At 43.7% G+C, this 72,089-nt stretch overlaps 3 protein-coding genes across 3 annotated transcripts; all 3 read left to right on the top strand.

Annotated features, from left to right (window-relative positions):
- The first annotated feature begins 3,632 nt into the window (after positions 1 to 3,632).
- LOC147985936 (uncharacterized) lies at positions 3,633 to 31,049 on the top strand. Its single transcript, XM_087541804.1, has 3 exons — positions 3,633 to 3,823; positions 30,173 to 30,478; positions 30,611 to 31,049. The coding sequence occupies exons 1-3, from the start codon at positions 3,633 to 3,635 to the stop codon at positions 31,047 to 31,049; spliced, it is 936 nt and encodes a 311-aa protein (XP_087397930.1).
- Positions 31,050 to 39,289: 8,240 nt separating this feature from the next.
- LOC147985937 (ECA1 gametogenesis family protein) lies at positions 39,290 to 39,791 on the top strand. Its single transcript, XM_087539962.1, has one exon. It carries the CDS (start codon positions 39,291 to 39,293, stop codon positions 39,612 to 39,614), a length of 324 nt encoding a protein of 107 aa, XP_087396088.1. The 5' UTR covers position 39,290; the 3' UTR covers positions 39,615 to 39,791.
- An 18,154-nt stretch (positions 39,792 to 57,945) lies between these two features.
- On the top strand, positions 57,946 to 63,024 carry PUX1 (plant UBX domain-containing protein 1). The gene is made up of 8 exons (XM_048702063.2): positions 57,946 to 58,201; positions 59,532 to 59,634; positions 59,726 to 59,794; positions 59,922 to 59,995; positions 60,691 to 60,820; positions 61,506 to 61,610; positions 61,922 to 62,138; positions 62,614 to 63,024. The coding sequence occupies exons 1-8, from the start codon at positions 58,049 to 58,051 to the stop codon at positions 62,615 to 62,617; spliced, it is 855 nt and encodes a 284-aa protein (XP_048558020.1). The 5' UTR covers positions 57,946 to 58,048; the 3' UTR covers positions 62,618 to 63,024.
- The last annotated feature ends 9,065 nt before the right edge of the window (positions 63,025 to 72,089 follow it).

Below are 72,089 nucleotides of genomic sequence, written 5' to 3' on the forward strand. Positions count from 1 at the left end.
TATGGCAATACTCCCGAACTGCTGCCCCAGTACTGGGTGGCGTCGAGGTTATCTCACCAACAACTGCATAAAAGAGATTTTCGGTGTCGGCGAACTCAGGTATTCCAGAATTGCAACGATAAAATTGTGACGACAACACCTCGGAGCTCAACTCCCCGGGACACTGCCACAACCCCTAAATGTCATTAGGCACCAAGAACAATGTTCTCGTCACAAAACCATCGGAACGATTCCAAGATACCCGCGTGATCCTAAAAAAAATCGTGAAATTTGAGAAGAGAAGAGTCAAAACTCTACGTCAGGAGGACTCACCAGAGCGACAAAGGGACTGAGGAGTAAAAAGAATCCTACTCTTCGATATATATAATCCTATAAGACTCAAAATATTTTTCTAGACTCAACAACGCCAACGATTCGATCAAGAAGGGGGCTCCTAAGTCGGGGAAGGCTCTGATTACCAACTTGTAACACCCACGATGCGGCTATATCTCCCACGTGTCGGAGCACGACTTAGAGGCATAACCGCATTGTAGGCATGTCGCAAGAGGGGTAATCTTTACACATCCCATGTATTGAATAAGAAAGGGATCAAGAGTTGGCTTACAATCGCCACTTCACACAATACATGAATATAGCATTACATCATCCAGATACAATCAAGGTCCGACTACGGAACCAAATAAAGAAAGACAACCCCTAATACAATAGATTTGAGCTTTGTTGCGTCACCTGCACGGGTATCATCGGCACCTGCAACTGGTTTTGGAAGTAATATGTGAGTCACGGGGACTCGGCAATCTCACACCCTCGCGATCAAGACTATTTAAGCTTATGGGTAGGAAAGGGTAGTGAGGTGGAGCTGCAGCAAGCACTAGCATATATGGTGGCTAACTTACGCAAATGAGAAAGAGAAGAGGAGCAAAGCATGATCGTGAACTAGAAATGATCAAGAAGTGATCCTGAAACTACTTACGTTCAAACATAACTCCAAAACCGTGTTCACTTCCCGGACTCCGCCTGAAAGAGACCATCATGGCTACACACGCGGTTGATGCATTTTAAATAAGTTAAGTGTCAAGTTCTCTACAAGCGGACATTAACAAATTCCCATCTGCCCATAACCGCGGGCACGGCTTTCGAAAGTTTAAAACCCTGCAGGGGTGTCCCAACTTAGCCCATCACAAACCCTCACGGTCAATGAAGGATATTCCTTCTCCCAGGAAGACCCGATCAGGCTCGGAATCCTGGTTACAAGAATTTCGACAATGGTAAAACAAGGCCAGCAAAGCCGCCCGGATGTACCGACAAATCCCGATAGGAGCTGCACATATCTCGTTCTCAGGGCACACTGGATGAGCCAGACGTCGGGTTGGCATAGACCCTGGTTGCCCAGGGGGCACCGAACATCGCTCAGGTTGGACCAACACTTAGAGAAGCACTGGCCTGGGGGGTTAAAATAAAGATGACCCTTGAGTCTGCAGAACCCAAGGGAAAAAAGGCTAGGTGGCAAATGGTAAAACCAAGGTTGGGCCTTGCTGGAGGAGTTTTATTCAAAGCGAGCTATCAAGGGGTTCCCATTATAACCCAACCGCGTAAGGAACGCAAAATCAAGGAACATAACACCGGTATGACGGAAACTAGGGCGACAAGAGTGGAACAAAACACCAGGCATAAGGCCGAGCCTTCCACCCTTTACCAAGTATATAGGTGCATTAATTAAATAAGAGATATTGTGATATCCCAACAATAACCATGTTCCAACAAGGAACAGACTCCATCTTCACCTGCAACTAGCAACGCTATAAGAGGGGCTGAGCAAAGCGGTAACATAGCCAAACAATGGTTTGCTAGGACAAGGTGGGTTAGAGGCTTGACATGGCAATATGGGAGGCATGATATAGCAAGTGGTAGGTATCGCGGCATAGCAAAAGAGCGAGCAACTAGCAAGCAAAGATAGAAGTGATTTCGAGGGTATGGTCATCTTGCCTACAAAGTTCTCCGAGAAGATGAAAGCTTGATCCTCGTAAACGTACTCAATGGGTCCTCGAACACATACTCGTCTCCCGGCTCTACCCAAGGCAAGAACACAAGCAAAGGAAACCACAATCAACCACGGTGCAATGCGCAAGCAACATGATGCAAAACATGGCATGATATGCGGAATGTGATATGCAATGCATATGCGTGCTCCGGAAGGAAAAGAATGAACCAGGCCTCAACTTGGCAAACCAAGAGTGCCGCTGAAAAGTTGAGATGATTTCGGTCAAAATCGATATAAAGATCATCGGAATTAGATGCACGGTTTGCAAATGGCAAGCAAAACAATAATGGCACAATCCTGCGATTAACAGCATGATGCCATCTAAAATGCAACAAGAAACTAAGCTACTGCATTCCAACATAGCAATAAAGCACATGGCAGTGATATACTCAAGATGCTAGACAAAATATGAACACTGAGCTACGGCTAAATCACAGAATGGCAGGCTCAAACAAGCATGGCAAAAGTGCAAAAGATAACAGCATCACAGACTTAGTGAAAATAACATGTCAGGAATTAACATCAGGAAGCAATGTTTAGAGCAACATAGCAACATGCTACATGGTCAGATCATAGCAATACAAGGCATGGCATGAATTTAATCAACGCATATAACAAAAGTCCCTTACTGATCATAAGCCAAAAAGGATCAGAAGATATAATGGCACCCATGTAAATATAGCAAGTATCGTTAACAGATTCAGACTTAGCAGAAAACTGGACATGGCAAAATCAGAATTACGAAGGCATGTTTGCGAGCTCGATGCACTCAACACAAGGCATTGCATGACAAACTAAGCATACACCAGCAAGAAGACATGTTGAAGAAGCTATCCATGGCAAGAACAATCTCATAGCATGCATGGATCAACTACAACAACCTTGGCAAAATTGATTAACACGTAAACAATCTGCCATGAACATTTTATAGCAAAAGTAGAGCAAGATTGCGTCATTCTAGGGCACTCCATAATTTCAAACAAATACATGGATGGATAGAACATAACAATATCTCAAAATCATCCTTACTGAACATGCTCAAAAGAGGCATGGATCACTCTGTAACAACATGAGTACATGGCATAAAAATAACATCAGGGAAATGACTTAGAAGAATTCTAAATCCCTTAAATCAGCAACATCACGAGAGCTACTTTGCATGCTTGTGCTAGTCACCACAATGATCACAAAAATACATGGCATACACCCCTGTAAAGATGGCATGGCATATAACAAAACACATGTAGAGCTCATGCCCATATGCGGCACACAATAATCATGGCAAAAATGACAAATGCTCATAAACTGCTAAGAATCAGCACCTAACATTATGAAGCACTCTTGCAACAGCAATTAGGGCATCAAGATGGACTCAAACAAGCATGGCACAATGGAATGAAATTAAGAGGGCATCCAGACGAACAATTTGATATCTCATATGCACAAAACGGACCACCAAGCACAAAGTTATGGCATGATGAAGTAGGCATGAAAATATTACAGGAAAAAAGGACTTCGTGAAAAACAACCTCTCCAAAATTGGACGAGGGGATCCGGGACAGAGCGATCCGGGGCGAGGTCGCGCGTTTGGATGACTGTGGTGGTGGATCTCATCCATCTCGTGGCGGATCCGGACGGGACGGGCTCCGACGAGGTGGTGCTCTCCGGCGAGCTCCGGTCGCCGGAGGCGGGCAGCAAGGCGAGGTGGCGCGCTGGAGTGGAGGACAGCGACGAGGCGGCATTAGAGCAGCAGGCGGCGGGGCAAGGCGTGCGGCGGCACGCGTAGACAGCGGCGGATGCCGGGGGCGAGCGGGGCGACGCGGTGGAGTTCCGGAGAGACGCCGGCGATGGGCGCGGGCGGCGTGGACGAGGGGGATCCCGGGCGAGCGGCGGTGGAGAGAGGGCCCGGCGCGGCCCTGTTCGGCCCCGGGGCGGGCCGGATCTGGGCCCCGGGTGGCCGGCGCAGTGGGAAGCGACTGGAGAGGCGCGGGGCGCCACGTGGCGGCAGATGAGTGGAGGAGAGGGGCGGCGGTGCTGAGGTGGCGGCCTCTCATTGGCCGGAGCGACGTGTCCGATGGACATGTCCAGCGCGGTTGGACATGTCCGGCCGCGCGAGGACGGAGACACTAGGGTTTGTATTGCGCGAAATTTTTGGAGGGGAGCACCTATTTATAGGTAGAGGGAGCTAGGAGAGTCCAAATGAGGTGTGGTTTTCGGTCACGCGAGCGTGATCGAACGACCGAGAGCATGGAGGGGTTTGGATGGGTTTTGGGCCACTTTGGAGGGGTGTTGGGCTGCGACACACACGAGGCCTTTACGGTTCCTCGGTTAACCGTTGGAGTATCAAACAGACTCCAAATGGCACGAAACTTGACAGGCGGTCTATCGGTAGTGAACCAAGGCCGCTTGGCAACTCTTGGTCCAATCCGAGAACGTTTAACACCCGCACACGAAAAGAGGCAAAAGAGGACGCGGGAGGACATAGGAGTGCCGGATTGCAAAACGGACAACAGGGAAAATACTCGGATGCATGAGACGAACATGTATGCAAATGAGATGCACATGATGACATGATATGAAATGCATGACACGCAAACAAATTTCAAGGCAACAACAGTGAATAACTGGAAGACAACTAGCGCAACAGTCTCGGGGTGTTACATAAATGACTCGTCATTCTGATATGTCAGAAAAATACTAAATGAAGTTAGAATGTCAGTGAATGTTGATTTACCATAAGTTAATGTATACCATAAGTGAAGCCTAGCCTACCACAAGGTGAAGAATGGAAGAGCTTATGTTAACATTGTGTTATGTCTTATTTATATGTCTGGAGAGGACCCAATGGATATCCAGTGGGTATGGATACCCATCGGGTTTGGACATGGACACATTTTTTCACCCGTGGATTTTTTCATGGGCGGGCAAAAACTGTCTTCATGGATATGGATATGGATTTGATATTGTTCAACCCGATCCAAACCCGACCTATCATAAGGAGCTTAAGGATACTATCTATCAGATTTGTGGGCGCCAAGATGAGCAATGGGAGATGATCAGCACCAGGAAGGATAGATCAATTGCAGCTTTCATCCAGGAGTTAAACCAATACATTCGTCGCCAGGAGAACCAGATGTGCGCAGGAATGATAGACCTGAAGAAGGCAATGACAAGGATCACGGAACTGGAGGAAGAACTTAAGGCTACTCGTGAAGATTATGAGGAGGAAATCGTCATACTAGTGGAGAAGAATGGCGATCTGGAAAGGAAGCTAGGAGTATTTCTGGGAGACCCCGCACTAGGAGGAGAAGACGAAGAACCCAAGGAGATTCGCCCGGAGGACTACATTATCATCAACGACACCGACTCGGACCCCGACAATAGCGATGATGAATATGAAGACGAAGCTGGAGCAGACATTATGGAGTCTTCAACCGAAGAATATTTTTAGTAGACCACCACATCAGTAGTAGTATTCCACCATGTAAATAGTATAGTCCGAGCACTTTTGTAACGATAGTTAGATCGATTGTATGCCTTTGCTTGATTGAGTGAGTGAAATGTTTGTGTTTGTCTCATGTGCATATGGGTAGTGTTTTTCTCATTAGACCTCATTCTATTCTAATCTCTCCCCTCTAAACCCATCAGATGCCTCCGAGACGTGACCCCGGATTTACTTTCCCACCGGAGCTCACTCAGTTGATCCAGCAGCAGAATACCCTGATGTAGTTGTTAGCTCAGAACCAAGGAAACAACAATAACAACAACAACAACCCGCCACCACCACCACCAGTTGGTAACTTAGCCCTCTTTCTAAGGTTGCAGCCGCCGGTGTTTTCCAGTAGCACCGAGCCCATAGTAGCAGATGATTGGCTCTGCGGGATTGGAAGGGAGTTAATCACTGCAGGATGTACCGATGCTGAGAAGGTGCGATTTGCCGCACATCAGTTGGATGGACCAGCAGCCTCATGGTGGGAGAATTACATAGTCACCTACCCTATAGCCACTGTTACATGGGATTAGTTTCAGCAAGCTTTCTGTACAGACCATGTCTCAACTGGAGCTATGAGTATGAAGAAGCGTGAGTTTCGCAACTTACGCCAGGGGAACCGTATTGTGGCTCAGTACGCGGATGAGTTTAGCAAGTTATCTCGCTATGCCCCTGATGATGTGGCCACAGATGCCGCAAAGCAGGAGAAGTTTATGGAAGGGCTGAATGATGAGATGAGCATGCAGTTGATGGTGGCAACATTCAACAACTACCAGGAGTTGGTAGATAATGCTCTTATGATTGAAGGGAAGCAGCAGCAAATTGAGAGCCGTAAGAGGAAGTGTGGACAAGGAAGGTATAATTCAGGAGCTCAGCAGAAGCCTCGCCTAACCCCGAACTCGGGAGGACTTGTTCATAACCATGGAGGCCACACCCACAATGGAGGAAGTAACCATAATCATACAGGCCCAAGGAATGGGAATGGGAATGGAGCAAGCAACAATCAGAACCGTTCCAATCCAGCCACACCCACCAAGAGAGACCTAAGCCACGTTACTTGTTTCAAGTGCGGGAAGACTGGACACTATGCCACGGAGTGCCCTGAAGCAAAGAATGGAAACGGCAATGGGAGCGCTAGAAAGAAGCCCAATCCATTCAACAAAGGACAAGTGAACCACGTCAATGTGGAGGAGGTTGAAGAGCAGCCGGACGCGGTTATTGGTAAGTTTTTGGTTAAGTCTTTTACCGCCCTTGTTCTTTTTGATACTGGTGCATCGCATTCATACACATCAAGGGAGTTCATGGATAAGTTTAAACTACCGACCCAAACCCTTAGGACCCATCTGTTAGTGAGTTCACCTGGAGCAGAGTATATGGCTAGTCGATGGTGTGACCAGATACCTTTAACCATTGGTAGCCATGTTTTTCCGTCCGACCTAATAATCTTGGAGTCACAAGGATTGGATGTGATATTAGGCATGGACTGGATGTCAAAGTATGGAGGAAGCATTGACTGTGTTAGTAAGTTGATAACCCACAAGTATAGGGGATCAATTGTAGCCTCTTTCGATAAGTAAGAGTGTCGAACCCAACGAGGATCTAAAGGTAGAACAAATATTCCCTCAAGTTCTATCGACCACCGATACAACTCTACGCACGCTTGACGTTCGCTTTACCTAGAACAAGTATGAAACTAGAAGTATTTTGTAGGGGTTTTTGGATAGGCTTGCAAGAAAGTAAAGAGCGAGAAAATAAAAGCTAGGGGTTGTTTAGATGAAGACACAACTAAATTGGTTTTAGTAGAGAGCCTTTGTCAACAAGAAAGTTATTTGTCCCTAGGTAATCGATAACTAGACCGGTAATCATTATTGCAATTTTATTTGAGGGAGAGGCATAAGCTAACATACTTTCTCTACTTGGATCATATGCACTTATGATTGGAACTCTAGCAAGCATCCGCAACTACTAAAGATTCATTAAGGTAAAACCCAACCATAGCATTAAAGTATCAAGTCCCCTTTATCCCATACGCAAACAACCTACTTACTCGGGTCTGTGCTTCTGTCACTCACGCCACCCACCATAAGCAAATCATAAGCATATTGCAAACCCTACTGCGGGAATCCCTCACGCTTGCGCGACATGGAGAGCACCATAGGACAGCACCAATAATAAAACATACAACTCAAACCAATCACGATCATCGAATAGCCATTAGGACAAAACAGATCTACTCAAACATCATAGGATAGCCATACATCATTGGGAAATAATATATAGCGTTGAGCACCATGTTTAAGTAGAGATTACAGCGGGTAAGAGAGAGGTTACACCGCTGCATAGAGGGGGGAAGAGTTGGTGATGATGGCGGTGAAGTTGTTGGTGAAGATGACGGTGATGATGATGGCCCCCGGCGGCACTCCGGCGCCACCGGAAGCAAGGGGGAGAGGGCCCCCCTTCTTATTCTTCTTCTTCCTTGACCTCGTCCCTAGATGGGAGAAGGGTTTCCCCTCTGGTCCTTGGCTCCCATGGCGTGGGAGGGGAGAGAGCCCCTCCGAGATTGGATCTATCTCTCTGTTTCTCTCTGGTTCTGTGTTCTGTTCTGGCTCTGTTTCACCGTTTCGTATATATATGGAGATCCGTAACTCCGATTGGCCTGAAACCTTCGCCGTGATTTTTTTCCGAATATTAGCTTTCTTGCAGCAAAAGAAGAGCGTCAACCGCCTTACGGTGGGCTCACGAGGGTAGGGGCGCGCCCTAAGGGGGGGTGCCCCCTGCCTCGTGACCACCTCTGGCACTGGTTCGCGTTGATTTTCCTTCCGAATTTTCCATATTTTCCAAAAATAATCTCCGTCCGTTTTTATCCCGTTTGGACTCCGTTTTATATGGATATTCTGCGAAACGAAAAACATGCAACAGACAGGAACTGGCACTGGGAACTGGATCAATATGTTAGTCCCAAAAATAGTATAAAAAGTTGCCAAAAGTATATGAAAGTTCAATAATATTGGCATGGAACAATCAAAAATTATAGATACGACGGAGACGTATCAGCATCCCCAAGCTCAATTCCTGCTCGTCCTCGAGTAGGTAAATGATAAAAAAGATAATTTTTGATGTGGAATGCTACCTAGCATAATCTTGATCATATGTCTAATCATGGCATGAATATTAAGACACGAGTGATTCAAAGCAATAGTCTATCATTTGACATAAAAACAGTAATACTTCAAACCCACTAATAAAGCAATCGTGTCTTTTCAAAATAACAAGGCCAAAGAAAGTTATCCCTACAAAATCATATAGTCTGGCTATGCTCCATCTTCACCACACAAAATACTCACATCATGCACAACCCCGATGACAAGCCAAGCAATTGTTTCATACTTTTGATGTTCTCAAACCTTTTCAACTTTCACGCAATACATGAGCGTGAGCCATGGACATAGCACTATATGTGGAATAGAATATGATGGTGGAGAAGACAAAAAGGAGAAGATAGTCTCACATCAACTAGGCGTATCAACGGGCTATGGAGATGCCCATCAATAGATATCAGTGTGAGTGAGTAGGGATTGCCATGCAACGGATGCACTAGAGCTATAAGTATATGAAAGCTCAAACTGAAACTAAGTGGGTGTGCATCCAACTTGCTTGCTCATGAAGACCTAGGGCATTTGAGGAAGCCCATCGTTGGAATATACAAGCCAAGTTCTATAATTAAAATTCTCACTAGTATATGAAAGTGATAACTCAAGAGACTCTCTATATGAAGAACATGGTGCTACTTTGAAGCACAAGTGTGGTAAAAGGATAGTAGCATTGCCCCTTCTCTCTTTTTCTCTCATTTTTTTTGTTTTTTTCTTTTTTTTCTTTTTTTGTAGGCTTCTTTGGACTCTCTCTCTTTTTTGGGGGGGCTTCTTTGGCCACTTTTATTTTGATAACCTCACATGGGACAATGTTCTAATAATGATGATCATCACACTTTTATTAATTTACAACTCGATATCTAGAACAAAGATATGACTCTATATGAATGCCTCCGGCGGTGTACCGGGATGTGCAATGATCTAGTGTAGCAATGACATCAAAAAACGGACAAGCCATGAAAACATCATGCTAGCTATCTTACGATCATGCAAAGCAATATGACAATGAATGCTCAAGTCATGTATATGATGATGATGAGAGTTGCATGGCAATATATCTTGGAATGGCTATGGAAATGCCATGATAGGTAGGTATGGTGGCTGTTTTGAGGAAGGTATATGGTGGGTTTATGGTATCGGTGAAAGTTGCGCAGTACTAGAGAGGCTAGCAATGGTGGAAGGGTGAGAGTGCGTATAATCCATGGACTCAACATTAGTCATAAATAACTCACATACTTATTGTAAAAATCTATTAGTCATCGAAACAAAGTACTACGCACATGCTCCTAGGGGGATAGATTGGTAGGAGAAGACCATCGCTCGTCCCCGAACGCCACTCATAAGGAAGACAATCAATAAATAAATCATGCTCCGACTTCGTTACATAACGGTTTGATACGTCTCCAACGTATCTATAATTTTTGATTGCTCCATGCTATATTATCTACTGTTTTGGACTACATTGGGCTTTATTTTCCACTTTTATATTATTTTTGGGACTAACCTATTAACCGGAGGCCCAGCCCAGAATTGTTGTTTTTTGCCTATTTCAGTGTTTCGGATAAACAGAATATCAAACGGAGTCCAAACGGAATAAAATCTTCGGGAACGTGATTTTCTCACTTAATATGATCCAGGAGACTTGGACCCTACTGCAAGGGATCAAAGAGGTGGTCACAAGAGTGGGCCCCCCCTAGGGCGCGCCCCCCTGCCTCGTGGGCCCCTCGGTGCTCCACCGATGTACTCCTTCCTCCTATATACACACGTACCCCCAAACGATCAGAACAGGAGCCAAAACCCTAATTCCACCGCCGCAACTTTCTGTATCCACGAGATCCCATCTTGGGGCCTGTTCCGGAGCTCCGCCGGAAGAGGGCTGTCATCACGGAGGGCTTCTACATCATCCTGGCACTCCGATGAAGTGTGAGTAGTTTACCTCAGACCTTCGGGTCCATAGTTAGTAGCTAGATGGCTTCTTCTCTCTCTTTGAATCTCAATACAAAGTTCTCCCCCTCTCTTGGTGGAGATCTATTCGATGTAATCTTCTTTTTGCGATGTGTTTGTTGAGACCGATGAATTGTGGGTTTATGATCAAGTCTATCTATGAATAATACTTGAATCTTCTCTGAATTCTTTTATGCTTGATTGGTTATCTTTGCAAGTCTCTTCGAATTATCCGTTTGGTTTGGCCAACTAGATTGGTAGTTCTTGCCATGGGAGAAGTGCTTAGCTTTGGGTTCGATCTTGCGGTGTCCTTACCCAGTGACAGAAGGGGCAGCAAGGCACGTATTGTATCATTGCCATCGAGGATAACAAGATGGGGTTTATTTCATATTTCATGAATTTATCTCTCTACATCATGTCATCTTGCTTAAGGCATTACTTTGTTTTTAACTTAATACTCTAGATGCATGCTGGATAGCGGTCGATGAGTGGAGTAATAGTAGTAGATGCAGAATTGTTTCGATCTACTTGTCACGGACGTGATGCCTATATACATGATCATCCCTAGATATTCTCATAATTATGCTCAATTCTATCAATTGCTCAACAGTAATTTGTTCACCCATCGTAGAATACTTATGCTCTTGAGAGAAGCCACTAGTGAAACCTATGGCCCCCGGGTCTATTCTCATCATATCAATCTCCATCACTTTTATATTGCTTTGCTATTTACTTTCTACTTTGCATATTTATATCAAAAATACCAAAAATATTCTAACTATCAGATCTCACTCTCGTAAGTGACCGTGAAGGGCTTGACAACCCCTAATCGCGTTGGTTGCGAGTAGCTATCGCTTTGTGCAGGTATGAGGGACTTGAGCATGGGCTCTTACTGGATTGATACCTTGGTTCTAAAAAACTGAGGGAAAGACTTATGCTACTCTGCTGCATCATCCCTTCCTCTTTGGGGAAAACCAACGCAAGCTCAAGACGTAGCAAGAAGGATTTCTGGCGCCGTTGCCGGGGAGTCTACGCAAAAATTCAATATACCAAGTACCCATCACAATCCCTATCTCTCGCATTACATTATTTGCCATTTGCCTCTCGTTTTCCTCTCCCCCCAATTCACCCTTGCCGTTTTATTCACCCTCTCTCTCTATCCTCCCTCTCTATTTGCCTCTTTTTGCCCATTTGCTTTTTGTTTGCTCGTGTGTTAGATTGCTTGTTTGTCGCGATGGCTCAAGATACTACCAAATTGTGTGACTTCACCAATACCAATAATAATGATTTCCTTAACACTCTGATTGCTCCTCTTACCGATGCTGAATCTTGTGAAATTAATACAGCTTTGTTGAATCTTGTTATGAAAGATCAATTCGTCGGCCTTCCTAGTGAAGATGCCGCTACTCATCTGAATAGCTTCGTTGATTTATGTGATATGCAAAAGAAAAAAAGATGTCAATAATGATGTCATTAAATTGAAGCTATTTCCTTTTTCGCTTAGAGATCATGCTAAAGCTTGGTTTTTGTCTTTGCCTAAGAATAGTATTGATTCATGGAACAAATGCAAAGATGCTTTTATCTCTAAGTATTTTCCTCCCACTAAGATCATCTCTCTTAGAAACGATATAATGAACTTTAAACAACTTGATCATGAACATGTTGCACAAGCTTGGGAGAGAATGAAATTAATGATACGTAATTGCCCTACTCATGGTTTGAATTTGTGGATGATTATACAAAAATTTTATGCCGGATTGAATTTTGCTTCTAGAAATCTTTTATATTCGGCCGCGGGAGGCACTTTTATGGAAATCACTTTAGGAGATGCTACTAAACTCCTAGATAATATTATGGTTAATTACTCTCAATGGTATACTGAAAGAACTTCTAATGAAAAAGTGCATGCGATAGAAGAAATTAATGTGTTGAGTGGAAAGGTGGATGAACTTATGAAATTATTTGCTACTAAGAGTGTTTCTTCTGATCCTAATGATATGCCTTTGTCTACTTTGATTGAGAATAACAATGAATCTATGGATGTGAATTTTGTTGGTAGGAATAATTTTGGTAACAACACTTATAGAGGGTATTTTAATCCTAGGCCATATCCTAGTAATCCTTCTAATAATTATGGGAATTCCTACAACAACTCTTATGGAAATTATAATAAGATGCCCTCTTATTTTGAATCTAATATTAAAGAATTTATTTCTTCACAAAAGAATTTTAATGCTATGATTGAAGAAAAAAATGCTTAAGATTGATGATTTGGCTAGGAACGTTGATAGAATTACTCTTGATGTTGATGCTTTGAAACTTAGATCTATTCCACCTAAGCATGATATTGATGAGTCTCTAAAAGCCATGAGAATTTCAATTGATGAGTGTAAAGAAAGAACCGCTAGGATGCGTGCTTCCAAAGATGCCTTTATTAAAGTGTGTTCTTCTAATTCCTATGAAAATTAAGATGAAGATCTAAAAGTTATTGATGTGTCTCCAATTAAATCTTTATTTTGCAATATGAATCTTGATGAAACTGAATATGATCTTCCTTTACCTAGAAGGCACTCTAAAAATTCGGAGTGTTTAGATCTTAATGATGAAATTGATGAAAGTGGGATGGAAAGAAATAAAAATCTAGATGTTGCTAAACCCACTATATTGGATTTCAAGGAATTTAATTATGAAAATTTCTCTTTGATTGATTGTATTTCCTTGTTGCAATCCATGCTAAATTCTCCACATGCTTATAGTTGAAATAAAGCCTTCACCGAACATATTGTTGATGCCTTGATGCAATCTTATGAAGAAAAACTTGAGTTGAAAGTTTCTATCCCTAGAAAACTCTATGATGAGTGGGAACCAACTATTAAAATTAAAACTAAAGATCATGAGTTTTATGCTTTGTGTGATTTGGGTGCTAGTGTCTCTACTATTCCCAAGACTTTGTGTGATTTACTAGATTTCCATAATTTTGATGATTGCTCTCTAAACTTGCATCTTGCGAATTCCACTATTAAGAAACCTATGGGAAGAATTAATGATGTTCTTATTGTTGCAAATAGGAATTATGTGCCCGTAGATTTCATTGTTCTTGATATATATTGCAATCCTTCTTGCCCTATTATTCTTGGTAGACCTTTCCTTAAAACGGTTGGTGCGATTATTGATATGAAGGAAGGGAATATTAGATTTCAATTTCCATTAAAAAGGGCATGGAACACTTTCAAAGAAAGAAAATAAAATTACCATATGAAACTATCATGAGAGCCACTTATGGATTGCCTACCAAAGATGGCAATACCTAGATCCATTCTTGCTCGTTATGCCTAGCTAGGGGCGTTAAACGATAGCGCTTGTTGGGAGGCAACCCAATTTTATTTTTATTCCTTGATTTTTGCTCCTGTTTAGTAATAAATAAATTATTTAGCCTATGTTTTGGTTGTGTTTTTTGTGTTTAATTAGTGTTTGTGCCAAGTAGAACCGTTGGGAAGACTTGGGGAAAGTCTTGTTGAACTTGCTGTAAAAAACAGAAACTTTAGCGCTCACGAGAACTGCTGTAATTTTTATTTGAAGAGCGCTATTTAGTTAATTCTTTTTGCATATGATTAATAGATAAATTCCTCACGTCCAGCAATTTATTTTAGAATTTTTGGGGTTCCAGATTTTGAGCTAGCTACAGATTACTACAGACTGTTCTGTTTTTGACAGATTCTGTTTTTCGTGTGTTCTTTGCTTATTTTGATGAATCTATGGCTAGTAAAATAGTTTATAATACATAGAGAAGTTTTAAGACAGTAGGTTTAACACCAAAATAAATAAATAATGAGTTCATTACAGTATCTTGAAGTGGTCTTTTGTTTTCTTTCGCTAACGGAGCTCACGAGTTTTCTGTTTTGAGTTTTGTGTTGTGAAGTTTTCAAGTTTTGGGTGAATTCTTTTGATGGATCATGGAACAAGGAGTGGCAAGAGCCTAAGCTTGGGGATGCCCATGGAACCCCCAAGATAATCCAAGGACACCAAAAAGTCAAAGCTTGGGGATGCCCCGGAAGGCATCCCCTCTTTCGTCCACTTCCATCGGTAATTTACTTGGAGCTATATTTTTATTCACCAACATGATATGTGTTTTGCTTGGAGCGCCTTGTATTATTTTTCTTTGTTTGTTAGTATGCCACAATCATCCTTGCTGTACACACCTTTTGAGAGAGCCATACATGAATTAAAATTTGATAGAATACTCTATGTGCTTCACATATATCTTTTGAGCTAGATAATTATACTCTATGTGCTTCACTTATATCCTTTGAGCTAGATAATTTTTCTCTATGTGCTTCACTTATATCCTTTGAGCGTTAGAATTTTGCTCTATGTGCTTCACTTAGATCTTTTAGAGCACGGTGGTGGATTCGTTTTAAAGAAACTATTGATCTCTCATGCTTCACTTAAATTAATTTGAGAGTCTCTTAATAGCATGGTAATTTACCTAATAATAATATGCTTGGTATTCAAGATTTGTGAAACTTTCTTTTGAGTGTGTTGAATACTAAGAAAATATTGAAGCATGATAATTGTTTTGAGATATGGAGGTGATAATATTAAAGTCATGCTAGTTGAGTAGTTGTGAATTTAAAGAATACTTGTGTCGAAGTTTGTGATTCCCGTAGCATGCACGTATGGTGAACCGTTATGTGATGAAGTCGGAGAATGATTTATTTATTGATTATCTTCCTTATGAGTGGCGGTCGGGAACGAGCGATGGTATTTTCCTACCAATCTATCCCCCTAGGAGCATGCGCGTAATATTTTCTTTGATAACTTCTAAATTTTTGCAATAAGTATATGAGTTCTTTATGACTAATGTTGAGTCCATGGATTATACGCACTCTCACCCTTCCACCCTTGCTAGCCTCTCTAATACCGCGCAACTTTCGCCGATATCATACACCTACCATATCCTTCCTCAAAACAGCCACCATACCTACCTATTATGGCATTTCCATAGCCATTCCGAGATACATTGCCATGCAACTTTCCACCATCTAGTTCATCATGACACATCCATCATTGTCATATTGCTTAGCATGATCATGTAGTTGACATAGTATTTGTGGCAAAGCCACCGTTCATAATTCTTTCATACTTGTCACTCTTGATTCATTGCATATCCCGGTACACCGCTGGAGGCATTCATATAGAGTCATACTTTGTTTTAGTATCGAGTTGTAATCATTGAGTTGTAAATAAATAGAAGTGTGATGATCATCATTCAATAGAGCATTGTCCAAGAGAGAGAGAGAGAGAGGCCAAAGAAAAAAAGGCCAAAAAAGGGGCAATGCTACTATCCTTTTTTCCACACTTGTGCTTCAAAGTAGCACCATGATATAGCAAGTCGCATACATTGTGCTTCAAAGTAGCACCATGTTCTTCATATAGAGAGTCTCATATGTTGTCACTTTCATATACTAGTGGGAATTTTACGTTATAGAACTTGGCTTGTATATGCCAATGATGGGCTTCCTCAAATTGCCCTAGGTCTTAATGAGCAAGCAAGTTGGATGCACACCCACTAGTTTCTTTTGTTGAGCTTTCATACATTTATAGCTCTAGTGCATCCGTTGCATAGCAATCCCTACTCACTCACATTGATATCTATTGATGGGCATCTCCATAGCCCGTTGATACGCCTAGTTGATGTGAGACTATCTTCTCATTTTTGTCTTCTCCACAACCACCATTCTATTCCACCTATAGTGCTATATCCATGGCTCACGCTCATATATTGCGTGAAGATTGAAAAAGTTAGAGTATGAAACAATTGCTTGGCTTGTCATCGGGGTTGTGCATGATTTAAATAAGGACCATAGCCAGACTATATGATTTTGTAGGGATAGCTTTCTTTGGCCATGTTATTTTGAGAAGACATAATTGCTTTGTTAGTATGCTTTGTCTTGAATCTTTCTAATCTGAATATTCATACCACAATTAAGAAGATTTGCATTGAAATTATGCCAAGTAGCACTCCGCATCAAAAATTCCCTTTTTATCATCTACCTACTCGAGGACAAGCAGGAATTAAGCTTGGGGATGCCTGATACGTCTCCACCGTATCTATAATTTTTGATTGCTCCATGCTATATTATCTACTGTTTTGGACTATATTGGGATTTATTTTCCACTTTTATATTATTTTTGGGACTAACCTATTAATCGGAGGCCCAGACCAGAATTGCTGTTTTTTGCCTATTTCGGTGTTTCGGATCAACAAAATATCAAACAGAGTCCAAACGGAATAAAATCTTCGGAAACGTGATTTTCTCACCGAACGTGATCCAGGAGACTTGGACCCTACTGCAAGGGATCAAAGAGGTGGTCATGAGGGTGGGCCCCCCCCTAGGGCGCGCCCCCCTGCCTCGTGGGCCCCTCGGTGCTCCACCGATGTACTCCTTCCTCCTATATATACACACATACCCCCAAACGGTCAGAACAGGAGCTAAAACCCTAATTCCACCGCCGCAACTTTCTGTATCCACGAGATCCCATCTTGGGGCCTGTTCCGGAGCTCCGCCGGAAGAGGGCCGTCGTCACGGAGGGTTTCTACATCATCCTAGCCCCTCCGATGAAGTGTGAGTAGTTTACCTCAAACCTTCAGGTCCATAGTTAGTAGCTAGATGGCTTCTTCTCTCTCTTTGAATCTCAATACAAAGTTCTCCCCCTCTCTTGTGGAGATCTATTCGATGTAATCTTCTTTTTGCGGTGTGTTTGTTGAGACCGATGAATTGTGGGTTTATGATCAAGTCTATCTATGAATAATATTTGAATCTTCTCTGAATTCTTTTATGCATGATTGGTTATCTTTGCAAGTTTCTTCGAATTATCCGTTTGGTTTGGCCAACTAGATTGGTAGTTCTTGCCATGGGAGAAGTGCTTAGCTTTGGGTTCGATCTTGTGGTGTCCTTACCCAGTGACAGAAGGGGCAGCAAGGCACGTATTGTATCGTTGCCATTGAGGATAACAAGATGGGGTTTATTTCATATTGCATGAATTTATCTCTCTACATCATGTCATCTTGCTTAAGGCGTTACTCTGTTTTTAACTTAATACTCTAGATGCATGCTGGATAGCGATCGATGAGTGGAGTAATAGTAGTAGATGCAGAATCGTTTCGGTCTACTTGTCACGGACGTGATGCCTATATACATGATCATGCCTAGATATTCTCATAACTATGCTCAATTTTGTCAATTGCGCAACAGTAATTTGTTCACCCACCGTAGAATACTTATGCTCTTGAGAGAAGCCACTAGTGAAACCTATGGCCCCCGGGTCTATTCTCGTCATATCAATCTCCATCACTTTTATATTGCTTTGCTATTTACTTTGCTTTTACTTTTTTACTTTGCATCTTTATATCAAAAATACCAAAAATATTCTATCTATCAGATCTCACTCTCGTAAGTGACCGTGAAGGGCTTGACAACCCCTAATCGCGTTGGTTGCGAGTAGCTATCGCTTTGTGCAGGTACGAGGGACTTGAGCGTGGGCTCCTACTGGATTGATACCTTGGTTCTCAAAAACTGAGGGAAATACTTACGCTACTCTGCTGCATCATCCCTTCCTCTTCAAGGAAAACCAACGCAAGCTCAAGACGTAGCACGGTTCACCATACGTGCATGCTACGGGAATCACAAACCTCAACACAAGTATTTCTACAATCCACAACTACCCACTAGCATGACTCTAATATCACCATCTTTATATCGCAAAACTATTGCAAGGAATCAAACATATCATATTCAGTGATCTACAAGTTTTATGTAGGATTTTATGACTAACCATGTGAATGACCAATTCATGTCATCTCTCTAAACAGATATAAGTGAAGCAAGAGAGTTTTAATTCTTTCTACAAAAGATATGCCCATGCTCTAACAAATATAAGTGAAGCAAAAGAGCATTCTACAAATGGCGGTTGTCTATGTAAAGAGAAACAGGCAATCCAAACTTCAAATGATATAAGTGAAGCACATGAAGCATTCTATAAAGACATACTCAAAAGATATAAGTGAAGTGCAAAGAGCATTCTATAAATCAACCAAGGACCATCTCATACCAGCATGGTGCATAAAATAAAAATGAAAACTAAATGCAAAAGACGCTCCAAGATTGCACATATCGCATGAACGAAACGAATCCGAAAACATACCGATACTTGTTGAAGAAAGAGGGGATGCCTTCCCAGCATCCCCAAGCTTAGACGCTTGAGTCTCCTTGAATATTTACTTGGGGTGCCTCGGTCATACCAAGCTTGAGCTCTTGCCTCTCTTCCTTCTTCTCACATCGAAACCTTCTCAATCATCGAACACTTCATCCACACAAAACTTCAACAGAAAACTTGATAAGATCCGTTAGTATAATAAAGCAAATCACTACTCTAAGTACTGTTGCAAACCAATTCATATTTTGTTTTTTCATTGTGTATACTGCAATATAACTTTTCCATGGCTTAATCCACTGATATAAATTGATAGTTTCATCAAAACAAGCAAACTATGCATCAAAAACAGAATCTGTCTAAAACAGAACAGTCTGTAGCAATCTGAACAATCACCATACTTATGATACTTTAAAAATTCTACCAAAATTAGGAAAAATAAACAATTTGTATAGAAAGACGGTGCAAAAATAATCAGAACTATTTGACGTTCCAGCAAAAAATTTAAAATCACGCACTACAGTCAAAGTTTCTGTCCTGCACCGTACAAACCATCAAGCATTGTAACCATCCTAAAGGCAAACCTTGGCACATTATTTTTATAATACAAGGGGATAATTATTTTTGTTGAAAAGTTTCTGTAATCAAGATTCACAAAGTTGCCGTGAGCATGAACAAAGTTCAAGGCTGGCTCCCACTTCAACAATGCTTGTCTCTCTTACTTTCGCTTTTCTTTTTGAAAAAGCTTTGGGTTCCCCTCTTTATTTTTGTTGTTTTTAAACTATATGAAAGCGCTCAACAAAAATAAATGACTCCCTAAAACTTCCGGGTTGTCTCCCTGGCAGCGCTTTCTTTAAAGCCATTAAGCTAGGCATATAGTGCTCAAGTAGTGAATCCACCCGGATCCCAAGGTATATCAAAGCCAATTTTAATTAACAATGATTTGTAATTTAGTAGTGAGCACAAAGCAACATATATCATGTAATGACGAAGTCTAAATCTCTTCCTATGCATCGGCATGTCATAAATGAACAATTCATGCACATATAGTAAAGGCCAATGCATAGTATAAACATTATCTTGCAATTTTATCGTGTGGGAAACATAGAGAGGTGGAGATATAGTTCCTCTCTCATAATAATTGCAAATAGGAGCAGCAAGCACATGCATATTATATCTATCAAAATCATCATGTGTAACGGTAAAAGGCAACCCATCAATATAATCCTTAATAAGGGCAAACTTCTCCGACATAGTGTAGTCGGGAGAATTCAAAAAGATAATAGGACTATCATGCGTGGGTGCAATAGCAATAATTTCATGTTTAACATAAGGAACTATAGCAAGTTCATCTCCATAAGCATAATTCATATTGGCATCTTGGCCACAAGCATAGCAAACATCATCAAAAAGGGATATTTCAAAAGAATCAATGGGATCATAACAATCATCATAGCAATCATCCTCCGGTAAGCACGAAGGGAAATTAAACAATGTATGAGTTGAAGAGTTACCCTCATTAGAAGGTGGGCACGGGTAGCTAATCCGCTCTTCCTCCTTTTGTTCTTCGCTCTCTTCCTCATCTTTTTCATCCAATGAGCTCACAGTTTCATCAATTTCTTCTTCCATAGACTCCTGCAAAATATTAGTCTCTTCTTGGACAGCGGAGTATTCCTCAACATATAGTTTAACATAAGCATTAGAAGCATAATTCTCATAACAATATTCAAGTATGGCAAAATTTTCAGATTTGTAAAGAGTAGCATCATACTTTTCAATCAAAGAAGCAATTTCAAAAGCACCCTTAAAAGCAACAAATTCTTCAATTTGTTGAAGATCATAGTAATTATAAACACCCTTAGCATACGAAGATATGATTCCATTGTCACTAAACTCACATTGATAGGGAAGGTGTTTCTTAGGGTTTTCAGAACAAGTAAAATCATAATAATAGCATAAATTCCAAGCATAGCATTGCATAGTATTAATTTGATGATGTAAAAGTTTCCCTTTTTGAGATATACGGTGTCGCACATAACAAGCATGCTCATCTAAAGATTTGCCCTCAACTAAGCTAGTTGGGGTTTCAGCACGAGCACATAGGGATCGAAGATGATCCAAGTAATAAGCTTCAGCAGTGTGATAGATTTTGAGTGGTTCTTCAACCATTGGTTCAGTAGGTACAACTAATTTTTTTGGTATTTTGTGTTTCCTACCCATACCTAAAGAAAGAAAACAACTAAGAATAGCAAAATAAAAATTACTTAGTGATAAAGAAAACAGCACACACGAGAATATTCACCCCAGGCTATTGCTCCCCGGCAACGGCGCCAGAAAAAGGTCTTGATAACCCACAAGTATAGGGGATCAATTGTAGCCTCTTTCGATAAGTAAGAGTGTCGAACCCAACGAGGAGCTAAAGGTAGAACAAATATTCCCTCAAGTTCTATCGACCACCGATACAACTCTACGCACGCTTGACGTTCGCTTTACCTAGAACAAGAATGAAACTAGAAGTACTTTGTAGGGGTTTTTGGATAGGCTTGCAAGAAAGTAAAGAGCGAGAAAATAAAAGCTAGGGGTTGTTTAGATGAAGACACAACTAAATTGGTTTTAGTAGAGAGCCTTTGTCAACAAGAAAGTTATTTGTCCCTAGGCAATCGATAACTAGACCGGTAATCATTATTGCAATTTTATTTGAGGGAGAGGCATAAGCTAACATACTTTCTCTACTTGGATCATATGCACTTATGATTGGAACTCTAGCAAGTATCCGCAACTACTAAAGATTCATTAAGGTAAAACCCAACCATAGCATTAAAGTATCAACTCCCCTTTATCCCATACGCAAACAACCTACTTACTCGGGTTTGTGCTTCTATCACTCACGCCACCCACCATAAGCAAATCATAAGCATATTGCAAACCCTACAGCGGGAATCCCTCATGCTTGCGCGATACGGAGAGCATCATAGGACAGCACCAACAATAAAACATACAACTCAAACCAATCACGATCATCGAATAGCCATTAGGACAAAACAGATCTACTCAAACATCATAGGATAGCCATACATCATTGGGAAATAATATATAGCATTGAGCACCATGTTTAAGAAGAGATTACATCGGGTAAGAGAGAGGTTACACCGCTGCATAGAGGGGGGAAGAGTTGGTGATGATGGCGGTGAAGTTGTTGGTGAAGATGACGGTGATGATGATGGCCCCCGGCGGCACTCCGGCGCCACCGGAAGCAAGGGGGAGGGCCCCCCTTCTTCTTCTTCTTCTTCCTTAACCTCCTCCCTAGATGGGAGAAGGGTTTCCCCTCTGGTCCTTGGCTCCCATGGCGTGGGAGGGGCGAGAGCCCCTCCGAGATTGGATCTATCTCTCTTTTTCTCTCTGGTTCTGTGTTCTGTTCTGGCTCTGTTTCACCGTTTCGTATATATATGGAGATCCGTAACTCCGATTGGCCTGAAACCTTCGCCGTGATTTTTTCCGAATATTAGCTTTCTTACGGCAAAAGAAGAGCATCAACCGCCTTATGGTGGGCTCACGAGGGTAGGGGCGCGCCCTAAGGGGGGGCGCCCCCCTGCCTCGTGACCACCTCGGGCACTGGTTCGCGTTGATTTTCCTTCCGAATTTTCCATATTTTCCATAAATAAGCTCCGTCCGTTTTTATCCCGTTTGGACTCCGTTTGATATGGATATTCTGCGAAACCAAAAACATGCAACAGACAGGAACTGGCACTGGGAACTGGATCAATATGTTAGTCCCAAAAATAGTATAAAAAGTTGCCAAAAGTATATGAAAGTTCAATAATATTGGCATGGAACAATCAAAAAATTTAGATACAACGGAGATGTATCATAAGTCAATTTGTCTCACCACCCCTGAGGGAAAAAGGATCGAGTATGTATCTAGGCATGCGCCAAGAAGTAGCCAAGTGAATACCCTCACGGGAGTTGTTCAGGAGGAAGTGCATGTAGTGAAGGATTACCCGGATGTTTTTCCAGAGGTGTTACCAGGCATGCCACCGGATCGAGACATGAAGTTTTTGATAGAGCTATTGCCAGGCACCGGGTCTATATCGAAGAGACCATACCAGATGCCTGCAAATGATCTGGAGGAGATTAAGAAATAGATCAAGGAGTTATTGGAGAAAGGTTACATTCGACGGAGCTCATCACCATGGGGAGCCCCAGTGCTTTTGATCGAGAGGAAGGATAAGTCTCTAAGAATGGTTGTTGATTATCGTGCGTTAAATGAGGTGACGATCAAGAACAAATACCCACTGCCGATGATCAATGATTTGTTTGACCAGCTGCAAGGAGCTAAGGTGTTTTCAAAGATCGACCTGCGATCTGGATATCACCAGCTGAAGATACAAGAGAAGGACATACCAAAGACATCATTCACCACACGGTACGGGTTGTATGAATATACGGTCATGTCGTTTGGACTGACTAACGCCCCTGCCTACTTCATGAGCATGATGAACAAAGTGTTCATGGAATATTTGGATAAGTTTGTTGTGGTGTTCACTGATGATATAATGGTATACTCGAAGAACGAGGAGGAGCACGAAGAGCATTTGCGCTTAGTTCTCGAGAAACTCAGGGAACATCAGTTGTATGCCAAGTTCAGCAAATGCGAGTTTTGGCTGAAGCAAGTTGGATTCCTTGGACATGTTATATCAGGAGAAGGTGTAGAAGTAGATCCTACCAAGGTTCAGTCAGTCACTGAATGGTTGGCACCCACTTCAGTTAGCGAGATCCGCAGTTTTCTTGGACTCGCGGGATATTATCGGAGATTCATTGAGAATTTTTCCAAAATTGCGAAGCCAATGACAGAGTTATTGAAGAAGGATACCAAATTTAAATGGACGGAAGAATGTGAAGCAAGTTTTCAGGAGTTAAAGAAACGTTTGACTATAGCCCCAGTGCTGATTCTGCCGGATATACGTAAGGAGTTCCAAGTGTATTGCGATGCCTCTCGCTTAGGACTTGGAAGTGTGCTTATGTAGGACAGAAGAGTTGTTTCGTATGCCTCGCGACAACTGAAACCGCACGAGTTGAATTATGCCATGCATGATTTGGAGTTGGCTGCCATAGTGCATGCGTTGAAGACCTGGAGGCATTACCTTATTGGAAATCGTTGTGATGTGTACACGGATCATAAGAGTTTGAAGTACATTTTCACACAGTAGGAGCTGAACCTTAGGCAGAGGAGATGGTTGGAGCTTATAAAGGATTATGACATGAAGCTTCACTATCATCCAGGCAAGGCCAATGTCGTAGCCGACGCTTTGAGTCGGCAGAGTTATGCTAATACCCTAGTGAGCACTGGATTGCCGAAGGAGTTAGCAGAGGATCTCAGGGAACTTCGATTGGAGATTGTTCCTAGGGGTTTTGTTGCAACCATGGAGGTTCAGTCTACATTGTTAGGAAAGATTCGAGAAGCTCAGAAGGAAGACAAAGATATTGCCGAGATAAAAGGGAGAATGAATGAAGGAAAGGCCAAAGGTTTTCGTGAGGATGAGCACGACACCTTATGGTTTGAGGACCGTGTTTATGTGCCCAATAACACAGAGATCAGGAAGTTAATACTTCAGGAGGCTCGTGACTCACCATACTCGATACACCCCGGAAACACCAAGATGCATTTGGATTTGAAGGAACGTTTCTGGTGGACTGGTATGAAGAAGGATATTGCCGAGTATGTAGCCGTATGTGATGTATGTCAGAGAGTGAAGGCTGAGCATCAAAAGCCAGCAGGATTGTTACAGCCTATGTCGATACCTGAATGGAAGTGGGATATACTTGGCATGGATTTTATCACCGGATTACCCAGGACCAAATCAGGATACGATTCTATATGGGTAGTAGTTGATCGCTTGACCAAAGTAGCTCACTTTATCCCAGTGAAAACCACCTATACAAGTGCAAAGTTGGCCAAGATATATATGACCAGGATCGTATGTCTGCATGGAGTTCCGAAGACAATTGTATCAGATAGGGGAACACAGTTTACTTCAAAGTTTTGGCATCAGTTGCACCAAACTTTGGGAACAAGGCTGGAATTCAGTACAGCTTTTCACCCGCAGACAGATGGATAGACCGAGAGAGTCAACCAGATTCTGGAGGATATGTTGAGGGCATGTGCGCTAGATTATGGATCTAGTTGGGATGACAATTTGCCCTACGCGGAGTTCTCATACAATAACAGCTACCAAGCCAGTTTGAAGATGGCACCGTTCGAAGCCCTGTACGGACGAAGGTGTAGAACACCGTTGATGTGGGATAAAGTCGGAGACCGACAATTGTTTGGACCAGATTTGATCAAAGAGGCTGAAGAGAAGGTTAAGTTGATTCGAGATAGACTGAAGATAGCTCAGTCCAGGCAGAAGAGTTATGCAGATTCGAAACGCAAGAAAATAACCTATGAAATTGAAGACAGAGCATATCTGCGAGTGTCACCCCTGCGAGGAGTGAAACATTTTGGAGTTAAGGGAAAGTTAGCCCCGAGATTTGTAGGGCCGTATCGAATTTTGGAACGTATGGAGAAGTTGCCTACAAGTTGGAGTTACCTGAAGGACTGTCAGGAGTTCATGATGTATTTCATGTTTCACAGCTGAAGAAGTGTCATGCTGAGATGGATGATATACCGTTAAGAGATACAGTACCCTTGGATGCGATTCAGTTGGACAGTGATTTGACCTATGAGGAGAAGCCAGTCAGGATTCTCGAATTTTCCAGCCGAGTCACCCGCAGCAAGGTTAACAAGTTTTGCAAAGTTCAGTGGAGCCACCATACCGAGGATGAAGCCACCTGGGAACGAGAGGATGATCTTCACAAAGACCACCCACACCTATTCTCTAGCCAACCCGAAGCTCGAGGGCGAGATTCATCTTAAGGGGGGTAGGTTTGTAACATCCCAAATTTTCAATTTGGAATGTTATACATAGATCATTCATGCATATCATATTTTATTGCACTTCGTTTCGCGAATCCTCGAAATCCTAAGCAACTCAAGGACCCTCGGAAAGAGTTGGGGATTTCCCCGTTTTCATATTTGAGTTTTATCAAATATTGAAACGAGGATTTTTGGTTTTAATTATTTTTCTCTCAAAAAATATTTCATATTAAAATACATGAGAGGAGATAATATGACTTCTCCAAAATAAATGAAATATTGGAGGAAAAAGATTAAAATCAAATGTTTGATTTTTATCCGGAGTTTATTGCTATTTTATTTGAATTAGAAAAATTGCACGTTTTTCAAAGTTGCATTTTAGGGCCAAGAAAATGTTCATCTTGTTCTAAATATTTTATTTAGACGGTGAAAATTTGTTTTGGCATTTTTAGAATTTTATTTTATTTTCTAGGATTTTTTTAGTTTCAGCGGATTTTTTTTAAACGCGCAGTGGCTAAATGGGCCGAAGCCCAGCCGCCGGCCCACTCCCCGGACCGCCGTCTCCTAGCGGGAGACCGCTGCCGCGCCGTGCTCCGTTCCTCAAGCCACGCCGCCCCCGCCTCCTTATAAGCCACCACCCTCGCCCCTAGAGCCGCCACCCCGCCGCCCGCAACCGCGCCGCCGCCCTTTGCCCGCGCCGCCGCCGCTCGCTTGCCTGCGCCGCCGCCGCTCGCTTGCCATGCCGCCCCGCCGCCCGTTTGTCGCGCCGTCGCCGCCCCTCACCGGAGCCGCCGCCGCCCCGCACTGCCCCGGCCCTCGCCAGAGCAGACCCCGCCGCGCCGGACCTCGCCGGAGGTAGAACCGTTCGGTTTTAAAAAAAACCCAGATCGGTTTTTTTAGAAACCCTAGTTTTTTTGGATAGATTGGTTCACCGGTTTTTCGCGGTTTAGTTACTTTGCGGACGCTCATCCGTACGTTCGTTTTAACGGACGGAGTTTACCCGTTAGTAACAGACAACGAACGCTCGTTCGTTAGCCTGTTCGTCAGCTTTCTTTTTCTCGGATTTTCCGCGATTATTTTTAGTCGCGATTTCTGATCCGATTTTCGTTTTAGTTTATCTTTCCGCTCGTTTGTCGGAATCAGGCGATTCAAGCGCCTAGATCTTCGTCTCGAAACCCTCTTTCCGTTTAACCAACTTGAACAAGCTTTTGCTACTGTAAAATTTGACCTTAGTCCAGATTAGTAAACGGATCTTGTTTCTTTCGCAGTTTGAGTTTCGTTGCTCTGTTTGATTTGATTCTTTTCGCAAACCGGAGTTCTTAAGTTGAGCTTTCTGGTTAGATCTTCTTGTTTGAGTTTTACCTATGTTTCTTTGCTTGATTGCTTATGTATGCTATTGTTTGTTTGCGATAGAACACCCGGAGTGCGAAGCATGCTACTACGAATCCCTAGGTTTTGCGGATCATCATCAAGGCAAGTAACACTTTGATCATACCCCTTTATCACCCAGTTTTTATGCATAAGTTCCAATCCTCAAACATTGCATGGTTAGGATGTGATTAATATGTGTTGGGAAGTAGTTGATGAGGTAGAACCTATTGCCCTGTTATATTCAAACCCTTAGGAGTTACTTCTACGTATTGCTTATATTGCTATGCTATGCTCGTAGACGTGGTTGGGTGAGTGAAATCCATGACAGATGTGAGATTGTTAATTAATGGTTCAACTTAAGGTGGCAACTTGAATACACATCTAGGTGGATTGTTTGTTGGGCACCTGGAGAACTCAGTGTTGTCCTAGGATATCCCGGAGTACCCGTGTGATAATCCTATGGTCCGCCACCCAGGCTCAAAGGGAACTGAGATATTTTCATGCTAGAAACTTCCGTGTGCAGCCACAAGCTATTATGGGCTCTAGAATAGTGGAGTAAGTTGCGTGAAGCTCCCGAAGAGGTGGATCAGCAGGTAGTGGGATGTGGGTTTGGTGTGGTCTGCCCGGAGTAAGGAGTTAATGCTTCTGAAAAATTATGTCTCGGTCATCCGTTTCTCAAACACCCTGGGGTGCGAGAAATCCAACGGAGGAGATCGAGTCTTGTGGGGAAAAGTGCGCAAACCTCTGCAGAGTGTATAAACTAATCATGGTTAGCCGTGTCCCCGGTTATGGACATCTTGAATATCTAGTACTTGGAGTATCATAAGTATCTCATCACTCTAAAATAATATTGTTGGGTTGTTAATTACTTTAATTGGGATTGAGTTGGAGGAACCTTCTCAATGATGTTTCAACTACCATGATAGTTAAATAAAATATATTCCTTTGTTGTAGGGAAAAATTGGCTTTTCGCAAAAACTATAACCGTAGAGCTTTCCACCAGCCAAATATGCATGTAGTGATAGCATTATTCTGTTCTTGCTCTACCGTGTTATCTTGCCAGCATATTCCATGTGCTGGTCCGTTTTCGGGCTGCAACGTATTATGTTGCAGACTTTTCAGATGAGGAGTAAGGTTCGTTAGGTCGTTGCCATGCAGCTCAGCTATGCCGTTGGAGTTGATGGACTCACTTTATCTTCCAAGACTTCCGTTGTTATCGAATTAGATGGCCTTAAGCCATATTTATTGTAATAAGTTCTCTTTTGAGACATTCGATGTAATAAGTGTGTGATTGCTACTCTATTATAAATCCTCGAGTACTGTGTGTGTGTCAGCATTACCGATCCAGGGATGACACTGAAGCACAGAGACTAGACCGGTTGAGGTCGGGTCGCTACACATTCCGAGATATATTGCCATGCAACTTTCCATCGTTCTATTTATTATGACACGCTTCATCATTGTCATATTGCTTTGCATGATCATGTAGTTGACATTGTATTTGTGGCAAAGCCACCGTTCATAATTCTTTCATACATGTCACTCATGAGTCATTGCACATCTCGGTACACCGCCGGAGGCATTCATATAGAGTCATATCTTGCTCTAAGTATTGAGTTGTAATTCTTGAGTTGTAAGTAAATAAAGTGTGATGATCATCATTATTAGAGTATTGTCCCAAGCGAGAAAAGGATGATGGAGACTATGATTCCCCCACAAGTCGGGATGAGACTCCAGACGAAAAAAAGAGAAAGGCCATAAAAAAGGGGAGAAGGCCCAAAAATGTGAGGAAAAGAGAGAAGGGGCAATGCTACTATCCTTTTACCACACTTGTGCTTCAAAGTAGCATCATGATCTTCATGATAGAGAGTCTCCTATGTTGTCACTTTCATATATATACTAGTGGGAATCTTTCATTATAGAACTTGGCTTGTATATTCCAATGATGGACTTCCTCAAAATGCCCTAGGTCTTCGTGAGCAAGCGAGTTGGATGCACACCCACTTAGTTTCTTTTTGAGCTTTCATACACTTATAGCTCTAGTGCATCCGTTGCATGGCAATCCCTACTCACTCACATTGATATCTATTGATGGGCATCTCCATAGCCCGTTGATACGCCTAGTTGATGTGAGACTATCTTCTCCTTTTTGTTTTCTCCACGACCACCATTCTATTCCACCTATAGTGCTATGTCCATGGCTCACGCTCATGTATTGCATGAAGATTGAAAAAGTTTGAGAACACCAAAAGTATGAAACAATTGCTTGGCTTGTCATCAGGGTTATGCATGATTTAAATACTTTGTGTGGTGAAGATGGAGCATAGCCAGACTATATGATTTTGTAGGGGTAGCTTTCTTTGGCCATATTATTTTGAGAAGACATGATTAGTTTGTTAGTATGCTTGAAGTATTATTATTTTTATGTCAATATTAAACTTTTATCTTGAATCTCTCGGATCTGAATATTCATGCCACAATAGAGAAAATTACATTGAGAAATATGATACAATTATGTTATTATTGTTGAGAGAACTTGCACTAGTGAAAGTATGAGACCTAGGCCTTGTTTCCTAGCATTGCAATACCGTTTACGCTCACTTTTATCATTAGTTACCTTGCTGTTTTTACATTTTTAGATTACAAAAACCTTTATCTACTATCCATATTACACTTGTATCACCATCTATTCGCCGAACTAGTGCACCTATACAATTTACCATTGTATTGGGTGTGTTGGGAACACAAGAGACTCTTTGTTATTTGGTTGCAGGGTTGCTTGAGAGAGACCATCGTCATCCTACGCCTCCCACGGATTGATAAACCTTAGGTCATCCACTTGAGGGAAATTTTCTATTGTCCTACAAACCTCTGCACTTGGAGGCCCAACAACGTCTACAAGAAGAAGGTTGTGTAGTAGACATCAGTCGGAGGTTCAAGTTCAAATCCTTTTGGGCGAAGGCGGATGGGTTCTTTGACACAGTAAGGGCTGCTAGGGAATCGGTCCCACACGATGGAAACCCTTATGTCATTCTTGATCAAAATCTTAGGGCCACGGTGAAGGCCTTGAAGAAGTGGATTGACCGGTGGGTCGGCAATGTTAAGATGCAAATCGCGATTGCGCTTGAGGTCATTCTTCAGCTTGATTCTGCCATGGACACAAGAGATATTTTCTCTCAGGAGCGGGAACTGCGAAAGATTTTGAAGAGGAAGCTGCTTGTACTATCCTCCCTTGAGCGCATGATTGCCAGATTGCGATCCTGCCTCCTTTTTCTCTGCGAAGGGGACGCGAACACCAATTTCTTCCATAGCCACGCCCGTCACCGCCAGCGGCGTAACATGATCACCGTTCTCAGGTAGGGAGAGGTTGTTGCCATGGGCCAGGACGAGCTTTCATGCATGGTGGATGGATTCTATGATCGCTTGTTGGGTGAGGCCCCACTGCGGACGTAGGCACTTAATCTGGAAGTCCTGAACCTGCCTCATAGAGACCTGGCACACCTCGAGGTGCCTTTCACGGAGGAGGAGATTGAGCAGGTAATCAAATCTATGCCCATGAGCAAGGCGTCGGGGCCGGACGGCTTCACGGGTAGGTTCTATGCTTCTTGCTGGCACATAATCAAAGATGACATCATGCACGCCATGGACCTCTTGCACCAAGGTGACATGCGGGGACTACCAGCGATCAACAAAGCCATTGTTACACTACTTCCCAAGATCGATTGTGCGGTGGATCTAAAGGACTTCCGTCCGGCCAGCCTCATGCACGGGGCGATAAAGATCTTCGACGGGGCAATGGCCGTCAGGTTGGCCTCCGATTTTCCCACGCTTGCTGGCATACACCAGAGTGCTTTTATCAGAGGACGGTCGAACCACGACAACTTCATGTTGGTTCAATGCATGGCATGTCGGCTCCATGCCCTTTGAGAACCCACGATCATGCTTAAGCTCGACATCATGAAGGCTTTCGACACGGTCCATTGGCCTTTTCTCCTTGAGGTGATGCAAACGATGGGTTTTGGTGCGCGGTGGATAGAGTGGGTTTGTGGACTCCTGGCCACCTCATCTACGCGAGTTATGGTAAATGGATACCCCGGCAGGCCCATTTACAATGCAAGGGGCATGAGACAAGGTGCGCCTCTCTCGCCGATGCTCTTCATCTTGGCTATGGAGCCGCTGCACAAAATGTTCCAACTGGCGGCCTCCCATGCTCTCCTGACTCCGCTGGCCAGAGTGGGGATGCAACAGTGGCTATCGCTGTTTGCTGATGATGTGATGCTTTTTATCAAACCGAATGAAGCGGATCTACGCACCAATTCCTGGATCCTTCAGTGCTTTGGCGAGGCATCGGGCCTTAGAGTGAACCTCACCAAGAGTACAACATCGCCGATCAGATGCACTATAGCTGATATGGAAAGGGTGGAGCAATTCCTGGGATGCCCGACGGGCACATATCCTTGCAAGTACATTGGCCTCCCATTATCAATAAGAAAGCAAACATCGGGCCAGCTTATGGGTCTTGTGGACTGCCTTGCGCACAAGCTACCAACTTGGAGGGCCGCCTCTATGCCTAAGAGCGGACGCTTATTGCTGATCAAATTGGTCCTTTGTGCCATACCGATTCATGCGATGATGGTGCTTGACATCCCTCAGAAAGTGATCAAGGCCATGGTGAAAATCTGCAGAGGATTCCTTTGGTGTGCACGTGAGGGCGCGAATGGTGGTCAATGTAGAGTGGCCTGGGAGGCCGTGTGTGCACCTAAATGGGCAGGAGGCCTGGGCTTTCCCAACTTCCGGTGGCTGAACATTGCCATTCAATCCAGATGGCTATGGCTCCAGCATACTGATCAATCTAGAACGTGGGCTGAATTCCAGATAACAGTTCCGAAGGAGTCGAGGTAGCTATTCAGGGCCGCGGCAAAAACTATGGTTGGCAACAGCTTGAGGGCTTGCTTCTGGGAAGACCGGTGGCTCGCTGGCTTTACAGCTCAGGATGTGGCCCCGTCCATATACACCATCGTTGCACCTAGCATGCGAGCATCACGGACGGTCCACCAGGCGATTTCAACGGGCGATTGGGCCTTAGACATCAGGCCCGGCCTCACTGGCCAGCAGCTAAACGAATATATGCTCCTATGGGACCGGGTGACCAGGACAGTGCTCATGCCGGATGAGGCCGATCGCATCATTTGGAGCTGGGAGGCGAATGGGCAATACTCAACGAGCTCTGCGTATGATGCCAGGTTCGTGGGACGAGAAGTGGAGCCGACAACACAATTCACATGGCAATCCAAAGCCCCACTACGATGCCGCTTCTTCCTTTGGCTCGCGATGCACAATAGATGTTGGACCTCGGACAGACTTTCTAGGCGCGGGCTGGATCATCAGGACGTGTGCCCCTTCTGTGATCAGCATGAGGAGACCATTGATCATCTTCTGCTGGGCTGCGGCTTCGTCAGAGAGGTTTGGGCTGTCATGTGTGGAGCGCTTAATAGGCCACAATGGACGCCGAGTCAGGACTCGATGCTGCAAGACTGGTGTGTCGTCACTACTACTCAAGGCCAAGGTGCAAAGGAAACGCGTGCCATCTTACTTCTAGTGCTCTGGGAAATTTGGAAGCACCGAAATGCAATTGTCTTCGAGGGAGCCCCCCTCTCCTTCGGGGCACTCACGACCAGAATTGACACCGAAGGACGAGCATGGAAACAAGCTGGCATCCTCAAAGGAAATGTAGAGCCTCTCCTCGGAGGGCTAGTTCGGTGGGCTGAGGGGAGTAGTTAGGCTAGATTAGTGCCCGGCTATGCAGTGGAGTTGGTTCCCATGTATCTTTGTAACATGTAAACGCCAACGTGGAGGGGCTCTCGTCCCCATCCTCTTCCTTTAACATATAGTACGCACACTCGTGCATATTCGAGAAAAAAAAGAGATGACTAGTTAGTGCATTTCATTCGTGTCCGTCTTTCTACATGACTATACCTCAGCGATACGCTTGGCCGTGTTCGTCCATATTTAAGAGGCAGCGATGAAAATATTTTAAAAAATTGAAGCTATAGTAAGGGTTAGTAAATTTTGTATGCTCTAAATTACTCTGCATAGTTATAACATTTTGGCATATTTTTGCTTTTAAAATTGATATCAAGCAAGGGAAATCAAATGACCAGTGACACACCATTTCAAACACATCAAGAGCAACTCCAGCATAGTCGTCATATTCACAACCTTTATAATACATATGGATTGCGGTTCATAATGTTTTGGAGGCTCAGAAGATTGTGCGCCAGAATGCGGTCTTCATATTTTTCCTGTTTTTTTCTACACTGTTAACAACAACTTATATCAAACAAATTAATGATTCAACAAATATTATCACAAACTATAAATCCAAATACAACAAATAACCCAAATTAACAAGCAATTCAGATGCAACAAATAAATTGTTCAAGAAAAAAATAAAAGAAATTTAAACACACACCTCTAGTTTGCTATCAATGATACCCAATGAGATGCTCATGATGGGAACCATGGTCTTCAATCTTTCGGTGGACCCTAAGAAATGCTTGAATGTTGTTTGTGTGCCTATGAGGCTCGACGATTGCGCCAATATTTTCATAGTCGATGAGGCTTGACCATGGTGGAGGCAGAAATGATTTTTACTTGTGGCAAAATTTATGAAGAAGCAAACCATGTATGCATAATGCAATTATGCAAGAGCTCGCTAGAATACTAAGATATATATTACTTTGTATTTAACAAGTACAACCAAAATCCAAAACTAATTATTAGTTTCAATATAGGGGCTCCATGGAATTTTGGAGCTTATTTTAGCCAATGCCAACAAAATTTGAGTCAAAATTTGAAGTACAATTTCTTTTTTGTGGGGGATTTAGAATTCCTATTCCAATTCTAAATTAACTTTAGACGACTTGGCCAGCTGGATTGTGTGTTCGTGTTTTGATTCATCGGTGGGGTGTACTCGCAGGCCCACTTGCGGATGCATAAAGCCCACCAGCAAGTCAACAACCACTCAAGCCCGACACACACAGAATCATACAGATTTGAATTAAGATGTGCATGTATTTGTACTAGTAGGTTTTTTTGACGGAATTTTTTAGGTACGTCAGCCACCAAGGCTTGCCAGATAGCTGGCACCGCCCTTGATCCTCGATGATCATGTTACGTAGGACCACACAAAATGTCATAATACTTTCCAAGATATCTTTGTTCCAGAAACAAGCATGCCCCCAAGATAGTTGAAAACCTTGCTTGCAGGCTTGTAACACTCCAAATGCCCCCTCAATGTTCTTCCTATGAGCTTTCCGCGCCTTGGCAAAATGCTCAAGTTTCATGGTCTCATGATTAGAAATTGTGTTTACAAATGTTGACCAAGATGAATAGATGCGAGATAGTGGCATTGGGCATATCGATAGTCATTCACTGTGAAATTGCAAAGGTGGAGAAGTACCAACAACTAGCTTTGCAAACACATGAGATCTCTACAACCCATTGATATCATTGTGGGATTCAAGCAACCTAAAGTAGCAATGCCAAATCCACAAGTCTTCAGAGGTAACAACTTCGAAAATTATTGTTGGATCATGGCAATGCCCCGTGATTTGGTCATGCCAAGTTTCAAAGCAATTCTTCCACCTCGAGTGCATACAATCAACACTCCCTAGCATTTTAGTGCAACCCTTTGCTTCATGCATCGCTAGAAGCATGACAGTGTCCTCGACATTGGGTGCTTGTGGATACCATTCTCCATAAATTCTCACTACAGTTTCAGCAAACATTTCCGTTCACTTTATGATTGTAGCTTCGGCTATTTGAAGATACCCATCCAATGCATATGCAGGAACGCCATATGCAATCATCCGAAGTGTCGCGGTCACCTTCTGATAAAGAGGACAAATCTAGGAGACCAACGACATTTCTCTGATGCGGGAAGAAAGGTTCATTGGCTTCCATGTCATTGGAAATTTGACGGAATAGCCGTTCTTCATGTGGAAACCTCGCCGGAACACATACAGCGGCAAGGTATGATCCGACATAAAGTATCGTGCATGAGCTTCTCGTGGCCTTCGATTATGTTTCGGTGAATTTTCGCACAACCAACTTTCGATCACGCACGCTTCCTCTTCATTCCAGTTGAAAGTGCATGTAGTCCCCATGCCTTTTCGCTGGTTGCATAGTCATTCACCACCTTCATGAGTTGTGAGTAAGAGAGAGCGGCCGTCGCATGGAGATTGCAGGTCGAATTGTGTATGAACTCGGGCTCTTCGATGTTGTCAGTATCACTGCGGACCTCATGTCTAGAGGCTGCGAGGGCGGCCTTCGTAGCGCGAGGATGGCGTCGCGATTGCCGACAACGCCCGTTTGCCATGGTTTTCATCCAATGATCTCGTCATGCTGCAACATGTCCTTTTCCTTTTGGAACCGCGGGTGAGCATCCATAGTGGCTTGCCGCATGGCCTCCATGGCTCGCATAGTTGGATCTTCCCCTATTAGGGGTGTGCTAAGTAACCGCAGTGCGGCCTTTGTAGCCACGGGTGAAGTGGCCATTGATGTGACGAGCCCCGAAGCCCGGGCGTCGAGGGTCATGAAACCCGTGGGTCCAGTGCCCAAAGTGATGAACCCGAGAGGACCCCAAACTAGAGGGGTTGAAGTAGGAGGGACTGGACCCAAAGTAGGATGGCACCCATAGGAGCGACCCCGCTAGGGTTAATGATTACCGGCATAGCATTGGACGTAGAAGCACGGTTGGTATTGTTGTTGATCCCCTGTTCTACAACTCACATGGGGTTGTCATGAGGACCTGCTCCATGTTGATGGCCTAGGGAGGGTCCTCATCTTAGTTATCAGTTGTTGACGGAGAGCTTGCGGAGCTATCCTTGTCCTCCGAGTCATCCGTCCCAGATGCAATCTTCTCACTCATGATCGACAGTGGGCAATTGGTGCACACCATTGCGATCATATGGGATGTCTGGTTGGGTTGGAGGAGTGTTGCATTGTCGTTCCAACGCCTCAGCTTCACAGAGCACGGCTGTGTCGCTGGTCCTGATCGCTAGAGTTGATGCGAATGCTAGTGGTGCTCCCGGCCAAAGGCTAAAGCTGGGGTTGAAGGCATGCTTCAGAGCCGCATCCAAAGCTCGGAGATGTGATGGGACACGAAGCCTAATGCTACCATAGCGGTCGATGATGAACACGGCATGCCGAAGAAGAGGGTTCAGGCGGCGCGCTAGTGTAGAGCCGCCCTGCCTCATCCGCGATGAAGATGTGAGAGCCAAAGATGAAGCTCTCGCCCGATGCAAACTCAACGGGCATGACTAAAGATTTGATCTGGGTTTGGCCTACGACCGGTGCAACCTTGTGACTGGCATGCCAACTGACGGTACCGAAAGCCGTCAATGGCCTCGGTAGGCTAGAGAGCGCGACCGAAAGTCCAAGGGAAATTGCATATGAGGAATTTACCTAGGTTTGGGCCCTCATGGTAGAGGTAATACTCTACTCCTACCTTGCTTTGAGTAACGGTGGGAAACACCTCGTGTAGGGGGGTACAAGTATGAGGTGATGACCGCTAGTGAGACGATGACCATGATGTTAGATGGCTTTCAAAGTACAACCAATCCTGTATGACGCCCACGTGCGTCATATAGGCGCAACTTCGCTGAAGCGAGAAGCAAGATAGCTCGACCCATTTGACACGCATATTGTGTTCTCGCTTTGTTTTTTCTTTTCTGATTTTTTTATTTTGGTTTTGGTTTGCTGTTTCAATTTCTTATTCGTTTTCATTTTTATTTTTTTCATATTTGTCTTCTACATTGTTTTATTTTTATAGTTTTGCAATATATGGTGAATACTTTTTTCAAATACAAATTGATTTTTTAAGTATATGAACATTTTTTCAAGCACACACTAAAGATTTTTACACATGTGATGAAAATTTTGGTTATATACACTGAGCTTTTATCAATATACGATGAACTTTTGTTAATTACATGATTAACATTTTTTAATATACAATCAATTTTTTGTAGACATTGATATTTTTATATATAAACACAGGTTGAACATTTTATAAAATATATTTTTTATTTACAATGTGTTTTAAATAAGTAGCTACTAGAAAAACAATAGTTGGTTATTTGGGTAAAAAATTGAAGGAAAAGAAACCCGGTCGTGGGGCAGGTTGGGCAGGCCCAATTGTCCTGGCTTGAGCAAAGCCACATCTACTCGATGCACGTGGGCGATGACTTGGAGCTCTCCCGAACTACCAACTGGGCTCACGTTATAAAGGAGGATGACGCCTAGGGTTTACAAGTTTCATAACGGACCTTGAGCCTTGATCCGTAGAGGGGCCCTTGGTTTGCACGCTAAGATGAAGAACCTTCGAGAAGTCGTTCCTTCTATTAGGCGAAGGACCATAACTGTGACTTGGCTCTTTGGACCCTGAGGTTGGCCCATTGGTGGGCCTCCCGGGCGATGGGCCGCCCTCAATATAAAATAAGAATCGATTTTCTACTCACTCCCTCCCCGAAAGGGTGGCGTAAAGTTCGAAGCATTTTTTCTCAAAAAATCCAACTAACGGCCGTTCACCAGAGGACTAACCTAGCGAACGCCCTCCCCGTCGTCACATGAATCTTGGAGCAGAACCTGCAACCTCCTTTCTTCTGAGGTGCAATCTACAACCTCATGTGTGTGCCCGAACACCCATAGCCACTAGGCTTGGAGGGCCTTTGTGAACCATTTGTGTTTAAAATGCCACATGTATTTTTCAATCAAAAAAATCTTGTTTTTTTATTTTCTCACATGGCGGTTTGATTTTTTTATAGCATGACATTTTCTAAGAGGATGGCCCTTTTTATTAATGAGAGATGGCATTTTTTATTTTTAATGACGTGGCTGTTTTATTTCTAAGTGCATGACATTTTTTTAAGAGGATGAAATTTCCATTTTTAATGGCATGGCGGTTTTATTTCTAAGTGCATGGCATTCTTATTAATGAGATATGGAATTTTTTATTTTTAATGGCATGATAGTTTTATTTTTAAGTGCACAACATTTTTCTAAAAATAGCATTTTCTAATATTAAGAGATGACATATTTTTACTATTAAGAGATGGCATTTTTATCGTATGAGATGCATTTTTTGTTTATTAAGATATGCCATTTTTATTTTAAGAGATGGCATTTTTAATATTAAGAGATGATATTATTTATTTATTTTATAAGAGATTGCATTTTAGTGTTAAGAGATGGCATTTTTGTTATTTAAGAGATGACATTTTTTTATCATGTCATTTTAAAAGATGGCACCTTTTGTTTTTGGTCTATAAAAAATGCTCTCTAATTTTTACAGCATGGCATTTTTCATTTTTCAGATCTAATCTTGTTTGGGCCTGGAGGCCTTGTAGCCGAAAGGGGGAAACCAGGTTCACGAGCTCCCCAGCGCAGACTAAAAAAAAGAGAGCTCCCCAGCGAAGGAAAATGTTCGCTGGTGGATCGACGAGCCAGCGAACAAAACGATCGCTGGAGTCTCATCAGAAGTTTTCGATGTTTTTTTTTCTTTTGAATTTCCTGTTCATCCTGAGCTGAAATGAGATCGAGAATAGAAGGGGACTTTCGTGTATATTGGTGCTATTCTAGGAGTGTCTCCTAGAATAAATGCAGAGGCGGTGGAAAGATAAGTCAGGAGAATAAAATTAACTTACTAATTAACCACTGTACATCTCTAAATCAGGAAGAAAGAAAATAAATTACTAATTATGTGAATATAATAAGGCATTCGGCTGGAGGTAGTGTGCTGCCGAGTTTATTGCTGTACCCGCTGTGCTCTTCTCTCTCCACCTATATATTCCCTGCGCGTGCGGTGCAGGGGATCGAGCTTCGCGCGTCAGACTAGACTAGAGAGATTATAGGAGGCCAGATCACTCGTTATCTTATCCATGCATGATCGTGTGCGCGCAGAGGAATAGGTCATGCAGTTACTGGTTGAAGGAGCAAGTCGTACGGCCGGCGTGATGCATAACTAAGAGCCGGGCGGCTAGTTCAATTTATCGAAGGCATTGCGCTTGTGTGCCTTGAGTACGTGAAAGCGAAACAACCGAGAGAGATACAGGTGAGAGAACCAGCTCCTACTACAACTTAATCGATCTAGTGCTCCGGTCAACAATGGCGCTCCGGCGGCGGCTCCACGTGCCCCTCTTCCTCCTCCTCCTGGGCGTCGCTTTTCTTGCGTCGCCCGTCGTCGGCCTCCCTCCCGGCGGCTGCTACGAGACGGCGACGAAGGTGTCCAGGCGGTGCTCGGGGGAGTTCATCAAGGCGCTCTTCTCCGACGACTTGCACGGGGTCAGCCGTAAATGCTGCGATGAGCTGACCTGCGTCCGCGAGCAGTCGTGCTTCAGCGTGCTCCTGTGGTACTGCCCGCCCGAGGCGTGGGCGCACTGTTACGGTGGTAAAGCGGCCGCCGGGGTGCCATTACAAGGGAGCCCCTGAGCGCCGGCCGGCCGCCGTCAATCCCGACGGCGCGATGTCTACGGAGTACGGGCACCAACAATAGGGTGACGTGCACATAAAATAAACCAATTAGGTGACGTGGCGTGCGTGCACCGGAGAACGTTGTGCGCGCGTGCTTCGTTGCGATTCTGTTTCTGCGTGCGTAATGTTTTTAGATCACGCGTGTGTCGTGTTTCCACTTGATATTTGCTTCTGTAATTGGGCATAGCACTAGCCGGTCATTTTAGAGTCGTGCAATTGCATTTCTTTCGTACCACTTTTTGTCTATGAATTTTTGTTTTTAGAAATGAATTCTAAGATTAAACATGTGGACGCGTCTAGCCGGCACCCAGCCGCCCAGTATGATTAGCGAGCGGCTTGTTATTTAAGGAAATTTTTTGTCCCTTCTTCTAATTAGAAAATCTTTCTCGTCTAATCCATTTTCCCGCAATGTATTAAATAGCAACACAGCCATATCTTTCAGCGCATGCACTTTGTTCTCCTATGCATTTATTTGTGGTTTTAGAATTTTAAAAAGGCATAACTTTTAATCCGCACATCAGAATTGCGATCTGTTTTCACAGTTGGAATCTTCGCGATGTGCTCTTTAAAACTAGTTCCCGCATGGGTATGTTTGGACGAACCAGTCTTCCTGCCAACTAAACATCAATATGTGTGTAACTAGACTACATGCCGTGCCAACTGAGTATATGTGTGTGCCAATAGTCTTTTTGTCAACTAAACATCAATATGTGTGCAACTAGACTACATTCCCTTGCCAACTGAGCATATGTGTGTGCCAATAATCCTGCCAACTAAATATCAATGTATGTGCAACTAGACTACATTGCCGCGCCAACTGAGCATATATATGTAACTAGTCCTGTCAACTAAATATCAATGTGTGTGCAACTAGACTACATTGCGGCGTCAATTACGCATATGTGTGTGCAACTAGTGTCCTGCCAACTAAACATCAATATGTGTGCAATTAGACTAAATTACAAGCCAACTGAGCATATGTGTGTGCAACTAGTCCTTCTGACAACTAAACATTAATGTGTGTGCAACTAGACTACATTATAAGCCAACTAAAACATCAATGTGTGCACAATTAGAATAAATTATAAGCCAACTAATTTTTAAAAAAGTTGCACCATGTAGTACTAAAGTTGCACAATGCAGTATTTTAGTTGCACAATATAGCACCAAAGTTGGCATCAAAAAAATTTCGTCGAAACATATCCATGCGGAATCAATTTCAAAGATCTCGTCGCGATGAATCCAACAGTGAAAACATGACTGAATTCTAACGCGTGGTTTAAAAGATACGGCTTTAGAAGAATTTGAAATTCCAAAATAAAAATACGTGGATCTGTTTTCTTTAACTGATGGGACTAGTGTAAACACATTTAATGCCAGCACCAACTGCGCTACGAGACAAAAAAATACACATATGTGTGTGACAGAGCGGCCGCTCGAGATGTCCAAATAACACGCGCGTACTTTTTAGTTTTCAGGTAAACATGTTTATTATACTCCCTCCAATCGCAGGAAGTAATTGTTTTTTACCACAAAGAAGCGAGTTGGTAATAACCTCATAGAAGTAACGAGAGGTCAAACATAAAAATATCTAACTACCATTTGTCTCTCCTCAAGTTTTGTTAGGGTTTGCATCCTGCTCAAGAAGGCAAGATGGCAATGGCTCTCTGGAGATGGAATAAGGTTCTTCATGCCTAACCCCCATCTCGGTGGTGCGTCTAGCATCATCGGAGGGCATGTGGAGGAGTATCTTCGTCAATTCTCGCGGTATTTGGTCGGTGGTTGTCTTTTATGGATCTGCTTGGATCAGGTCTTTGTTCGTCTATATTCGTGTTTATTACTTCTCATGTTTATTGTAGTGTCATGATTGAAAATGAATAGATCAGAAGTTTGCCAAAAAAAGAGGGGTCAAATATACCCAATTTTTATAATTTTTTGAATGAAACCTTGTTAAAGGGATGGGTGCTCAAATAATTTCATAAAGGGCAAAAATACAGAGTGTGTGCATGGTTAGAAAGATTCAGATCCCATGACACCCACAACTCCAACCCTAGCCACCGCCTCGGTCTCCCTCCTCTTCCATGTTCGGCGGCCTCGCCCATCTCCTTTTCTTTTTCTTAGTTTTTTGTTTTCCAGGCGATGTCGACAAGGTGTGGCGACTTTGGTATCTTTTTTCATGTTGTTTTGTGGCACTAGAACATAAAGACACGCGTTGCGGCGCCCGTCTTAATGAAAGAATTATTTAAATATGTAAAAAGTCTAAAAGCCTTTAGTTTTAAGGGGGAAATAAAGAATTGCTATAGTAAATCAGTATGGATAGTGCGGCATATTGGTTCAAGCTCTAGGTATAGGTTGGAAAATCAAAGGGTGACAATTCCATCATAAAAGTTTGTTTACGTATGACATCTGCTAAGATGTTTGAATAGGTGGTGGAGCGTGTCTGATTTTTTTTAAGGAAGCAAGCAATAGAAAAGCATGAGCTAATTCAGTAACTACCATTGAAAAGGCATGACGGTTACTGTATCGCCATCCCTAACACTTAACCACTCATTAGTCCAATAACTTCTGGAGAATTCTAGCAGATATAAAAATGCATATATTCAATTTTTTGTGCACTCAACTTATTAAATAGCTAATGCAGCTAGCAGAATATACCTCAATGTTCCTAGCATAGGCTCCATTATCATCTAAAGTGCAGCTGAAATTATAGAACTGATAATTATTTTCATATGTTGTCCATCAAGTTACACATTGTTAGTTTTACTCAACGCAACTGTATCTTAGACGTCCAACGTTGGTTATAGTGAATCGAGCATCGTTTTAAATCATCTAACTCTAGAAAGGCTCCTGCACCATCACACATACAAGTAACTCGGAAATTTTTTTGCTTAATCAGAAGAAGAATGACCTGATATTGATAAAGCATAGAAAACGAGCGGTGCAGGTTGATAAAAAACTGTTTTCTTTAATCAGAAGAGAAGTCAAAAGCTGGTTGCAGCTTGGGTCATAGTAATAGTTGAAGCTCTACAATTAGATGGATAAAAATGGGATTTGAACATGAACACAATGTACTTACGTGAGCCAAAGATAACTTACTGAGGATCAATATACTGGGAAGAGGGAGGAAACACGCATCCGTAGCTCTTACAATAGACACACTTTGTTTTGAGCAAACTTATATCATTCATTATTCATTGACCAATCTGCAGCTGCATAGTTAACTGATGAGTAATATTTGAAGTACAGAAACAACATGTTTTTGGTACATAGTACATGTAGCTGAAAAATATGTCCGCAGAAACGTCTTCATATCTGATTAACAACAACCAAATCGAAAATAAGATGGCAACATCAGAAACCTGCGGTTGGTTGTGAGCAGAGAAGATTAACAGTGTTAGAGTATTTAGGAGGGATAATTACCTGTGGTTAATGATGAAACTGTCATCGTATTTTTTTCACATCACACCAGACAATTCATCAATCAATTCAAGTGCGAAGGTCAAAGAGCCATTCAACGGAAAAGGAGCAAATGTTATATAGTCCAAGTTGTAGAATTCCTGATTCACTTATCAAGCGTGTATCAGCCAGTAGGGTATCATGTTGCAGGTCGGTTGAGTGAGGGCTCCATCCATAACAGATATAGCTAGCGCACAGGATCTCCCTTCTGCGAACAAAAGGACAAAAGAGCCGGGTCGGCCGTTGATTCGCCGTTGCTATCAGTCGGTCTACTCGTGCCTGCTGCTTACTTTCTCGGAGGCCTCAGTATGCTTGCGGCAACCGGGTAATTGGCCATGGTCAGCAAGCCACCGTAAAATTCTTGAGCTCCGCCACCGCTGGACGCCAAAATAGGGGGTTGGTAGTGCCGCTGGGCGCCCAGAGCATATGCAAGCTCGATGGTTGCAAGCTTGGTGGTTAGCTTGCGCCGTCTCCGTTGTTGTAGCCTCGCGATCATGGATACCGCAGAAAAGAAAAGGATGATGATGCGAGCGGAGGAGAGTATTTGTAGGCAGAAACTGCCATTCGTTAGAGCTAGAAGAAGTGGAAACGCAAGGTCGGCCATCTTCTGCGCCATTAAGCTTGAACCTTGAAGAAACTGATGCGACGCCATCAAGCTTGAACCTTGAAGAAACTGTTGCGGCGCCATCATGGCCTTCCCCACGCCGCCACTCCGCCTCCCAACCTGTCGTCGTCGCTCTGCCTTGCGAGTAGACCGAGCCTGATTCGTCTGGTTAGAAGGAACTGGGCTTAAGATAAAGGCCTGATCTTCTGTCCCCCCTCACGACCATGCGGCCCAGTTCATTAGAAGGCTCCAAAATTGATCAGCGGAGCAGCGGCCCTTTTAAAGTTGGCCCGGCCGGCTCGCACGGGCCTGACGAGGCAAACGAGAGGTCAGGGATGCCGCAGGATGACAGAATGATCTGACGCGTTCGTACCATTGATCGGACGGGTACATGAGTCAAACGCTGAGAGGGGTCGTAGGTCGCTCTCTTATACTGTTTTTAATGGCCCGGTTTCTCCAACTGCCCGAACTGATGATGATGAATTGCAAGCCTATTCTTCATGGGGTGATGCTCTTGCCGATGTGGCTTCAATGATTTATAGATCTCATCTGAAGGAGCAAGTAACAAATACGGCCTTCAAAGCCTGACAAGTAACTAATACAACCTTCAAAGCCTGGTATGGCGAGGGTGTTTCCACGTATCCCTTGCCTTTATTATTGGTTCACTGCAATTTTCAATCTTCGGTGGGCGGCTTTTAATTGAAGGAAGAAGACGAGTTGTATAATTTTTAATGTAATTTTATTTTCTACTAGTCGTTCTACATCCAGTTGTCTATCCATTGTACTGGATTTTGTTTTTCTTCATATTAATCAAATCTAAGATGCCTTTTAGGTGTCTTTATTCAAAAAATAACATACAAAGCGATCTCGTTAATCAGCGAAACTAGGCTGAAAACCACAACGAAAATGATAAAAGAAAGAAAAATGACTACGCCCACATCGGGCTATTAAGAACTCCGCCACCTAGGGATTATGAGCGGGTTCTTCGTTGAAGACCCCTTTAAGGAGACATGACACCAATCGAGTTCGTCACTGCAGGCATCGAATCCCCGTGGAAGATTCAAGCTTTTGCCTAGAGCCACCCATGACGGCCCCACCAAACCTTGGTTGAGGATCCAACCACATCAATCAGTCCCCATGACAACCTCAAAACCAAACGGTCCCAATCTGGCGGAGGAGAATCACTCTTCAACAATGCCTCCAAGAAGGGGAAAGTTACCCCCAAGCGCCATCATCGCATGCATCGACCCTTGCCAAAGGCTAAACTTTAGCCAGAGGCGCAAGCCTCTCCACCTAAGGATCCCCTGGGAGGGGAGCACTGCCATAAATAACCAGTAATACAAGCCTCGCAGTCGCATTGGCGAACCTGAACCACGCGGATCGGGGAACACCACCATTTCAACTTCGACACCATGAAGTTCAGTAAAGGCCAACAACCAGACATCGTCAGCGAGCCACCGCTAGGATGTGTTTGGTTATAGGGACATATTAGGTTGGCCATGGGTATTCCCATCCAAGTGGCTAGCGATAGTCACTTTTTTTTGTTTGGTTTGTGGGTGAGGTCGTTAGCCTGTGTTTTATTTGGTTTGAAGGATAAACCATAGTTAGGGATAGCCATTCGAGTGTTTGTTTTGAGGGATGAGTAATGGATAGGGGTTGTGGTGACCTTTTTGTTCGAGGTGGTGAGATTACCCCTTAATTTGTTATTTGTTAACATGAGGCAATCAATTATGATATGTACAATAATAACCCAAAAATGTAACTAAATTTTGACATCATGCATGCCCAAACAAACTCATTAATAGTACAAGCCAAACTTTAACTTCAATACATATCATAGTTCACCATTTTCACATACATAGTTCAACATTTTCAAGGGAGGGGGGGGGGTGTTGTAGCTCCTACTTCCTTGTCGCATTTTCCCTTTGAGCTGCTGTAGCACAACATTGATTAAAGAATCAGTATTTTGGGGAGATAATTATGGGAAGAAACACACATGTCAGTACAACACGCACACACAAGCACATCATGTGCACACCGCACACCCACACACATTGCTGGCAAGCCTGACAGGCACGCCCGACCGGAGAGAACCGCCTCCTTCCACAGGGCTCTGGCGGCTATTTGCAACACTCACCTCTGCTTGTCGCTGCCATCACCTCTGCTTGGTTGTAGCTCCAATCGGAGAAATGGCGGAGGAAGGATGTGGCACGATAAGTAAGAAGGTAAGAAAGGAGAGATCCATGCAATCACAGATTCACCTCCATCGCCACGCTTCAGTTAGCTTCCACCGCCGCCCGCCGTCACGGGAGAAAGAATAAAGATGGAACTCAGTTTGGGCATAAAACCTAGTATTCAAAAGTCGAACACGAAAAACCTAAACCCAAAAAACCCAAACACATTCTCGAGTAGCAGTTTTGAAACCCCGGATTTTACTCAGAAAATTCAGGTCAACATTCACGCACCTCGACCTACCTGAAGTAATAGGAGCCTAGTAAAAAAATCTTCCCAAAGGTCCAAACATCCCAGCCTAGCCAAAATGCCCCCACGTAATTTTTTTTTTCCAATTTCCTGCTTCCTACCAGGTTCGGTGTTGGGGAACGTAGCAGAAATTCAAAATTTTCCTACGTGTCACCAAGATCTATCTATGGAGAAACCAGCAACGAGGGGAAGGAGAGTGCATCTACATACCCTTGTAGATCGCTAAGCGGAAGCGTTCAAGAGAACGGGGTTGAAGGAGTCGTACTCGTCGTGATCCAAATCACCGGAGATCCTAGTGCCGAACGGACGGCACCTCCGCGTTCAGCACACGTACAGCCCGGCGACGTCTCCCATGCCTTGATCCAGCAAGGAGAGAGGGAGAGGTTGAGGAAGACTCCATCCAGCAGCAGCACAACGGCGTGGTGGTGGTGGAGGAGCATGGTGATCCAGCAGGGCTTCGCCAAGCACCGCGAGATATGAGGAGAAAGAGAGGTAGGGCTGCGCCAACAAGAGAAGAAACTTCGTCTATGGGCCGCTCCTTTGCCTCCACTATATATAGGGGGAGAGGGGGGGCGGCGGCCAGCCCAGATCCCATCTGGTGGGGCGGCCAAGGGGAGGGGGAGAGGGAGGCGCACCAGGCATGGGCCCTAAGGCCCATCTGCCCTTAGGGTTTGCCCCCCTCCTCCCCTTAGGCACCTTGGGCCCTTGTGGGGGGGCACACCAGCCCACCTGGGGCTGGTCCCCTCCCACACTTGGCCCATGCAGCCCTCCGGGGCCGGTGGCCCCACTTGGTGGACCCCCGGGACCCTCCTGGTGGTCCCGGTACGTTACCGATAAAACCCGAAACCTTTCCGGTGACCAAAACAGGACTTCCCATATATAAATCTTTACCTCTGGACCATTCCGGAACTCCTCGTGACGTCCGGGATCTCATCCGGGATTCCGAACAACATTCGTAACCACATACAAACTTCCTTTATAACCCTAGCGTCATCGAACCTTAAGTGTGTAGACCCTACGGGTTCGGGAACCATGCAGACATGACCGAGACGTCCTCCGGTCAATAACCAACAGCGGGATCTGGATACCCATGTTGGTTCCCACATGTTCCACGATGATCTCATCGGATGAACCACGATGTCGAGGATTCGATCAATCCCGTATACAATTCCCTTTGTCTAGCGGTATTGTACTTGCCCGAGATTCGATCGTCGGTATCCTGATACCTTGTTCAATCTCGTTACCGGCAAGTCTCTTTACTCGTTCCGTAACACATCATCCCGTGATCAACTCCTTGATCACATTGTGCACATTATGATGATGTTCTACCGAGTGGGCCCAGAGATACCTCTCCGTCACACAGTGACAAATCCCAGTCTCGATTCGTGCCAACCCAACAGACACTTTCGGAGATACCCGTAGTGCACCTTTATAGCCACCCAGTTATGTTGTGACGTTTGGCACACCCAAAGTATTCCTACGGTATCCGGGAGTTGCACAATCTCATGGTCTAAGGAAATGATACTTGACATTAGAAAAGCTTTAGCATGTGAACTACACGATCTTGTGCTATGCTTAGGATTGGGTCTTGTCCATCACATCATTCTTCTAATGATGTGATCCCGTTATCAATGACATCCAATGTCCATGGTCAGGAAACCGTAACCATCTATTGATCAACGAGCTAGTCAACTAGAGGCTTACTAGGGACATGGTGTTGTCTATGTATCCACACATGTATCTGAGTTTCCTATCAATACAATTCTAGCATGGATAATAAACGATTATCATGAAGAAGGAAATATAATAATAACTAATTTATTATTGCCTCTAGGGCATATTTCCAACAGTCTCCCACTTGCACTAGAGTCAATAATCCACTTCACATCGCTATGTGATTAACACTCAAGGTCACATCCCCATGTGACTAACACCCACGAGTTTACTAGAGTCAATAATCTAGTTCACATTACCATGTGATTAACACTCGATGAGTTCTGGGTTTGATCATGTTATGCTTGTGAGAGATGTTATAGTCAACGGGTCTGAATCTTTCAGATCCGTGTGTGCTTTACAAATCTCTATGTCATCTCCCAGATGCAACTACCACGTTCTATTTGGAGCTATTCCAAATAACTCTTCTACTATACGAATCCAGTTTACTACTCAGAATAATCTGGATTAGTGTCAAAGTTTGCATCGGTGTAACCCTTTACGACGAACTCTTTTACCACCTCCATAATCGAGAAAATTCCTTAGTCCACTAGTTACTAAGGATAACTTGGACCGCTGTCCTATGATCCATTCCTGGATCACTCTTGTACCCCTTGACTGACACATGGCAAGGCACACTTCAGGTGCGGTACACAGCATAGCATACTGTAGAGCCTACGTCTAAAGCATAGGGGACGACCTTCATCCTTTCTCTCTATTCTGCCGCGGTCAGGTTTCGAGTCTTACTCAATGTTCACACCTTATAACACAGCCAAGAACTCCTTTGCCGATCCATTTTGAACTCCTTCAAAATCTTGTCACGGTATGTATTCATTTGAAAGTACTATTAAGTGATCTATCCTTATAGATCTTAATGCTCAATACTCAAGTAGCCTAATCCAGGTTTTCCATTGAAAAACACTTTTCAAATAACTCTGCATGCTTTCCAGAAATTCTACATCATTTCTGATCAACAATATGTTAACAACATATACTCATCGGAAATTCTATAGTGCTCCCACTCACTTCTTGGAAAATACAAGTTTCTCATAAACTTTGTATAAACCCAAAACTTTGATCATCTCATCAAAGCATACATTCCAACTCCGAGATGCTTACTCCAGTCCTTAGAAGGATTGCTGGAGCTTTGCATACTTGTTAGCATCTTTCAGGATTGACAAAACCTTCCGGTTGTATCACATACAACCTTTCCTCAAGAAAATCGTCGAGGAAACAATGGTTTTTGACATCCTATCTGCAAGATTTCATAAATAATGCAATAATCGCTAATATAATTCCAACAGACTCTTAGCATCGCTACGAGTGAGAAAGTCTCATCGTAGTCAACTCCTTGAACTTGTCGGGAAACATCTTAACGACAAGTCGAGCTTTCTTAATGGTGACATTTACCATCATTGTCCGTCTTCCTTTTTAAAATCCGTCTGTACTCAACAGCCTTACGACCATCGAGCCGTTCTGCCAAAGTCTACACTTTGTTTTCATACATGGATCCTCTCTCGGATTTTATGGCCTCGAGCCATTTATCGGAATCCGGGCCCACCATCGCTTCTCCATAGCTCGTAGGTTCATTGCTGTCTAGCAACATGACTTCCAAGACAGGATTACGTACCACTCTGAAGTAGTACGCATCCTTGTCGTCCTACGAGGTTTGGTAGTGACTTGATCTGAAGTTTCATGATCACTATCATAAGCTTCCACTTCAATTGGTGTAGGTGGCACAGGAACAACTCCCTATGCCCTGCCACACACTAGTTGAAGAGACGGTTCAATAACCTCATCAAGTCTCCACCATCCTCCCACTCAATTCTTTCGAGAGAAACTTTTCCTCGAGAAAGGACCCGATTCTAGAAACAATCCCTTATTGCTTTCGAATCTGAGACAGCAGGTATACCCAACTGTTTTGGGTGTCCTATGAAGATGCATTTATCCGCTTTGGGTTCGAGCTTATCAGCCTGAAACTTTTTCACATAAGCGTCGCAGCCCCAAACTTTTAAGAAATGACAGCTTATGTTTCTCTAAACCATAGTTCATACGGTGTCATCTCATCGGAATTACGTGGTGCCCTATTTAAAGTGAATGTGGTTGTCTCTAATGCCTAACCCATAAACTATCGTGGTAATTCGATAAGAGACATCATGGTATGCATCATATCCAATAGGGTGCAGTTATGATGTACGGACACACCATCACACTATGGTGTTCCAGGCTGTATTAGTTTTGAAACAATTTCCACAATGTCTTAATTCTGTGCCAAACTCGTAATTCAGATATTCATCTCTATGAGCATATCATAGATATTTTATCCTCTTGTCACGACAATCTTTCAACTTCTCCCTGAAATTACTTGAACCTTTCAATAATTCAGACTCGTGATTCATCAAGTAAATGTACTCAACATCTACTCAAATCATCTATGAAGTAAGAACATAACGATATCCACTACACGCCTCAGCACTCATTGGACTGCACACATCAAAATGTATTACTTCCAACAAGTTGCTTTCTAGTTCCATTTTACTGAAAACGAGGCTTTCAGTCATCTTGCCCATGTGGTATGATTTGCATGTCTCAAGTGATTCAAAATCAAGTGAGTCCAAACGGTCCATTTGCATGGAGTTTCTTCATGCATATACACCAATAGACATGGTTCGCATGTCTCAATTTTTTTTTCAAAACGAGTGAGCCCAAAGATCCATCAACATGGAGCTTCTTCATGCGTTTTACACCGATATGACTTACGTGGCAGTGCCACAAGTAGGTGGTACTATCATTACTATCTTATATCTTTTGGCATGAACATGTGTATCACTACGATCGAGATTCAAAAAAAACATTCATTTTAGGTGCAAGACCATTGAAGGTATTATTCAAATAAACAGAGTAAGCATTATTCTCCTTATATGAATAACCGTATTGCGATAGACATAATCCAATCATGTCTATGCTCAACGCAAACACCAATCTCGATGGTAGAGGGAGCGTGCGATGTTTGATCAACCTTGGAAATACTTCCAACACATATCGTCATCTCACCTTTTAGCTAGTCTCTGTTTATTCCGTAGCCTTTTGTTTCGAGTTACTAACACTTAGCAACCGAACCGGTATCTAATACCCTGGTGCTACTAGGAGTACTAGTAAAGTACACATTATAATGCATATCCAATATACTTCTGTCGACCTTGCCAGCCTTCTCATCTACCAAGTATCTAGGGCGGTTCTGCTTCAGTGACTGTTCCCCTTATTACAGAAGCACTTAGTCTCGGGCTTGGGTTCAACTTTGGGTTTCTTCACTAGAACAACAGCTGATTTGCCGTTTCATGAAGTATCCCTTCTTGCCCTTGCCCTTCTTGAAACTAGTGGTTTCACCAACCATCAACAATTGATGCTCCTTCTTGATTTCTACTTTTGTGGTGTCAAACATCGCGAATATCTCAAGGATCATCATATATGTTGAAGGAAATATGCCCTAGAGGCAATAATAAAGTTATTATTTATTTCCTTATATCATGATAAATGTTTATTATTCATGCTAGAATTGTATTAACCGGAAACATAATACATGTGTGAATACATAGACAAACAGAGTGTCACTAGTATGCCTCTACTTGACTAGCTCGTTAATCGAAGATGGTTATGTTTCCTAACCATGAACAAAAGAGTTGTTATTTGATTAACGGGATCACATCATTAGAAGAATGATGTGATTGACATGACCCATTCCATTAGCTTAGCACCCGATCGTTTAGTATGTTGCTATTGCTTTCTTCATGACTTATACATGTTCCTATGACTATGAGATTATGCAACTCCCGTTTGCCGGAGGAACACTTTATGTGCTACCAAACGTCACAACGTAACTGGGTGATTATAAAGGAGCTCTACAGGTGTCTCCAAAGGTACATGTTGGGTTGGCGTATTTCGAGATTAGGATTTGTCACTCCGTTTGTCGGAGAGGTATCTTTGGGCCCTCTCGGTAATGCACATCACATAAGCCTTGCAAGCATTGCAACTAATGAGTTAGTTGCGAGATGATGTATTACGAAACGAGTAAAGAGACTTGCCGGTAACGAGATTGAACTAGGTATTGAGATACCGACGATCGAATCTCGGGCAAGTAACATACCGATGACAAAGGGAACAACGTATGTTGTTATGCGGTCTGACCGATAAAGATCTTCGTAGAATATGTAGGAGCCAATATGAGCATCCAGGTTCCGCTATTGGTTATTGACCAGAGACGTGTCTCGGTCATGTCTACATTGTTCTCGAACCCGTAGGGTCCGCACGCTTAAGGTTTCGATGACAGTTATATTATGAGTTTATGAGTTTTGATGTACCGAAGTTAGTTCGGAGTCCCGGATGTGATCACGGACATGACGAGGAGTCTCGAAATGGTCGAGACATAAAGATTGATATATTGGACGGCTATATTCGGACACCGGAAGTGTTCCGGGTGATTTCGGAGAAAACCGGAGAGCCGGAGGGTTACCGGAACCCCCCCCCCCCGGGAGAAGTAATGGGCCATATGGGCCTTAGTGGAGAGAGAGAGGGGCAGCCAAAGGTGGGCCGCGCGCCTCTTCCCCCCTGGTCCGAATTGGACTAGGAGAGGGGGGGCGGCTCCCCCCTTTCCCTCTCCCTCCCCACTTCTTTCCCCCTCCTAGTAGGAGTCCTACTCCTACTAGGAGGAGGACTCCTCCTTGGCGCGCCATAGAGGGCCGGCCGGCCTCCTCCCCTTGATCCTTTATATACGGGGGCAGGGGGCACCCCTTGACACACAAGTTGATCCACGTGATCATATTCTTAGCCGTGTGCGGTGCCCCCTTCCACCATAGTCCTCGATAATATTGTAGCGGTGCTTAGGCGAAGCCCTGCGACGGTAGTACATCAAGATCATCACCACGCCGTCGTGCTGACGGAACTCTTCCCCGACACTTTGCTGGATCGGAGTCCGGGGATCGTCATCGAGCTGAACGTGTGCTAGAACTCGGAGGTGCCGTAGTTTCGGTGCTTGATCGGTCGGGCCGTGGAGACGTACGACTACATCAACCAAGTTAATGCTTCCGTTGTCGATCTACAAGGGTACGTAGATCACACTCTCCCCTCCCGTTGCTATGCATCACCATGATCTTGCGTGTGCGTAGGAATTTTTTTGAAATTACTACGTTCCCCAACATATGTCCCTGATATATTATAGTTCATCACAAAGCTCTAGCAGCTTGGTGGTAATGACTTTGGAGAACCATCACTATTTCATCTGGAAGATCAACTCCCACTCGATTCAAGCGATTGTTGTACTCAGACAATCTGAGCACAAGCTCAACAATTGAGCTTTTCTCCCTTAGTTTGCAGGCTAAGAAAATCGTCGGAGGTCTTATACCTCTTGACGTGGGCACGAGCCTGAAATCCCAATTTCAGCCCTCGAAACATCTCATATGTTTCGCGATGTTTTAAAACGTCTTCGGTGCCTCAACTCTAAACTGTTTAACTGAACTATCACGTAGTTATCAAAATGTGTATGTCAGATGTTCGCAACATCCACAGACGACGTTCGAGGTTCAGCACACTGAGCGGTGCATTAAGGACATAAGCCTTCTACTGTCTGCATAATTGCTACTATCAACTTTCAACTAATTTTTCTCTAGGAACATATCTAAACAGTAGAACTAAAGCGTGAGCTATGACATAATTTGCAAAATCCTTTTGACTATGTTCAGGATAAACAAGTTCATCTTATGAACTCCCACTCAGATAGACATCCTTCTAGTCATCTAAGTGATTACATGATCCGAGTCAACTAAGCCGTGTCCGATCATCATGTGAGACGGACTAGTCATCATCGGTGAACATCTTCATGTTGATCGTATCTACCATACGACTCATGCTCGACCTTTCGGTCTCTTGTGTTCCGAGGCCATGTCTGTACATGCTAGGCTCGTCAAGTTAACCTAAGTGTTTCGCATGTGTTCCGAGGCCATGTCTGTACATGCTAGGCTCGTCAACACCCGTTGTATTCGAACGTAAGGATCTATCACACCCGATCATCACGTGGTGCTTCGAAACGACGAACTTTCGCAACGGTGCACAGTTAGGGAGAACACTTCTCTTGAAATTTTAGTGAGGGATCATCTTATTTAAGCTATCGTCGTTCTAAGCAAATAAGATGTATAAACATGATAAACATCACATGCAATCAAATAGTGACATGATATGGCCAATATCATATTGCTCCTTTTGATCTCCATCTTCGGGGCTCCATGATCATCATCGTCACCGGCATGACACCATGATCTCCATCATTGTGTCTCCATGAAGTTGTCTCGCCAACTTATTACTTCTACTACTATGGCTACCGGTTAGCAATAAAGTAAAGTAATTACATGGCGTTGTTCAATGACACACAGGTCATACAATAAATAAAGACAACTCCTATGGCTCCTGCCGGTTGTCATACTCATCGACATGCAAGTCGTGATTCCTATTACAAGAACATGATCAATCTCATACATCACATATCATTCATCACATTCTTCTTGGCCATATCACATCACATAGCATACCCTGCAAAAACAAGTTAGACACCCTCTAATTGTTGTTTGCATGTTTTACGTGGCTGCTATGGGTTTCTAGCAAGAACGTTTCTTACCTACGCAAAAACCACAACGTGATATGCCAATTGCTATTTACCCTTCATAAGGACCCTTTTCATCGAATCCGATCCGACTAAAGTGGGAGAGACAGACACCCGCTAGCCACCTTATGCAACTAGTGCATGTCAGTCGGTGGAACCAGTCTCACGTAAGAGTACGTGTAAGGTCGGTCCGGGCCGCTTCATCCCACGATGCCGCCGAATCAAGATAAGACTGGTAACGGCAAGATAATTGACAATATTGACGCCCACAACTACTTTTTGTTCTACTCGTGCATAGTAACTACGCATAGACCTAGCTCATGATGCCATTGTTGGGGAACGTAGCAGAAATTCAAAATTTTCCTACGTGTCATCAAGATCTATCTATGGAGAAACCAGCAACGAGGGGAAGGAGAGTGCATCTACATTCCCTTGTAGATCGCTAAGCGGAAGCGTTCAAGAGAACGGGGTTGAAGGAGTCGTACTCGTCGTGATCCAAATCACCGGAGATCCTAGTGCCGAACGGACGGGACCTCCGCTTTCAGCACACGTACAGCCCGGTGACGTCTCCCATGCCTTGATCCAGCAAGGAGAGAGGGAGAGGTTGAGGAAGACTCCATCCAGAAGCAGCACAACAGTGTGGTGGTGGTGGAGGAGCATGGTGATCCAGCAGGGCTTCGCCAAGCACCGCGAGATATGAGGAGAAAGAGAGGTAGGGCTGCGCCAACAAGAGAAGAAACTTCGTCTATGGGCCCTTGTGGGGGGGCACACCAGCCCACCTGGGGCTGGTCCCCTCCCACACTTGGCCCATGCAGCCCTCCGGGGCCGGTGGCCCCACTTGGTGGACCCCCGGGACCCTCCTGGTGGTCCCGGTACGTTACCGATAAAACCCGAAACCTTTCCGGTGACCAAAACAGGACTTCCCATATATAAATCTTTACCTCCGGACCATTCCGGAACTCCTCGTGACGTCCGGGATCTCATCCGGGACTCTGAACAACATTCGGTAACCACATACAAACTTCCTTTATAACCCTAGTGTCATCGAACCTTAAGTGTGTAGACCCTACGGGTTCGGGAACCATGCAGACATGACCGAGACGTCCTCCGGTCAATAATCAACAGCGGGATCTGGATACCCATGTTGGTTCCCACATGTTCCACGATGATCTCATCGGATGAACCACGATGTCGAGGATTCGATCAATCCCGTATACAATTCCCTTTGTCTAGCGGTATTGTACTTGCCCGAGATTCGATCGTCGGTATCCCGATACCTTGTTCAATCTCGTTACCGGCAAGTCTCTTTACTCGTTCCGTAACACATCATCCCATGATCAACTCCTTGATCACATTGTGCACATTATGATGATGTCCTACCGAGTGGGCCCAGAGATACCTCTCCGTCACACGGAGTGACAAATCCCAGTCTCGATTCGTGCCAACCCAACAGATACTTTCGAAGATACCCGTAGTGCACCTTTATAGCCACCCAGTTACGTTGTGACGTTTGGCACACCCAAAGTATTCCTACGGTATCCGGGAGTTGCACAATCTCATGGTCTAAGGAAATGATACTTGACATTAGAAAAGCTTTAGCATGCGAACTACACGATCTTGTGCTATGCTTAGGATTGGGTCTTGTCCATCACATCATTCTTCTAATGATGTGATCCCGTTATCAATGACATCCAATGTCCATGGTCAGGAAACCGTAACCATCTATTGATCAACGAACTAGTCAACTAGAGGCTTACTAGGGACATGGTGTTGTCTATGTATCCACACATGTATCTGAGCTTCCTATCAATACAATTCTAGCATGGATAATAAACGATTATCATGAACAAGGAAATATAATAATAACTAATTTATTATTGCCTCTAGGGCATATTTCCAACATTCGGTCATTCCCGACCTCGACCCGACCCCAGTTTCCCATCTCCCAGCCTCCACAGGCAACACCACCACCAGTCCATGATGCAACCACCACCTCCATGCCTCCCATGCAATGACCATTGACCGCCACAACGCCTTGCAACGCGAAGCCTTCTGCTCTCGCAGGTCCCAGTGCACTGCTGCTCTACCTAGCCACTGTGTCGCCTACAACCAGACGTTGCGCGCCACCTGGAACCATGTGCCGATCGTCTCGTCCTAGGCCAACTTGCACCCCGTGGATGAGCTCCAGTGACGACAAAAGCCTCCATCTTCTCCGATGCGACACCACAACCAACCCATGTTCTCATTCGACATTTCCACATCTAGAGCCAATGTTTTTCTCACCATGCCATATTTCGGGTAATCAAGGCTACCCGAACCAAATTTTCGGGCACCCGAATTGTTGGGTAGCTATTTTTTTAAGGATTTTTTGGGTGTTAATTTTGGAAACCTGAATCTTTTTTACCCGACCTGATTGTTTGGGTAAAGTTGAACGCCCAGGCTAAGATAGAGGAGGAAGGGATAGGGTTGACTTTTTGTGGGAGTTGAACGAAATGAGAGGGTCATGTAAAAACATTTCGTGGGTTGCCTTTGTGTCGTATGCAACCGATGTCTATTTGTGTGAGATTTTCGCGGCTAGGCGGAGGCCTCCTTTTAAAAGAATATTCCTAGCATCCAGGTAGCTCTACTCTTTCCCACCCATGAACCAAACAACTAGCGTTTAGACAAAAAAAGGGCTACCCTTGTCTCGGGGTGGGATAGCCCAACAACCAAACGCACCAAATCAAAGAACCCTCACTTCCATTCCTCTAATTTACCTATACTTTCCTTTCAAAATAAAACGCAAATGAATCATAAGAGAAAAAAATCATAAGAATCTAACCCTACAAATGAAACGATCAACATAGTTTTTTTTCCTCTTTAAATTAAACAACCCTTGCTTCCCGCACACCAACAATTGAATATTATTCAATAGTTTCCATTCCTCTGATTTATCTATACTTAAACGCAAATGAATCCTAAGAGAAAAAATCCAAAAAAATCTAACCCTACAAATGAAACGATCAACATAGGTTTTTTCCTCTTTAATTTAAATTAAAAAACCCTCACTTCCAGCACACCAGCAATTGAATATTATTCAATAGTTTCCATTTCTATGATTTACCTATACTTTCCTTTCTCGCTCCGATGTTTTACACCATTCATATAATATATTTTACCCGCGTTCCAAACAGGACCCAGGGCCACTTCTTTGTGGCCCCCACATATCTTCCAATAAAATCCGGCAAAAAGAAAACGATATCTTCCACGAAAAGATTCACCACTCGCCCGGGGCCCGGGTGTCAGACTCCGCAACTCGGCCGCGCCCCCCACCGTGCCACACAAACCAGTATAAAAGGGGCTACGGTCACGCGCCTGCATGCACCAGCACCAGTACCTTTACCAGACCCGACCCGACCTGCAGCCGAGGCCCCACCTGACCTCCCCCCCGCGGTGCCCCGTCACGAAGCCGGTTCCCTGACGGTGCCACGAAGGCCGTGTCCGACCCCGATGGAAGCAGAGTACCCCCAAATAAACCCTCTCCTCCTCTGCTCCAGGCGCCGGAAAAGGGTGGAGGACGAGGGAGGGCTCGAGCTGCTGCTGTCCATGGATCTCGACGAGGAGGAGACGCGCCCGGAGCAGCAGGCGCCGCCCCGGGTTCCGGTACATCTCCCCTCCCTACCTCCCTCTCGCGCCTCCGTCTCTTGGGTTTCTTGGGCGAGTTCTTTGGCGGGGTGGAGTTCTTGGAGGGATGGGTACGGTGAAGGCCGCGCGATCTTGGGTGGGGGGCGGAGTTCTTGGCGGCGGGATGGGCGGCGTAAAGCGAGGATTCGCGCCTGGGATCGGGCGGTGGGCGCGCTCTTTCCGGATTCTTTGCGTCGGGGGTTAGCATCTTAGCGGGGCGTTCTTGGCTGGAAAGGGCGCCGAGATGGTGCGCTGGTTCGTGGGCATTGGTGCGTTGTGCTAGAGATTGCAGTTCTTGATGCTTCTTTACCTGCCAACTTTGTGTATGGAGGAGTGATTCCATACTTGTACAGCCGCATGGTGGGTGATTGGGGAATCCGCCTGGCTGGATGTATGCCTTGCGGAAGACGAGTTCTTTGACCTAGGTTTTAATCCATGGGTTCTTTCAATTGAGGGTTCGTCTTTATTGCTGTTGGCAGCACGAGGTTTCAAGGGGGAAATAGGCTCTGTAGATCTGTTAAGGTCCAAAAAGATTTTGTAGATCCCAGCAAATGAAGTGCCTGTTATTGTTTCTTTGTGTGAGATTGCTGGCAACATACTTGAAACTGAAGGATTAACATTTTACCGCGGCATGCTGTAGCCTCTATGGTTTGCATTTGAGAGATTCTGTCTGTATGAACATTGATGGCCATGACAAGTTTAGGGGCCATCTGTAGCTTCGTCTACGTGAAGCTCTTTATGTTCTTACAATGCCTTGGTCGTGCTAGGCATATATGGTTATCGGTTGATTGGCAGAAAAGCAGTACTGTATCTTGGGACAAGTTTGGAGGGAGGCTGCCAGGTGCTCTGCAAAACACCGTAATGGCTGAAACCTACATGCTGTCAACTTGTTATTGACAACATCAATACTCTTTTGCTTGCCCTGTGATAGATGCTCAATTATTCGTAATTGTGTGCCCTCTGGTGTCAAATATAATCGAAAGCTGTCTTTGAACTTCAGAAAGACATCTGTGGCTTCATTTCGAATACATTTTTGTGCCGTATTTTTTCTCATATTGATCCTTTTTCGAATAAGCACCCATGAGTCTGTAGACTTTTCTGCTCAGGCGGTTGGTTTATACTTTGTGTCCAAATCATCGATAGGTTGATAATTATATGAAGTGTAAAACAATCAGTCGTAGCACTTGTATTCATCTGCCCATGAAAGACTGTTCTTCTTTGGTCAGAACCTCTGTGTTATGATTTTCCATGAATAGAAAAGTAAAACGTAAAATGAAGTCTAACAACTACATTTTCTTCAAAATCACAGGACAAGCTGAAAGCAGTGTCACAAGAGCTTGGACATGAGATCCGGATATTTACAAGCACAACATTTGAGCTAATGACTAGCAAATTGGCCAAGGCAGATCAGGGTAAATCCTTTTACTTGCTTTTGCTTTACTCAATTCTATTTATGTGTCTTTATGGTAATTGCATTGTGACATGAAAGCATGATTCATGCAGAGGAAGACGATGACTTCTATGAGCTTCAGCCTAGTGATTATTACAAGTTGATTTCAAATAGGCTTGCAGGTTACTTAAATACTCTCTTAATATTGTCTGGGAACATTTACATTTATTACTTAAACATCCTACTTGGCATTGTCCAAGCTTTCTAATTTCTTAACTGTAACCATGTTTAAAATTTGACACCTTGCAGAACAATCGAAAGTTCTGAAGACTCGTAAAATAAGGGAAGCAGAACTTGCTGCTCAACGAGCAAGGCTAACAAAGGTAGGAAGGAATATGATGCACTATGCTACTGTTTAATTATTATGATTATGTAGGAGTGGCATACCCCTTGTACTAATACTACTTTTCATCTTCTAGCTCATTGTATTTTGCTTATTGATTTTATCTAGCCTTATATTAACAGTACCTCCGGACATGTTCTAAGGGAAAATTTGTTTCGTAGAATAAATATATCTGCAAAGTCTAGCTGCTGGCATGTGAAATCCTATGAAGAAATACTTCAAATGATGCACATAGTTTGGATTACTCCCTCCGTTTCTTTTTACTCCACGTATAAAATTTGGTCAAAGTCAAACTACACAAAATTTGACCAAATTTATATCGAAAAATATGAACATATATAATACTAAAACTATATAGTAGTATGAAAATACATTTCATGGTGCATCTGACAATATTGATTTCATATTGTGAATGATGATATTTTTCAATACAAAGTTAGTCAAACTTTTAAAAACTTGACTTTTACCAAACCTTATACTCGGACTAAAAAGAAACGGAGGGAGTATTTATATTTCAAAGTAGCTTCTTTTGCCTTTCCTTATTAATTCAGTATTACTAATTTAGTAGTAGAAAGTTCCCTGTGTCATCCTCATTTAATTGGTTTATTTGTTCGTCCCTCTCTGAATCTAGTTTCAGGGCAAATTCCATTTTGTTGCTAACCTTCTTAACTGTAGGCAGTGGCGAGGGTTCGATTCCCTGATGGTTACATTCTTGAGGCTGAGTTCCATCCATCAGAGACGGTACATAGTCTGGTGGATCTTCTCATGAAAGTAATTGCTAGACCAGACCTGCCATTCTATCTTTGTAAGTTCCACTTCTCTTTTCAGATGATGTAGAGTTTGACAAGTAATATTTTCCCTCTCCTCGTTTCCTGTTCACCAGTTCCTTTCATTTCACCCTGGTTCGGTTAAGATTGGCTCAGTGTTACCAATGATAATACATTTGTGTATGAGTAGCAAACGTATATGTTGACAATCATGACAAACAGGAAAACTACTAGTGCCCTATAAATAGTTCGATGGTCTAGCATCATGTGAACAAAATTTCAGTGCTCTGAGCAAAGGGTTTTACATATTTTTATTAATCGATTGTTATGAAGTGCTATAAATTAATCAAAAACAGTTTGGTATGCAACTATTTACAGCACCGACTTGTTGAGCTCCTAAGTACCCAAATGTGAAAGTGCTCTGATTGTGTGGTCTTTTGACAAGCTTGGTCACATTATCATTTTCTTGTGCCCTTGATTTGAATATCACCAGTGTCCAAATTGTTGCCAGCTTGATGTTGCATGTTTTAGATACAATATCTGTCCTGGAACCCATATTCCATATTACCTTTGCTTGAACTTGTAGAAGTCTGAGGATCCTCTAGTATCCATCCATTGAACTTTTCAGTTTTCACTTGGGATTTTCATAGATCATCTGTAGTCGTGTATTAGAGATGTACCAGTTACAACATCTTAATATCATTTTTATTGACTCCACAACAGACACAGTTCCTCCAAAGAAGCGAATAATGGACACCTCGCAGGACTTCTACACAATTGGCTTTGTTCCTGGAGCTAATGTCTTCTTTTCTTATGATCTGCCTGAAGGTATGTATTATCTTAAAAACTATAGTATCAATGACGAGGAAATAAGCAATCTTTATTTCTTAGCTTGAGTGTCTTGACAAAAATGCATTTTCTACGTATATAAAGTTGTGTTTCTGGTGCATTCGAAGACAGGCACATGTTCATGATTACCTATTCTATTTCAGCATTTGACTCTTGTTAGTCATATGCATATGCATGAGCTTGCCATTGGGCATTGAATAGCGCAATTCATTCTTGTTAATGTTAAATCAATGTTGTTGGTTCAGATATCAACATGTTTTTAGAGGTATTCATGTGTGTTTGGCATGCAGGGTCGGAGTTAAATACAGATGCTGTAAAATCCGGACCATATCTCCGTGAAGAAATTCGAACTTTGGATGGACTGTCACTTGAGTCGGAACCTTCTGACCAACCTGATGATTCAAAGACAAATTCTGATTCAGCTCATCAGTCTTATGCATTCCAATCTGATTCTGCACCACCAGCAGCAGCAAATAAGAAATCAGCCAAACCAAAGTGGTTCAAAAGGTACAGTTGCTTCTAGTGTCTTAGTGTTAGGAAAGATCAGCTTTGTTACTGTTGTTGTTGAATAACCGACCATGTCTTGAGTTTTGTGCTGAATTAAATGAAATCATCATTTCATTGCTGACTTGTCCCTTTGTTGAGTTTTATTTAGAATGAGATAGTTCGTGGACTATCCCAACAGCACTCTTAACTGTGATGGTAGTCCATTAATAAAAAAAATCCTCTCCAGATATAGCATTAACAACTGAACAATGAGCTAGTTTTAGGAGCTCACCAAATTAGTGCAGAATCATAGCTCTCCAAGTAGGAGTAGCATTTTACTTGCTAATTACACATATGTGAAAGTAGCTAGTTGCAGGTTCGTATGTGTTGACACAATATGCCACAAGAATATTCTCTGTTGCCTGCTTGCACCTTTTTCTGCTGGAGCATTCTTTGTTTTGTGCTAGATAATGACAGTCTATCTAACCTTTTGCAGGTGAGAGCATCAGAGCGTCAATAGTGCACCACCAGCGCGCAATAGCACTTGATTAGGCCTCTCAGCAATCCCAATGCATGATTGATCAGATTTCATGGTTCAACGGCTTCAGCTATGCCGCCCTAGTAGGAGAATTCATCCTGTGTTGCATAGGAGTTGTCGAACCATCGGAATTAGATCTCATATGTTCGTGGTGGTAGCATGTAAATTTGGCGTGTCAAACTGCTTTGTGGGTGTGTTTTGGTTAACCCACCTCTCAGATATGTGTAAAAGGCCCCATAGAAACGAAGGAAATGACAGGGCCCGTGTTGTTTACACTTTACTGCATGAATGATATCCAGTAGCATCTTCATGAGAAAGATGGCTTGAGTTGACCGGAAAATTACCAATAAAGTATCGTGGCTTCTAACATGAGTTACTTTGCATTTATGTTATCTTGTTTGCGAGGGATGATGTCATGGCTTTGTTTTGCTTTTCTGCAGCAAAATTTTATGTTCCCTCAGTGAGCAACTAGTAAAGATTATGAGTGTTGCGGCGATGGTAAGTCGCAAAGCAGCATGCATTTTCAATGGCTAGTGGCCGTGGGGCTGCAAGATCGTGCTGAGTGGATGCTTTTGACGGGAAGGTCTAAATAATCGCAGCCTCACAGGCTTAGTTTAGTCTGAGATTGTGTGGCGTATATTTGCTAAATAACAGATGCCAAGGGACACACGGGGCTGCTATACTAAAGCTTCACGTGGCTGCTTTGCCAATGTCCCTGTCGCTGGATGCTTCTGCTCAATTTGCATTTCTATTCTCTCTCTGCATGGTTATTTGCTGGAGTGAGCATCGAAAGAAACAGATACGTTTTGTTGAGGTTGGAGCGATCCGACCTGATACACATGTGATGTGGCTGGTTCATCTCCGTTGACTTGCAGCTTACATGTGGTTAAAGCAACTCCATCTCAGCAACCCAAACAGACGCAGATTTTGTCCCTTTTTATCCATTTGGGTCGCCTGTCCACCCGTCTGTGTTTGCTTTTTTGATTTGGGTCAGCCGGTGCGTTCAACGGGGCTGGACGCATTTTAGATATGTCCGCGTTGTTATTCGGTCAAACTACCGCACTGCCTTGCCCGCTAGTTTTTGGCCGCGTCTCGTCCCGCAGCTCTCCCGTGTCCGCTGCGGTGGGCAATCGTTTTTGTCCGCGCAGATCCAAACAAACATGGTCGGACGAAATGAATCGTCCGGTTGGAATTGCTCTTAGTTGGCTAACGAACGTAAAAAGGTCTCAGTCTTAGGGACGATGCTTCGGTGCCTTAAGGCACCTACCTTTGTGTCTATGACATGTGGGCCCAACAGGTGACTGGCTCATATGTCAGTGACCTAAAGGCAGGTGCCTTTTAAGACACCGAAGCTGCGTCCCAGTCGTGACCCTCGTTGAGCTCTCGAGCAGGCATTCTTGACCATGACCCCGAAACAAATGTTTTTCCGAAAGTAAAAGGTCACGACATGGACCTCATGCTGTAACCCATCTCGGAGCTGACTGCGAGATGACGCACAGAGAGAAGAAAATCGTGTGGAGACGGTGTCTGAACCTTGGACCGGCGCTGACTCCACGGCTTTGCTATTTCTCTTTCTCGAGTATGAAATGAAAAGAAACAAAAGCTGGCCTCCCTGTTTGCAGGGGGGTTGGTTGGAGGAGTACGAAGATAGCCGCCAGACAGACCGCTCCGTGGCTTTCCCTTTACCCGGTCCTAGTCAAACGCGTGGGCCGCCTCCACGTACCGGATTTCCACCTGACATCGACCTCGTCGGCAAACTCCACGACGCTTTTTGGACTAGAGCTAAAAACAAATCTACCCACTTTTCCTAATTCATTCACAGCTATATCAAGGAGAGGAACCGACTAATTCCACAGCAGAGAGCAACATACTGCTGCAGTGCCGAATGATCTGCGGTTGATGCTTCACAAAGGGACAAAATAGCCACGTGTCCCCCCATTGGCCCACTGGATGAGGGGAGCATGTGCGAGTGCGACCCATTATTTGTTGGCCCTGCCTAGACAACGAGACAGACCAGTACCGTGCTTCTCTCTCAAGCCAAACGCAGATCGGATCCTTCTATTCTATGGCCTTGATCGAGGACGCATACGTCTGACCGAGAAAAGAGATTATATTTCATTTCAGTTCAAGTACACACGTGACCCGTGCGGACCTCGCTATGCATGTATTTTCGATCTCATCTGCCCCGTCCACAACCGCAGCGGGCTCTTTTATTTGCAGCAACTTGACAGACGTCGTCGCGCTACGACGATCCGTATCGCGATGCTGGTGCACAGATCTGGTTGAAAATGTGATGGAATGGTTTTCTTTGTGAAGTGGGAAAACGCATCGCACGTGTCGCCAGTGGTTACGTCGTCCCATCATCCAAGCGGATGACAAGCAAGTAACCCCTCATCTGATCGCCGCAGTTCGTAGGAGCAATCCGATCGGAAAGCTACCGCTCGGCTCAAGCGCAATGCAAATTTCAGCATGAGGGTCTATTTCCGTACGAGAGATGATAACAGCTCCACATTATCTACCTACCTCATAAGAAATGTCTTTTCTTTTTGTGGTACAAGAAGCTAAAACTTCAAACAGTACATGAAACGCTTGGGAATCATCTTCACGCCTATTGCCGTATCGCATCCGTGTCATGTGTTGTATCACATTATGTTTTTTGCGTTCCAATTTGAGAGCTTTATTCAACGAAAGAGCTCATAGTATCATCAGCCATAAGGCTGGTGAGTAGGAAAGAGGGTCTAGATTCAGTCCAACTTTCGATGACCATCGCATGCATGTTTAGTATAAAGGTGGGCCGGTACATTGGCTGATCTGCTTACATGTTGAATATCAAAAGAAGAAAAAGAGAAAGCTAGCTCTCCAATTTCTAAAAGTAAAGGTGCCACAATAGAAAGGCTATTGTGGCGAGTGTCCCAGAGGTTAACAATCTTCAGGCAGTCTGTTTCCATGATCACATGAGAAAAACCACGTAGATTAGCAAAGATAACTCCATCACGCAGCGCCATAGTCTCCCCAATGAACGAATCCGATATAATGTCACGGGACCATGTACCAAGGTGCAAGCGTGGCCTTCGAAGATCAAACAGTGCAAAGGCTTGTTCCCAGAACAACTTGGCATGGGAGCAATGCACCAAGGCATGCATAAGATCCTCATCCATTGCATTACAGACATTACATCTGCTGATTACCTTTATATGACGACGCCACAAGGTACATTCATCTGGAAGAATTCCACGCACCACTCTCCACCAGAAAACACGAACCTTCGGCAACACCTTGAGCTTCCATAGCGACTTCCACATCTGTTCTTTTGTCTGTGAGGATCCGGTAACTGTCCCTTCCTCTAGAGCTACAAGCTCCTTCTGAGTCACAAGAGCACGGTACACCGATTTTACAGAATAGATGCCACTTCTTTCATGGGCCCAAGCAAGAAAATCATCACCACCACCCGCCCGTAGTGAGATATTCAGTATAGCATCGACATCGGGGGATTTAAACACGTCCCTGATCAGGTCCCGACGCCACGTCCAGTTCCCCGGGTCAATGAGTTAATCAACTGTCTCAAGAGTAGTCCCACCCGGTACCACCATGGGCGACAATGTAGCGAGACCTAGAATCCATCTATCATGCCAAATTGAGATTGTAGTCCCGTCTCCCACCCTCTTGATCAGACCAGCTTGGAGCGCCGCCCTGCCTACCACTATCGCTCGCCATATGGCAGAGGAAGTCTTTGGCACCGTAGCCTCCATGAATTCACTATCAGGAAAATAACGACCCTTCATGACCCGGGCACAAAGCGACCCTGGGTTAGTAATAAACCTCCACCCATGTTTGCCAAGCAGCGCCAAGTTGAAAAGCTTCAAGTCATGAAAACCCATTCCACCGCGAGCTTTCAGAGAAGCGAGTTTGTCCCACGCCACCCAATGAAGAGAGCAAGGATCCAGGGATCCACTCCACCAAAACTTTGCCATACTGGCCGTCAGACTTTTGCATACCTTTTTCGTTAAAAGGAAGCAACTCATACTGAACATTTGGATTGCTTGAATAACTGACTTGATAAGTGATTCTCTCCCAGCACAAGCAATGAGTCTCTCAGCCCAACCATTCATTTTACTCCGCGATCTCTCGCCAATGTGATCAAAAGTACCACTAGTAATCCTCCCTACAGTAGTTGGGAGTCCAAGATACCGCTCACTGAACGTCTCCACTTGAATGCCCAACGGAGTTTTCATCTCATGCCTTCTATCAGTTGGAGTGTTTGGCGAAAAGAAAACTAAACTTTTATCTCTATTGACAGCCTGGCCAGAGCATGAAGCATATATCATCAAGATTTCATTCAGCCGAACCACGCTCTCTTGTGTTGCATTGATGAAGATAAGGTTATCATCGGCAAATAATAAGTGGCTCACCCATGGTGCCCGAAAGGACACACGGATGCCTCTATCTTTTTTTGAAATAAAACTTGAACTTTATTAATTAGAAATAATTGTTACATTGTCCATAAGAAGAGGTACAATATCCTTCATCGGCTCCTCAAACCAATCCCTACTGGCAGAAATTTTTGCTAACCTAGCTATTTCATGGGCCACTCTATTTGCTTCCCTATTACAGTGTTCAAATTTAACTCTAGGAAAATCGCAAGCCAAAAAGTAACAATAATCAAAAACTGCAGCTGCCGCTCCCGCCGAGTGTCCTCCATTTTTCATTATGTCGATCACTTCCATGTTATCTGAGTTTACAACAAGGCGATTGCAGGCCCGCCTTCTGTGCTAGGAATAAACCAAATTTAAGAGCCAGAACTTCAGCTGTTAATACATTATCACACCAGTCAATCCTCCAGTTTCCTCCAACAATGAACCTTCCCTTATCATCTCTCAGGACCGCACCAGCTGTACCTTGAAGGAGATCATAATCGAAAGCGGCATCAACATTCAGCTTCACAAATCCCCTAGGAGGGATACCCCGTCCCCCTATTTTATGAGTTGCCTTAGGGGAGTATGCATTGACATAGTTTGCCGTTATAGCACGAGCCCCCATCAAAGTTTGATTTGCATCCTGTAACTTTCCTTCATGGACCAGTTGACGTCTATCCCACCATAGATACCAAGATGTAATAGCTATTAACTCATGTGCATTCTGGATCCCTTAATGTTTAATTCTTGATCTTTCATAAGGAGTAAGAATTCTAGCACCGCCTCTCCCGCGTGGTCAACAATACAGGCTTTATGGATCACCTCTTGTAGACCTAATTTTCCCCAAACTTCGTTTGCCTTCTAACACTGAAACAAGATGTGTTTTGTATCTGCCGGTCCATTTGAGCATGAAGGGCAAATCGGTGAAACTTTTATATGTCTGTTAGCAAGTGTAACTCGGCATGGGAGGGTACCACGCATTGTACGCCATATGAAAATTTTAATTTTTGCTGGGCATGATAGTCTCCAAATCTTACCCCATATAGGGTTGACATTGGTTCTACCCATTCCGTTTGCGTGTTCTAATTTTTTCCCATGTTGTTGGTTCCATTCTTCCAAATAAGCTGATCGAACAGTGAACTTACCATTTTTTGTATGGCTCCAAGCAATAAATTTAGGCATATTACGCATGGGAAGTGGAATTGCTAATACCCTTTGAGCATCAATTGGCCATAACGTTTGTCTCACCAAATCTTCATCCCAAGAATCCGTGACTGGGTCAATAAGGTCACAGACTTCTGATAGTATTTATCCCCTTCTATGAGTAATAATTTTCCTACTCACACAATTAGGAATCCATGCATCTCTCTATATATCAATATTATGTCCATTTCCAACTCGCCAGATATAACCGTTTTTCAGACAGTTCACTCCCGCCATGATACTTTGCCAAGTAAAAGAGGAGCCCCTTTTTAGATTTGCACTCATTAAATTGCCGTCCGGAAAATATTTAGCTCTCAAGATCGTAGCACATAAAGACTCAGGATTATCAAGTAGATGCCATGCTTGTTTGGCTAACAATGCCAGATTAAAACAGTGGATATCTCGGAACCCCATACCTCCTTGGTCTTTTGGGACGCACATCTTCCACCACGCCATCCAATGCATTCTCTTCTGGTTGTCCTCGTCACCCCACCAAAATTGCGACATCGCGTCAATGATTCCCTTACATGTTTTTTTAGGAATTTTAAAGACGGACATGGCATAAGCCGGGATAGCTTGTACAACAAATTTGAGCAAAATTTCCTTCCCACCCGCAGATAGCAATTTTTCTTTCCATCCACTGATTTTCATAACAATTCTATCAATAAGGAATTGGAAACAATCACTTTTGTCCATACCCACATTTGCAGGCAAACCTAAATACTTATCGTTAAGTGCTTCGGTCATAATATTCAAAATTGTACAGATTTGCGCCTTGTCTTCTACCTTGGTATTGGGACTGAAGAATATACTAGACTTCTCAACACTCACCATCTGCCCCGAGGCTGCACAATAGGAGTTTAAAACCGATTTCAACACCTCCGTGTTCATAACATTTGCTTTCATAAGGATCAGCGAATCATCTGCAAAGAGAAGGTTTGAAATCGGTGGTGCATCCCTGCTAACCTTTATTCCGGAGATGTTCCCATTCTCCTCTGCATTCGCTAATAGAGCGGTCAGCCCCTTCGTACATAATAAGAATAAGTATGGAGATAGAGGGTCTTCCTGCCTTAATCCTCTAGTAGGTTTAAAACTCTCAGTTTCTTCTGTATTAAACCGGACCCGGTACTCCACTGAGGTTACACATTGCATAATCAAGTTTACCCAGTTTTCTTGAAATCCCAATCTGAGCATAATCTCCTTGAGGAAAGGCCACTCTACTCGGTCATAAGCTTTGTGCATATCCAGTTTAATAGCACACAGACCCTATTTACCATTCCTTTTTTTCTTAATAGTATGGAAGCATTCATATGCCACTAATATATTATCTGTAATCATCCGTCCTGGCACAAACACACTCCGAGTTGTGCTGATAATGTCTGAAAGTATTATCTTCAAACAAGCTGCGATCATTTTTGAGATTACCTTATACACGACATTACACAGACTAATTGGTCGAAATTGAGTTACCTTTTCGGGAGAATTAATCTTTGGGATCATTACAATTGTAGTCTCATTCCAACCATCAGGAATAGTACAAGTATTCACCGCCCGGAGTACCTCTTCTATTAGGTCATCCCCTAACAAGGGCCAAAATCTTTTATAAAAAATAGCATGCAACCCATCCGGACCCAGTGCTTTTAAATCTCCAATATCAAAAAGGGCCTTCCGAACCTCCTCGGCCGTATAAGGGGCTAGAAGAGCATTATTCATTTCATCTGTTACTTTCCTTTTGACAAGAGATAGGACCCCCGGGTCAGGTTGATTAACTTCCGAGGTGAAGAGTCTTGTGAAGTATCCCATAATATGGTTCTTCATCTCCTTATCTTGCACCCAGACACCGTTTTCATCAAGCAATTTTTTTATCTGATTTCTCTTTTTTCTAGCCATTGCCGCATTGTGAAAAAAGGAGGTATTACAATCGCCATGTAATAGCCAGTTTGCATGGCCCCGTTGTACCCAGTAGATCTCCTCTTGCTCTAGTAGATTTTTGACAAGGACTAGAATCTCCTTCTGTCGTGCTTGAGACTCCGTGTTGATCGGTCCTCTTTTTAACTTCTCTAACTCTTTTCTGAGTTTATTAATTCTTCTTTTCGGTCCCCTCAGCGTATCACGGTCCCAAGTATGCAAATCCATATGCACCGCCCTAGTACGATCAGCGAGGGACGGTCCAATACCTAACATCTTCGCTTTATCCCAGGCTGTACGTACTATTTCCCCAACTGTCTCTTCTTTCAGCCATCGAGCTTCAAACTGTTTTATTCGTCTCTTTGGTTGTTCAAAAATATTTCTGTCGTAATATTCCGTATCGAGGATGAGAGGCCGATGATCAGAGTGTATATGTTCTTCATTTACAATTGCAGCCCGAGGAAATTTGTTTGCCCACTCCACATTACAGACCCCGCGATCAAGTCTTTCCCCTAATTTCGCCTCTCCTCCAAGTAAACAGATCACCAATACAGCCCATGTCTTCCAGACCGCATTCTCCCAAACAATTACGAAAGTCCCTCATCATAGCATTAGGCCTCGCACCACCCCCTTCCTTTTCTGAAGAAAGTAAAATCTCATTATAATCTCCCAAAATCACGGATATCATCCCAAGAATGTGTACGCTCACTCCAACTTGGATGTCCATAGAAACCTGTAATCGCCATTGTACTACATTCTCACTGATAAAAAGCACATCAATAAAATTATTCGACACATAGTTCAAAACGACTTTATTCATCTTATGATAAAACAAAACGAGGCCACCGGCCCGACCATCACTCTCCACTACAAACATCGAATCAAAATTTAAAACACGACATAGCTCATCGGCTTTACATTTATTCAAATGAGATTCAGAAAGAAAAATTAACTCTGCCTTGGTTCGCTCTTGTAGATCCAAGAGCTCACGAACTACCATGGAGGAGAGGATACCACGACAGTTCCAACTTATGATTTTCATTTGGCTCGGCGGTCCTCCTCCTCAGAGGCGCCGAAGCGCCAACATTTTCCTTTTCTTCCCCAACCGATTCCCTCTCCTTCTGCTCAAAGTCCTCCTCCTTCTCATCTGTCTCCTTCACTACATATGTGATCACACCCTTCGCATTCTTAACTTTCTCCACCCTACCCGTACACACACACGCTTGGAGGAAACGTCTGTTACATCCATGTCGCCATATAGTATGTGGTCATAACTATCCATGTGTTTCTCAAAAGAGAATTCTATATCACTACCCGTACGACGTTTGTCTACTGCGTGTCTCCTCTTTTCCCCTATGGTTTTTTGCGGGCCTCCTCAGCTCCCACGGCCACTCCTACACTCTTTTCTTTTTTCCCTTCCTCTTTTGGTGACCCCGCATACTAGTTTTTGCAGCGTTGAAAGTAAAACAAATATCATCTGATTGGTCCGCCTTGGATGAGGCAGCAAGGAGGGCTGCGACAGCTCCCGAAAGAGCTTCCAGGACGCCTGGCTGGAACAACAGCTACTCTTTCTGAAACTCAGCCGCTATGATGGGTTGTTCACTAGCGGCCGGAGCACATGCAGAATAAAATTTGGGCCAGCCGGCCAGGGTCTTCTCTTGATTCTTCTATACAACATAGTGGTTCCCAGCAGCAGCAACAACATTCACCCATGGGGCATTAGTACTGTCCATCCGCTCTGTTGCATGGCCCTTCTGGCCATGCGAAGCCGTGTGCATTGCCAGCCCCTGGCCCTCCTGGCCAAGGTTGGCTGGAGTAGAGGGCGCCCTTGCCTGGTTCACCTGACTAGTAGCAACACCCAAGAGCACTGATGAGGGAGCCCTAGCATCCCTGCCCTCCCGGCCGGGCGTG

This window comes from Triticum urartu, chromosome 2A (assembly GCF_056163025.1).
Source record: "Triticum urartu cultivar PI428250 chromosome 2A, HENAU_Tu73, whole genome shotgun sequence".
Taxonomy (NCBI): Eukaryota; Viridiplantae; Streptophyta; class Magnoliopsida; order Poales; family Poaceae; genus Triticum; species Triticum urartu.

Bases quoted from the DNA above. Each gene is read 5' to 3' on its own strand.
- LOC147985936 (XM_087541804.1), top strand. From the start codon at position 3,633: ATGACTGTGGTGGTGGATCTCATCCATCTCGTGGCGGATCCGGACGGG. The intron at 3,824-30,172 runs GTAGACAGCGGC...TCAAAATCTTAG, and splicing joins CAAGGCGTGCGGCGGCACGC to GGCCACGGTGAAGGCCTTGA. The intron at 30,479-30,610 runs GTAGGGAGAGGT...CCTGCCTCATAG, and splicing joins AACATGATCACCGTTCTCAG to AGACCTGGCACACCTCGAGG.
- LOC147985937 (XM_087539962.1), top strand. From the start codon at position 39,291: ATGGCGCTCCGGCGGCGGCTCCACGTGCCCCTCTTCCTCCTCCTCCTG.
- PUX1 (XM_048702063.2), top strand. From the start codon at position 58,049: ATGGAAGCAGAGTACCCCCAAATAAACCCTCTCCTCCTCTGCTCCAGG. The intron at 58,202-59,531 runs GTACATCTCCCC...TCAAAATCACAG, and splicing joins AGGCGCCGCCCCGGGTTCCG to GACAAGCTGAAAGCAGTGTC. The intron at 60,821-61,505 runs GTAAGTTCCACT...ACTCCACAACAG, and splicing joins AGACCTGCCATTCTATCTTT to ACACAGTTCCTCCAAAGAAG.